The sequence below is a fragment of the Pristis pectinata genome, chromosome 27 (assembly GCF_009764475.1).
Source record: "Pristis pectinata isolate sPriPec2 chromosome 27, sPriPec2.1.pri, whole genome shotgun sequence".
Classification (NCBI taxonomy): Eukaryota; Metazoa; Chordata; class Chondrichthyes; order Rhinopristiformes; family Pristidae; genus Pristis; species Pristis pectinata.
This window is the reverse complement of record NC_067431.1, coordinates 2831971-2904059: the sequence shown is the minus strand read 5'-3', so window position 1 is coordinate 2904059 and position 72089 is coordinate 2831971.

The window sequence follows — 72089 nt, the reverse complement described above, 5'->3', positions numbered from 1 at the left end:
GGCAGGAGTTTTGTTCCCATGTAAAGTACCCCTGCTGGTGACATCAACAGCAGTGCAGCATGTAAAACTAACTGGGTAGAAATGTTAAACCTATCTGAGCAGCCTGGCTTTATAAATTACGTGTCCTTTGAAAGCTTGCTATTTAAAGGACCAACACTCAAACTGCAGTCTCAGCCCTTTGAGATCTCTGACTTTCTGTGACCTCAAATAAAAGCTCACTCATGTGCCAAGACTACGTTGACCATGGGTGTCTGGGAGGTTGGTCTCTCAGCTTCCCGGATTCCGGACTGTTCCAGGTTGCTGTTGCTATTTCTGTTGCATCCCACAGTTCACTGCTCATGACTGCATGAAGGAAGTCTCCCAAACTCCATTCTCAAGGAGGGGAGACTTCATTTTGCCCACAGGATCTGGCAGAATGGGTGTGGGATTGTCTTACATTGCAGGCTCCTTGAAAAGGACAGGGTTTGACAGATGACATATGTCCACACAGATACTTTCCTGGTTACTGCAGGCCAGGACTGCCAGTATGTAACTCAGGTGACTCTCCAGGGCCCTATGATTCACAGAGTCGTACAGCACGGAAACAGGCCCTTTGGCCCACCCTGTCGACGTGAACTTTTTCCATCTCTGTACTAATCCCGTTTGCCCACATCAAGCCTGTATTCTTTGATACCTCGCCTACTTAAATGTCTGTTTGAATGTCTCTTAAATGAAGTGACTGTAAGTGACTCCACTGCTTCCTCTGGCAGTGAATTCCAGATATCAATCATTCTCTGCATAAAAAAACTTTCCCTTCAGATCCTTTTTCAAGCCCCTTCCTTTCATTTTAAACCTATTCCCTTTTGTTTTTGATGCCCACATCATGGGAAAAGGATTCTGTCTACCTACCCTATCAATGTATCTTACAATTTTATATACTTCTGTCGGGTCACCCCTCAGCCTCATTTGCTCCAGAGGAAACAAGCCCAGCCTATCCAATCTCTCCCCATAACTAAAGTCCTCCAGTTCAGGCAACATCCTGGTGGATCTCCTCTGCACTCTCTCCGGTGCAACCACATCCTTCCAGAACTGCACACAATACTCCAAGTGCGATTTAAGCAGTGATTTGTAAAGTTGCGACATAATGTTCCAACTTTCATGTTTAATACCTTATGCCTTGTTCAACAGCCTATCCACCTGTGTTGCCACTTGCAGGGAACCATGAACTTGAACCTCAAGGTTCCTCTGTCCATCAACATTCCCAAGTGCCCTAGCATTTCGTGTATACGTCCTACTCCTACTTGACTTCCCAAAATGCAACACTTCACACTTGTCAGGAGTAAATTCCATCTCTCAACGCTGCGCCCAACTTTCTATCTGATCTATATCCTGCTGTAGCCATAGACAACCTTTGCTATTCACATCACCACCAACTTTTACGTCATCTGCAAACTTACTAATTATTCCTCCTACACTCACATATCATTAACATATATCATAATCAACAAGGGTGCCAGCACCGATCCCTGTGGTACACCACTGGTCACAGATTGCTAACTAGCAAAACGTCCTTTCATCACCACCCTCTGCCTCCTATCACCAAGCCAACTTTGGATTCAATTAGCCAGCTCACCTTGGATCCCATGTGCCTTAATCTTATGGACAAGCCTAGTGTGCGGTACCTTGTCAAATGCCTGGTAAAGTCCATATAGACTGCCTTCATGAACCTTCTTAGGTGCCTTCTCAAAAAAGCTTAATCAAATAAGTGAGGCAGGATTTCCCTCACACAAAGTCATAGTGACTGTGCCTGATCAGCCTCCGCTATTCTAAATGTACATAAATCCTATCCCTCTAAATCTCCTACTCCTTACGTTAAACCTATGCTCTCTGGTTTTATACACCTCAGTTATGAGGCAAGTTACTTACTATCTACTCTATCAATGTCCCTATTCCCAGTCAGCCTCCTCCCCTCCAAGGAAAACAAACCCAACTGACCCAGTTTTTTCCACAGAACTGAAATACACCATCCCGGGGAACATCCTGGTGAATCTCCTCTGTGCCTGCTCTATGCAATTACATCTTGATATTCCAACCACTTATCCAGCTATATTCCCCAAGATTAGGTCCTGTCCTGACACTTTTCTAGTCAGACTATCTCAAGAAGCTCTCCTGGATGCATTCAAAATTTCCACCCCCCCTGAAGCCTCTCACACTAAGGTAATCCCAGTTAGTGCAGGGGAAGCTGAAATCCCTGTTACCATAACTCTATTATTGTCACACCTCTCTATGAAACATATTTCTGGCGTGTGCACGCACACTCAGAAGATTTGGAAGGCCAAGTCTGTCAGTCTGTCAGTCTGTCCAGGCACTGGGCTGGATTCCATGTCGGAACCAGTTGCAGAGCCTAGCCTTGCTGGAATTAGAGGGATTCACCCGCCTGATCCAGCTTCTGTCAGATCTGGCACAGAATCCAAAATTTCTTTCATTTCAATTGGGATTCTCAGCCTGCAGATGAGGAGGAAAGTGGAAGGGAAGTCTTTAGTTATTTTGCTTCGGTTTAATGAACAATTATTTCTAACAACTTTCATATGTTTTCATTAACTTTTTCATATTTTAAATGTTTTAACTATTTTTTTGTTTGAATTACTTACTTCAGTCTTAATGGTTTGTTTAAATAGCTCTGAATGTCAGAGACATATAAAAGTTGTTAAACTGCATGAAGCTTTGACAGAGGGCCAGGTCACCATGGGATCTACAGTGACTTGGTAACTTGGATTCAGAATTGGCTTTCCCAGAGAAGACAGAGGGTAGGGGTGGAAGGGTGTGACCAGTGGTGTACTGCAGGGATCGGCTCTGAGGCCTCTGTTGTTTGTGATATATAACTTATGAGAGGCATAGATAGGGTAGACAGAATCTTTTTCCCAGGGTAGTAATGTCAAATACTAGAGGACATGCTTTTAAGGTGAGAGGGGGAAAGTTGAAAGGAGATTTCAGGGCAAGTTTTTACACAGAAAACAGGGCAAGTTTTTTACACAGAAAGAGGTGGGTGCCTGGAACGGGCTGCCAGGGGTAGTGGTGGAAGCAGATACGATAGAGGCATTTAAGAGGCTGTTAGATAGGCACGTGAATGTGCTGGGTATGGAGGGATATGGGTCATGTGCAGGCAGAAAAAAATTAGTTTAATTTGACATTGTGTTTGGCACAGACATTGTGGGCTGAAGGGCCTGTTCCTGTGCTGTACTGTTCTATGTTCTACATTCTATGTTCCAAGTTTTGTGTGCTGTTTGCCTTCTGTCAGTGTGGGATCTGCACATTATTACACCTAAGGCCTGATTGGCGTACTGACCTCCCCACTTGATCTGAGACTGCGATGGGCCAGTTAGTTCACATATAGACCAGGTATATGTGACCAAAATCCAACTCATTATGGTTCACTTTATCAATACTTGACATTGAATAGATGTATAGCTCTTCAGGTGCCTTCTTCATGTGTGAAAATGTTCACAGTTTGAACCAATTTCTATGTCCAAGTAACCACTATGTATTTTTCTTACCTTCAGTTTAAAGAAAATTCATCTCATGTGTGAATGAATTTATTCATATACAAATCAAAATGACATATAACAAATAAACAAACCCTTCAGTGCCTGGTCTGTACGTTAATGTGGGTGACAACTATTAATGCACATAAATGCAAAGTGTGAACCCTCAAGTGGCAGCATTAATGAAGTGATGACAGTATCAGGAAGTCATCGGTTCAAGTTCGAGTTGATCCCAAAATCTAGACTGAAGGGAGTACTGCACCACTGGAGCTGCCATGTTAGCCCAAGGTCCTGTCTGTCCCATCAGCTGAGTGGGAGGTCCCAAGGCACTATTTAAAGACAAGTTTGGGAGTGCTCCTTGGTAACCTGGCTAATTTTGTCTCAATCAGTCTTGCTAAAGCAGTTCTGGTCATTATCGCATTGCTGCTTGGTGGTCTTTGCTGCCTCTGATTTGACTACTGTGTTTCCTGTATTATAGCAGTGACCACACAACACTTATGTGGTGCTTGTAATGCAGGAAGATGTCACAGTAAAGACTGCACAGAAATCTACCTCCCTCACATTGGTATCTCTCATGCTCATAACACATACCCAACCTCTGACCTTCAGAACACCACAGTGGTGAAACAATGGCAGTCTGTGGGTTGCCTGTGTTTGACCTGAAAGTCCATGGGATCTGGAGTCCATGTTAAAAACTTCCAGGTCTACTCCCCTTCGACTGCAAACAGCTAAATGAAAATAAAACACCCGCCTTTAGAAACCTCAGAGACAGAATGATTCCTGTTAAAGTAGTTTGGTTTAAGGCTTGCTTGTGCCACATTTTACTGGATGATTGATTTCAGAGTACACAATTCTCAAATGGCCAGATCCCATTGGGGAACACAATTGAATGAATATCCTACAGCAGATTGTATTCAATTTGCTTTTAGAACGAAAATAACAAAATATTTTTTTAATTTCACTGAAATGAAACCTCAGGAAAGCAATGTGTGGAGGAGACTAGAATGTCCCTGTGAACAGGCTGCCAGTTATCAGAGGCACAATGAGTTACAATGCTTGTGTGTCTTGCTGGCTTCTGCTGCTGTGGGTTCAGAACTTAGGTGCAGCTGGGCAGATAGTGCGGCTTCAGCTGATTTATGATATGATCATGAAGTGTCCTGACGGGAGTAAGAGCTACTGAGTTGTAAATTACACTGAGTAAACCTGTTTAACCACTGGTGCACAGCAGGGACTGGGCAGGGCTGTGACAACAAGATACAAGAGCCCTGCTGGCAGCTGGTTCCTGCAAAAGAGCAGTCCGAGAAGGCATATTTGTCATTGTGTTTTCTTTAAGTTAACCAGGAACCAGATGTTTTCACACAAGGCCCAACAACCAATTTCCCTGATGGCTTGGAATTTTTTAGGCACATCCTGGTACATTCTTACTACCCCACATCCATTGATGGAAGATGCTGACAATTCCCAATAAACTCAGCCCACATCTAATTTAGAATATAGGACATCTCAATAAACCAGCATCTATTCATCCTTCCAAATACTAAATGCTCTTTCATGTGGTCATCTCCAATGTACTCTATTTACGTCAGTGTAACACTTAACAATACACCCTTCAGTACAGCAGTCTCTGAAGCACCCTATACCTTTCGGTATAACACTCTCTTACCATCCCTATCTCCTTGAGAATGAAACACCCATTTCCTTCAGTGGTACCTCTCTCACATCCCTTTCCTGGCGGTGCTGCCATGCTCTCGGACTCTTAATTCTACCTCTCTTGGTTATTCTGTTATTGTCACGTCAGCATTTTCTTTTTGTACTACTTCAGTTTGCACTGCTGGACTTTGCACCGTTCTGTTGTTTTGTGCCCATCGCTGTATTTATTGCTGCATGTATTATTACCATGTACACTGTTTGCTCTGTGAGCTTCATGCGAGGAAGGAAATTCATTGCACCCTGATGTTTATGACAGTAAACTAATCTGAATCTGAATCAAGATTCAAGATTCAAGATTTACTTTATTGTCATTTCTCTGAGTATTTGCACACACAAAAAAAAACGAAATACTGTTACTCACCAGCTCATATCAGTGCAACAAAAAGAACAGTGATAAATATCTAAAATAGTCTATAAAAACATCTCTAAAACAAAACTAAAAACGTATCAACACCACATATTCATATCTGTTTAAAGTGCGTTTATGTAATTACTAAGTGCTTATTCAGTGTGTGTGTGTGTGCGTGCACTACTGTGTGCTCTCTCTCTGCCAGGCAGCCCCCGAGGGTTAATGATGACTTACTTCCACTCCAGTTCTGTGGAAATTGATGAGGTCACTGTGGAATCCACCCTCTCCAGGCGGGAGAGGAGGCACTTGGCTGGGTGGATGGGAGGGTGTCTCCTGAGGTGGAGCACTCTTTTGCCATTGCAACTGGCTTTCTGTTTGTCCCTGGCACATTGACTCAAGGTCCGCGGTGCCATCCTGGATGTTCCTTCTCCATTTTGAGCAGTCATGGGCTGGGAATTCCCACAACTCAGTGGGAATGTGACTCCTTTTCAAGGAGGTTTTGAGAACTGAAAACGCTTACTTTTTTTCCTCTGCTCATCTGGTAATTTCTTGCAGTGAAGGAACTTGGTCTAGAGTGTCAGTTTTGGGAGTCTGGTGTGGGGCATGTGAACAGTGTAGCTCATTTGTCTTTGTTCCCTCCAACTTACACCTCTCTGATCTCATCACTTACTTTCAGAGCTGCTTCTCCAAATCCATGTCCACTTCAATCCTGAACACGTGGCACTGAGTTTGTGAATCCTGAGTCAAATGGTTAAAAGCAGTGGTGTGTACCAATATTTTAACTGACCGTTTTTGGAGAGATGTGTTGCATACACAGATACACAGTGATCACAGCTATCAGAACTCACACCTCTCAGCACATTACTCCCTCAGTGCTTCACCCTAACAACTACTCATTGTTTCCTGCTTTACAGCCAATTTAGTTATTCTTGGGATTTACGAAGCCTTTGAACATTAATTAATTGCTTTTTGTAGACATTTTATCAAGATGCTTCCCTTTTAAGGATTAGCACAATCCATTTGTGTTGTCAGTTCCATGGTGAAGTTGAAGAGGTTCATCAGACAGCTGTTCATGCTGTTTACGTGATCTCTTTTTATTCTTTCACGGGATGTGAATGCCACTGGGGAGGCTGGCATTTCTTGTCCATCCCCAATTGCCCCCCTTTTATGAAGGTAGTTTAGAATCATACAGGTTGGTGGATCTGGAGGCCAGAGAAGAGGAAAAGGCAACAAATTTCCTTTCCTGAACTAAATGGGGTTTTACACAAAGAAAATAGGAGCAGAAGTAGGTCATTCAACCTTCTAGCCTGTTCCACCATTCCAAGCGGTTATAGTTACAGGCAGTCCCCAAGTTATGACAGGGTTCTGTTCCTGAGAACTGTTCATCACCCAAAATGTTCGTAAGTCAAAAACAATGTGTGGGAGAGGATCACAGAAACAGACCTGATGGGAGAGCGATCATGCCCGGGAAGAGCAGCCGCCAGCTGACCTCACTGACTCAGTGAGCGAGTCTGCTCAGTGCTCCCAGCCCCAGATTGTTGTGGCTTGGCGGGGGCGGGCGGGTAGGGGGAGAGGGCGCGTGGCAGTGCCGCGTTCCCACTGAGCCACAATGCCTGCAGCCCCGCAGCGGCTGGCACATCCATCCCTATCCATCCGGCCTGTCTCCCAAACGCTCCATGGTCGGGCGATTGTAACCTGGGGAAGACCTGTAATTATTCATTGCAGTGTCGTATTCCTGCTCTCTCTCCAAACCCCTGGATGCATTTTGTGTCCAGAAATGTATCTATCTCCTTTTTAAATATATTCAGCAACTTGGTCTCTGTAGCCCCCTGTGGTAAAGAATTCCACAAGCTCACCACTTCTCCTTATCTCAGTCCAAAGTCTCTTGCCCTGTGTAGCCTGAGATTGTGTCTTCTCGTTCTAGTCACTCAAGCCAGAGAAACATCCTTCTCACATCCACCCATTCGAGCATTGTCAAAATTTTGTGACTTTCAATGAGATCTCCTCACATACTTGTAAACTCCAGTGAATACAGGCCTGGTCAACTCAATCCTTCCTCCTACAGCAGTCCCATCTGATAGATTCCATAGAACCATAGAACCATAGAACCATACAGCACAAAACAGGCCCTTCGGCCCACCATGTCGTGCCGTCCATCAGACCACCCTCACACTACCTAACCCCTTCCTCCCGCATATCCCTCTATCTCACGTTCCTCCATATGCCTATCCAACAAGCTCTTGAACCTGTTCAATGTATCTGCCTCCACCACCACCCCAGGCAGTGCATTCCATGCACCAACCACTCTCTGGGTGAAAAACCTCCCTCTGACATCTCCCCTGAACCTCCCACCCATAACCTTAAAGCCATGACCTCTCGTCTTGAGCATTGATGCCCTGGGAAGGAGGCGCTGACTGTCTACTCTATCTATTCCTCTCAATATTTTATATACCTCTATCACCAGTCAGTATTTTATATACCTCACATTACCAGTACCGAGAAGTACAAATTCTTATTTAATTATTTGAGTTTAAATTCTCCAGCTGCTTTGGTTGAATACAACTCACACTTCCAGATTAACTCTGACTTCCGGAGAGTAGTCCAGATATTTAACTATTTTGCAGCTGATATTTGAAGAGGAAGGTTACAATGCTCGACTATTGCCCCTCTCTAGAGTCATAGAATTACGCAGCACGGAAACAGGCCTTTCACCCCAACTCATCCATGCCAACCAAGGTGCCTTCCTGAGACGAGTCCTGTTTGCCTATATTTGGCCCATATCCCTCTAAACTTTTCCCAACCATGTACGTATCAAAATGGCTTTTAAACATTGTCATTGTACTCACTTCTACCACTTCCTCTGCCAGCTCCTTCCACATACCTGCCACCAACCGTGTAAAAAGTTTGCCCTTCATCTTTAAATCTTTCCTCTCTCGCCTTAAACCCTCTAGCTTTAGACTCCCCCTACCCTGGGGTAAAGACTATGAGCATTCATCTTATCTATGCCCCTCATGGTTTTATAAATGTCAATAAGGTCACCCGTCAGCCTCCAGGGACATCAGTCGCAGCCTATCCAGTCTCTCCTGATTACGCAAGTCCTCCAGTCCCGGCAAAATTCTTGTGAATTTTTTCTGCACCCTTTCCAGCTTAATGACATCCTTCCTATAGTATGGACACCAGAATTGCGCACAATACTCCAGGTGCGGTCTCACCAATGTCTTGTACAGTTGTAACATGACATCCCAAATCTTGTACTCAGTGCCCTGCCTGATGAAGGCAAGTGTGCCATACCCTTCTTCACCACCTTGAATACCTGTGTCACCACTTTCATGGAACTAACTACTTGTATGCCTCGGTTCTCTTTACTACAACACTCCCCAGGGTCCTGCCATTCACAGTGTGTGTCCTGCCCTGGTTTAACTTCCCAAAATGCATCACTTCACGCCTGTCTGAGTTAAATTCCATCCGCCGTTCACTGGCCCACTTTCCCAGTTGATCCAGATCCTATTGTAATTGTGGACAACCTTCTCCTCTGGCCACCACACCACCAATTTTGGTGTCATCCCCAACCTTAATAATAACGCCACTTACATTTTCATCCAAATCGCGAAGAAATATGACAAACAACAGGGGACCCAGCACCGATCCCTGCAGCACGCCACTGGTCACAGGCCTCCAATCTGATAAACACCCCTCCACTACCACCCTCTGCCTCCTTCCACCAATCCAGTTTTATACCCAGTTCGGCAACTCATCTTGGATCCCATGTGATCTCATCTTCTGGACCTGCTTACCATGTGGGATCTTGTCAAAAGCCAATGTGGACAACGTCTACTCCTCTGCCCTTCTCGATCCTTTTGGTCACCTCTTTAAAAACCTCAGTCAAGTTTGTGAGACACGATTTCCCACACACAGTTAGCCATCTCTAATCAGTCCTTTCAGGCATTTTGGGTGAAAACCCTGCATCAGGACTGAGTGTGGAGAGGAAAGAGGAGAAGTGTAATGGTGAGACAGGGGCCTGCTGTGGAAGACAGTGATTACTGTTGCCTGGTTGTTCGTGAGTTTTGTGCCTGCTCTGAGGTCTTGACCTTCAAATATTCTTTTCCTCAACTGAGCAGAGGTGTGCTGACACAGTAAAGGTGACGGTGATCACTGTTAGCCTGAGAAGGCTCTGGAGGTATGCAGTGTTTCCTGAAGTCTCATTACAAACTTTATTTTCAGAGTGATCGCCTTCAGCCCACGGATGCATAGAGTCACGAGTTCAGGTCGGATGGCAGCTGTGGGTTAACAAAATCTCCAACCAGAATTAGCTCAACATCCTACAATAAACCACAAGGAGCCAAATCTAATACTGCTTTGGCATATTCCTTACATCTGATGTTGCTGTCTGAGGATTATTTATGTTTCTTAATGACCCACAATCTCCTCAGATGCAGTCGAGCATCCCTAATGGTTTCTGCCTGTCTTCTGTTTTCCACTGTAAGTGTTCCTGTCCAACACCCAGACAACCTCTCATCCTGACTGGCTGCCAAGTGGGAATGTAGCATAAAAATCCAAATATGAACCACCACTGGACCTACCTGGAGTATCTCTGAGCCTCAATGTTTCACAGATCTTCTTCATTAATTGGCCATGGAGTTTGATCTGATTTTTGGGTTTTGTCATTTCCATCAGACCGCTTTGTTGATCGTGGGTAAAAGACGTCTTACCTGGTACTGTGTTCATGTTGGTCAGGCTCAATGGAGCAGGTTGTCTGCCACAGCCTTTTATGTTATAGCTTGGCCCAGTGAAGAGAAACTTGCCTCTGAATGGCTGGTTAGGGGTTCAAGCCTTTATTCAGGAGTTGAGCACAGAATGCAGGTTGGTTCATACTGTGGTACTGAGCACTCTCAGAGCTGAAGTCATTTGACTGAAATGTTAAACTGTTTATAGAAATGTGAAAGATATCATGTGTTACTGGAAGAGGAATAAGAATAAACCTTAATTACGATTTATCAATGAAGTGGTTCCATAAAAAAAGCAAATAGAAATTTGTGGGAATTTCCTGTGTGCATATTGCTTACCTTGTCTGCATAAAGAAATACTCGTTACCCCTCGAATGGATGGCACACAATAGGGCACCCTGTTAATGTAAGGTGTGAAATTGGAATTGGTTTATTATTGTCACTTATACTGAGGTACAGTAAAAAACTTGTCTTGCAAACTGATCATACAGGTCAATTCATTACACAGTGCATTGAGGTAGTACAGGGTAAAACAATACAGAATACAGAGTAAAGTGTAACAGCTAGAGAGGAAGTGCAGTGCAGGTAAACAATGAGGTGCAAGGTCAGATTGTGAGGTCAAGAGTCCATCTTATCGTATTAGGGAACCATTCAATAGTCTTATAACAGTGGGATAGAAGCTATCCTTGAGCCTGGCGGTACATGCTTTCAGGCTTTTGTATCTTTTGCCTCATGGGAGAGGGGAGAAGAGAGAATATCCAGGGTGGGTGGGGTCTTTGATTATGGTGGCTACTTTACCGAGACAGCGAGAAGTATAGACAGAGTCCATGGAGGGGAGGTTGGTTTCCATGATGTGCTGGGCTGTGTCCATAACTCTCTGCAGTTTCTTGCAGTCCTGGGCAGAGCAGTTACCATACCAAGCCGTGATGCATCCAGATAGGATGCTTTCTATGGTGCATCAATAAAAGTTGGTGACTGTCAAAAGGGACATGCAAAATTTCTTTAGCCTCCTGAGGAAGTAGAGGAGCTGGTGAGCATTTTTGGTCATGGCGTCTACATGGTTGGATGAGGACAGGCTATTGGTGATGTTTCACATCCTAGGAACTTGAAGCTCTCAACCCTCTTGACCTCAGCACCATTGATGTAGATAGGTGCACATGCACCGACCCACTTCACGAAGTCAATGACCATCTCTTTTGTTTTGCTGACATTGAAGGAAAGATGGTTGTCATAACACCATGTCATTAAGCTCTCTATCTCCTTCCAGTTCTCTGACTCATCATTATTTGAGATACAGCCCACTATGGTGGTATCTTCTGCAAACTTGTAGATGATGTTTGAGCAGAATCTGGCCATGCAGTCATGAGTGTATAGGGACTAGAGTAGGGGGCTAAGGACACAGCCTTGTGGGGCACCAGTGTTGAGAATAATTGTGCCGGATGTATTGCTGCCTATCCTCACTGATTGCGGTCTGTTGGTCAGGAAACCAAGGATCCAGTTGCAGAAGGAGGTGTTGAGTCCCATGTCTCGGAGTTTGGTGATGAGCTTGCTTGGAATTATAGTATTGAAGGCAGAGCTGTAGTCAATAAACAATAGTCTAACATAGGTGTTTTTACTGTCCAGATGCTCCAGAGGTGAGTGTAGGACCAGGGAGAAGGCGTCTGCTGTAGACCTGTTTCAACGGTAGGCTGTCTGAATGTAAGCTCCTTTCTCTAAAAGCAGTTTTAATCTTTTATTGATTTGTTTTTTTTCTTAAGCAGGTCCTCAGATCAAAGGTTTCTGAGGGGGCTGATCAGGCCAATGTGGGACCTAAACTCTCTTCCACAGGAAAGGCAGGAGGTACCTGGAAAGGTGGGCAGGTAGTTTGTGAGGTGGTGTAGTCCTTCACCACTTACACAGAGCTTCCATGTTCTCCCAATCCATGGACTTGTGGTTCTCAATGCCATCCCAAATGCCTCTTCTTCATTTTGGGTGATCATGGGCCAGAGATTCTCAGGATTCAGTAAGGATGTTGCAGCTTTCAAGAGGTTTTGAGCAGTTCCTTGAATTGTTTCTTTTGTCCACCTGGTAACCTCTTCCTGTGTCAGAGTTTGAAATGGAGTGCCTCTTTCAGAAGTTTGGTATTGATATACAAACAATGTGGTCAATTGAACAGGAGCTGACCGAGTGGCTTAATTCTGGGAATGTTGAGCCGGGAGAACATTGGTCTGGTTATCATGCCAATGGATTTGGAGGATACGAAGAGGCAGCACTGGTGACATCTCTCCTGTGCCTTGAGGTCCCCACAGTTGGTAGTTCAAGTCTCAGAAGCACATATTAGAGGCATTACTAACCTTCTATTGATAACCTGATACTAACAGATCATTACTGAGCTCAATAGGAGTACCATTTCCAGCCACGGACAGTAAACAGCTGATGGGGGCAGAAGGCCCCAAGAATTCCATCCTCATTGATAGCAGGCCTCAGCAAGTGAGTGCCAAAGACAAGGCTAAAACATCTGCAATGACCTTCAGACCAAGGTGCCGAATGGATGATCCTTCCTCATATCCCAATATTGAAAAAAAACGTCTTTACCCCGATTTCATTCACTACGTATATCCTGAAATTGCTGATAGCAGTGGATACAGCAAAGACTTTGGTTCTGGAAAACACTCGGCAGTAATGGTGGGCTCCAGGATCAGCTGTGGTCCAAGACAAAATGCTCCATCTAGTAACAATAATGACATCTACACTGCAATGTGGAAGATTGAGCAATCACGTTGTCCATGCAAAGCAGAAGATCATACCAGTTCACTATCACCAAATCAGACCTCTCAAATATCAGCAAAATGGTGGAAGATGTTTACATCAACGTAATGAAATGGCACTGACACTTCATTAACCTGCTTATCAAAGCCCAGTTTGGGTTCTGCCAGGGCCAGTTAGCTCCAGAACTCATGACAGGCTTGTACTAAATGTGGACCAAAGAGCTGAATTCCAGAAGTGGGGCAGAATAACTTGCCTTGACACCGAGGCAGCAACTGACTGACTACAGACTGAAGGAGCCCTGGTAAAATTGAACTCAATGGGAATCGAGTTGAAATCTCTCTTTCAGCAAATGTTGTAGCTTGCACAAAGGAAGGTGGCTCTGGTAGATGGAGATAAATCATTTCAGTTCCAGAACATCACTGGGGTTGTCCTTAGTCCAACTGTCTTCAGCTGCTTCATCAGTGACCTTCCTTCAATCCTAAGGCAGTAACTGGATGTCTTCTAATCATTGCACAATGTTCGATTCTATTTGTGACTCCTCAGAAAATGAAGCAGTCTATGCCTGCATGCAACGAGACCTGGACAACATTTAGGCATCGGCTGATAAATGGCAGGTAACACTTGTGCCACTCAAGTTCTAGACAAATACCATCTGCAGCTGGAATAAGATTTCTTTATTAGTCACATGTACATTGAAACACAGTGAAATGCATCTTTGCGTAGAGTGTTCTGGGGGCAGCCCGCAAATGTCGCCACATTTCCGGCGCCAACATAGCACGCCCACAACTTCCTAACCCGTGTGTCTTTAGAATGTGGGAGGAAACCGGAGCACCCGGAGGAAACCTACGCAGACACGGGGAGAACGTACAAACTCCTTACAGACAGCGGCCGGAATAAGCCTTAATACCTCCCCTTGATATTATCATCCATCGCCGAGTCCACCACCAGCAACATCCCGGAGGTTATCATTGAGCAGAAATGTAACTGGCCAGTCACATAAATACTGTGGGTGGAAGAATAGGGACTCTGGGTGAGTGACTCACCTTCTGTCACCATCTGCAGGGTACAAGACAGGGGTGGTGAAATATTCTCCACTTGCCTGGGTGAGTGCAGCTTCAACAACCTTTAGGGAACTTGGAACAATGTCATCACGTGATTAGCACCCAGTCCTCTACATGAAACATTCACTCCCTTCACCACCAGATCACTGTGGCTGCAGTCTGTACCATCCACAAAATGCACTGCAGTTATTCACCTACAGCACCTTCTAAACTCATGACTTCTACCAACAAGAAGGTCAAGGGCAGCAGGTAACTGCAGGTTCCTTGCCAAGGCACACACCATCCTGACTAGGAAATATAACACCAGTGCTCGTGGTCGCTGGGCCTAGGTCCTCAGTCTCCTTCCCCACAGCACTGCGGGAGCGCCTTCACCAGAAGGACTGCAGCTGTTCAGGAAGACAGCTCACCACCACCTCCCCAAGAGCATGTGGGAATAGGCAATAACTGCTGGCCTCCATTGATGCCCACATCCTGTGTGAGAATTGTAAGAAATAAGTAAATGCAACATTAAATTGCTGATGTTTATATGATATAATAACCAAAGCGAACAGCTGTGTCAGTCTGAGAGAAAATATAAAGCTGAGTTAAGGAAGAATAACGCAGGATACGCTCAGCTGAGATGTTGTATTGCATATTTATCACAGTCCGGAGGCCTTCACAACTTCTACTGCCCCCACCCCCCATCACCCCCTGCATGATTAGCTGAGCAGCAAGGTGGATCCTCCCCACACCAGACCCAGGCTGACATTATAACTTGGTCTGTTAGCATCAGAATACAGTCTGCAGATTTAAAGAGGGACTCTGCTGGTTCCTGGTGGATGCCTCCAACAGCTGCTGGTACCTGCTGGTTCCTGGTGGTGTCTCCATCAGTTGCTGGTTCCTGGTGGGTGCCTCCATCAGCTGTTGTTTGGCGCTGGGTTCCTCTGTCCACCATTGGTTTTTGGTGAGTGTCTCTGTCAGCTGCTGATTCTCAGTGGGTGCCTCTTTCACCTGCTGCTTTCTGGTGGGCGTCTCCATTTGTTGCTGGTTTCTGGTGGGTCTCTGTCACCTATTTAGAAGTTGGAGATTGAGTAAGCTGTAGTTGGTCCTGTCGCTGATTTAACTGTCAGGGGATGTGCTGGAGAGCGTCACACTGTTTTCCAGGAATTAGTCTAATCGAAAGTGTTTGTATTTGTCCTCTGTGTGACTGCTTATTGCACTTGTTTGTAAAAAAAATATATTTTCAATCCTGTTTGACCATTTCCATTTGGCTATGAGAAATGCAGTTCTAAAGTCCTTTGTACTGATCTATTCTCACTGGACTGTGAAACCATATCCTGTCCCAGTAAGTCAATCGGGATAATGACGGCCGCAGTAAGGGTGGCCCACAAGCTCCCTCACAGTGAGGGGCCATTTAAGAAGTAACTGATTCGCTTTCAAGCTTGAATTTGATGTTCAGGTTCAACAGGCAGAGAGAGAGAGAGAGAGAGAAACAGAGAGAGAGAGGGCAGAAAGAGAGAAAGAGAGAGAGAGAGGCAGGAGAGAGAGACAGAAAGAGAGAGAGAGGGAGAGAGGGGGAGAGAGAGGTGGGGGGGGGAGAGAGAGAGAGAGAGAGAGAGAGAGAGAGAGAGAGAAAGATTTCCATTGCTATTTCTGGGATCTTCAGAAGTTCAGGAAAAGTTGTAAATATTATAAATGAACCATTTGTACAGAGTGTGGGGCTCAAAAGCCTGGGACATGATGGCAAGTCCAAACTATAGTTAATGCTGGGTTTTCGGCACCATCCCCAATGGCCAGAGAAAGTTATGGGTCTAGTCAGATGGCTAAAGTCCTGTACATTTTTAACCATATTCGGTGGTCAAGGAGGTTCTGCTGTTCTGCACAGTATTGTCCCAGTAAACATCACAACACCCTACTCGCATATTTGTTTATTCTTCTCTCCTGCATGTCTTTATACAACTGGAATATAACATGGATATTCACCTCAGTTATTCCATATGTTAGCAAGTTCCAACCACTCTCTGAATAAAGAATTTTCCCTGAATTTGGTTTTGGATTTATTAGTGACTATCTTAGCTTTGGACTCTCCGAGGACTTCACATCTACTCTACTGATGTCCATAATTAAGATTTAAGAAGAGGGATTTCCATCACTTCTGCTCAGATGATGCCACCTTCCAATCTGCTGGTGACCCCCGCGTTACAGAAGGGTTGCGTTCCTAGAAAACTGCACATGACCTGATTTTCTGTAACGCGAACCCCTTCTCCCCATTGAATCCCAAGTTACAAACAGAAATACGTTCCCACAGGATGCTTCTCTTTCATATTCAGCCATTTTATCGATGACAACAAAGTGACCCACCGCCGTTATTTAACAGCTGAGGCCGACGTTAGACTTGAGTGTTGGACAAGCTTTGTGCAAAAGAAACAGGAAATTTCGTCAATTTTTTTATGTAGTCACTCAGCACTGTGGGGCAGTAAGATATGGATATGACATCACCACGCTGATTGGGTGGGCAGTCACAGTTGAGTCCCCCCTTTACCACACCCTGTCCAGTCTGAGGACATGTGAACAGACGTCTCAGCGTGCAGTGCATCATCTGTGAGGCATCTCTCTGACTTGCAAGGCTTGTGGATTGGAAAAGGTTTTGGAAGTGTCAAGGAAAGGGATGGGATTCAAGGATCGGGGTTCATAGTAGAAAGGTAGTGTAGGAAGAGTTCAGGAGGGTAATGGGTTAAAGTGATGGTAACTTAGTTCAAGTGAAGGCCCAGGGATTACTTTAAGGAGCTGGATATGGTTACTGTGGCTTGCCACAATGCAGTGCATCAGAGAAAAGACCTAGTAGATTGAGAGCAGGGCAGAGCTGTGCTCTGAGACATCTGTTCACATGTCCTTGGATTGGATAGGGAGCAGCAAAAAGGGCTTATGGAAGTGATGACCAACCCAATCGCCATGGAATGTATATCCAAATCTCACTGCCCCACAGTATTGAGTGACTCAAAATAAAAAAACTGACAAAATTTGTTGTTCCTTTCACATTTGATTTATTAATTGATTTTCCCCCCACATGAACTCCGTAGGAAGGAATTTTATTATGTACCTCAAAATTTTGGGAGTTATCCATGAATTTCGTTAGGGTGAATTTCTGTAACTTGAACAGTTGGATCGTGTGGATCACCTGTATCCCTCGAGCACACGTTCGCCTTCACCACATGTGACAAAGCCTTGGCTGGTGTCCACTTCCTTTCCCACATTTCTGCTCTTAAACTCTTCCCTTCCAGAACCAGGATGCCATTCCATTGTCCTCACTTTCAAAACAACTAGCCTTCTTATTCAATGGAATTTCCAACTCATTCAAAATTATACTTCTTCCAATCACTATTTTGCTTTTCCCTTTCAAAATTTCCAAAGAATTGCTCTTTCTGGAATCAATTTCTCCATCCTTCCATCTCCCCCAATACAGATTCCCTTCCCACAACAACTGTAGGGGTAGAAACACCTGTTGTTCTAACTCCTCCCTTCCCAAGGATCAGGGACTCAGACATTCTTTCCAAGTGAAGCAGGTAGTTCACTTGAACTTCTTCCAGTGTTAAAAAGAATCTTTGTTGCTGATGAGGTAGTCTCCTTGCCATTGGGGAAACCAAAAATGTATTGTGCTATTGTTTTCAAGGATATCTCCATTCACTTTGTAAGAATGGCCTCAAGCTTCTTACTTTAATCCTTCATCCCTCTTCTTCTCTGACCTGCTTGTCCTCGATCTCTTATACTTTCTCAATGAAGTGCACAGGACAACGCTTCATCTTCTGACTGGTATATCACAGATTTCCAGAATCAACATTGAATTCAACAATTTCTGAACCTGAAGATATCCATATGTTCTTGATTTTATCTCATATTTGCAGGCACCTGCAGTATCTTGCCTTAGTGACTGGGAGGGTGAGGGGATGACTGAAGTCTGGCCTTATGGGATCTTGTTCGACAATGAGACTCAAAATGAAACAGTGGGAGGTAGATTGATCGTTCCATGGAACTAACCTGGCTACGGTTCATTTGCCTTCAAAATGTTCCTTTGCAACTGTTCTCCATGGACTTCTGACCCTTAGCCTTCATGTCTCCTGCCTCATTTTTGAAGGCATTGACTTTCTCAATTACCAGGTACTTTATTAAAATAACATGATATAATTGGTATCATTAGTAGACTATAATTCCCCAAAGAGTCTCAAATTCTAACGATTTTATATATATTTGAAAAGTGCTAACATGTGTTCTTTCAAGCATTTACAAACCAATGTCCACAGTGGAGGAAGCTAATCTACTCTGGTACTGCAGGGTACTTAAAGCCAGGACATTCCTGCTTCTGCCTCCAGTCCTTCATTCATACTTCTACTTAATCTAATTGATAGTTTTCAGCCCTGTTTCCCAAACCACAGGCATTTTTAAATATCCAGATAATTAAGTGAAAGGTCAAAATCTAAAATGCATGAGATGATGTCCTCCCCCTTTAAGTCCCCCGAGAGGTGAATGTTGCAGGTGATGAGTGAGCTGGCAGAGAAGCCAAGCTTGGGTTTGAGATGCCTGCAGACCAGGGGAGAGAGCAAAGTATGATGGAGATCAGAAGTGTTAACAATTCTGGAAATGCTCCCCGGATCCCATTAGCATCTGAATAGAGAAAAGACCAGTGTATTTTTTTTAGTTAGAGAACCTCTGTCAAAACTGTTGTCTTTGGTCAAATCCACACTGTCAAGGTTCACAGTGTTTGCAGGAGGAGAATGGGGAGCACAGATGAGACCCAGGGTGTTGCAGGGTGAGAAACACCGGGGGGTCCAGATATGGCTTTACAGTGTGCACCAGCACCTCTACTTCCTCAGGAGGCTAACGAAATTCGGTTTGTCCCCTTTGACACTCACCAACTTTTATTGATGAACCATAGAAAGCATCCTATCTGGATGCATCACGACTTGGTCTGGCAACTGCTCTGCCCAGAACTGCAAGAAACTGCAGAGAGTTGTGGACACAGCCCAGCGCATCATGGACAACAGCCTCCCTTCCTTGGACTGTCTTGGTGTAGCAGCCAGCATAATCAAAGTCCCCACCCACCCGAGTCATTCTCTCTTCTCTCCTCTTCCATCAGGTAGAAGATACAGGAGCCTGAGGGCACGTACCACCAGGCTCAAGGACAGCTTCTACCCCACTGTGATAAGACTATTGACCTTTATACCATAAGATGGACTATGACCTCACGATCTACCTTGTTGTGGCCTTACACCTTATTGCACTGCACTTTCTCTGCAGCTGTGACACTTTACTCTGTACTGTTATTGTTTTTACCTGTACTACATCAATGCACTCTGTACTGACTCAATGTAACTGCACTGTGTGATGAATTGACCTGTACGATCGGTATGCAAGACAAGCTTTTCACTGTACCTCTGTACAAGTGACAATAATAAACCAACACCAATACCATAAATTCCATCAGAATTAGGGAGAACTGGACCTCACCTGACTGGCAATTCTATGTAAATGATGGGGCAATATTACGATTCCTCTTCTTTTCATTCTTGCCCTAAACAATTCTGTATAAAACGCCTGCCATTGGCAGCCTTCACACTGGGGCAGTTGTGAAACCGTTGCATTATTCTGAAGTTCTCACAGTCACAGCATTAGGGAGCTCTAGGAGCCTTTCAGCCCCATATCTTTGCAAACTGTTTTCAAGAACTATATAATTAGGCCCACTGAACTGCTCTTCGGTAAATCTTTCCTTAACTTTGCATTCCTGGGCAGGAGTGCCGGGGTTCAGAGACAATGCTGCCAGATCAAGATTGAGCACTTGCTGTCTGCAGCTGGGACCATGAACTATTCTCCATTCACCCTTTGATCACAACAGAACGAACCTCTCCAGAACACTGTTAAAAACCTTCAAGGAAACTTCCTTCAAATCAAATACTTCTTTTAGCAAGCTCGGAATTAGAACCTATATTCATCAAAACTTCAAAATCAAAATACTACCATTACTTGTGAATATTTACTTGCTGGCAGACCAGAGAATTATTTCACAGGGGATTCTGAGAGTCTGGTGCCTTATTGTAATATTACTGTGTGTGTTTGTGCGTGACCACTTCATGTTGCTCTACTTAAGGATCAGCTGAAAAGAGCAGGACACCTTGGGTCCCAACCACAATATTCACTCCAGCAAGCATTGACTAGAATGACCAAAATGTGAACCCATTGTGCATGTTACCTACTCAGGGACAAACCCAGTGAGAGTTTCTTCACTGAATTTGGGAAAACCCATTTTATATTGCCCTTCCTTTTGGCACATTGCAGTCTTCCATACTTCTTAGGCCGTCCTCAGATATTGAAGATGGCATCCCAGTGTTGTGAGTTCTGAGGTGGTCAATAGAGCCAATATGGGAACTGCAGACTGTTCTGTGCATGGGGCAGGAGGTGCCCGATGGGATGGGCAGGTGGGTGATTTGTGAGGTGCTGCCTACTTCTGCTGGTTGTGCAGGGTCTCCATGTGCTCCTCGTGTAGCCTCAAGGTTCTCAATCCCATCCTGAATGCATCTTCCCTACTTTGAGTGGTCATGGGCCAGATATTCCCAGTGGTGATGTTGCATGTCATCAAGAACATTCTCGACTATTTTCCACCTGGTAATCTCTTCCCGTAACAGAGTTCAGAATATCATTGGGTATGTGAACCATGTGGCCTGACCAAGACAGCTGATTGAATCTAACAGGACCTCAGTGCTGGGGATGTTGGCTGAAGGGGAGGACATTGACATTGATTCACTTATCCTTCCAGTGAACTTGAAGGACTTTGTGGAGACAGAGATGGTGGTATTGTTCCAGTGCTTAGGGGCAACTGCTGTAGCTAGTCTAGATCTCAGAAGCATTTAGGATGACAGGCTCACTGCTGCCTGGTAGACTGTATGTTTTGTGCCAGGTCTGAGGTCTTGATCTTCAGATACCCTTTACCTTGATCAAAGTAGAGGTAAAGGGTATCTGAATGAATACCTTTCAGATCGAAGGCACATCTAACCTTGTGCCTTTGGTACTTTGAAGGAAGAGGTGAATTTCATCATCAATAGCTCCTGTGCTGAGAGGTGATTCTGGAGACATGGGTTATTTTCCAGGGTCTTGTCATAAAGTCTTTGCTGTCAGAAGGGACTGTGGTGCAGAGGTGGCAGGTTGGTCGAGGACCTTGTCTTACAGGTGCTGAGTATAAGGCCCATCCTTTCATATGTTTCTGCAAATGAGTTGATGATGGCTTGGAGTTCATCTTCTAAGTGAAAATGCAAACATTGTTTACATAGCACAGCTTGACCACTGAGGTTCAGGTGACCTCTGTTCTGGATGCAGTGGCTGTAGAATAAAGTTTTACAAGGTATTCACTCACCCTCAAATTAGAGCTGTAGGTTACTTTATAGCTACTTGATAGAATTAATGGGGCCTCAGTCTAATTTCTCATCCAAATACAGCATCTCTGATAGTGATGCTCTTCTTCAGGACACACTAGAGCATTGGCCTACATTTTTATGAAGTTGACTCTAAGTACCACCTTCTCAAGACAACTAAGGATACCTGAAAGTTGACACTTTGCATAATTACAGAGCATATCTTTCTGGCTGGGTGTGACCCAGTTTAAGGATCCCCACCAACTGGGTCATGTCCTCTTCTCGCTGCTACCATTGGGCAGGAGGTACAGAAGACTGAAGTCCCACACCACCAAGTTCAGGAACAGCTACTTTCCTACAATCATCAGGTTCTTGAACTGACCTGCACAGCCCTAACCCCACCTCAACAACGGAACACTATGGACCACCTCTTGCACTGCCATGGACTTGTCTCTGATTGTGTTTTTTTGCACTAATGTCTTGCTTTGCACACTTTTTTTCACTGTCATCTGTAATTTATGTATAATTTATGTTCTGTATGTTGTCTGAATCTATGTAATTGTGATGCTGCTGCAAGCAAGATTTTTATTCGACAGGTACCTCACTGTACTTGTACATATGACGATAAATTCAACTTGACTTGAGTACATCAGAATGCAGTGCACTCTCAGATGAGATGGAAGGGTCTGTTAGCCCTGGTGGAGTAAGGGATGTAAACAGTGGAGCACTAAATGGCATGTACTTGGGAAGTATCTCAAAACTAGTGAGACTGAGTGAGTGAGAGATGATGCTTAATGATGTGCGTTTTCACTCACAGCATTTGTGAAAAGTTTTGGTGGATTTGTGGAGGTCATCAAGCATTTTATGGACTGTAGTTACACTGAATATTTACTGCTGGTGAATTGGTGCGTGATGTTGAGACTTTGGAAAGAATTCAGAGGAGCACGTTACAATTAATTGCAGTTTAAATCATTTTATTTATCCAGATAGGCTCATTTTCTACATTTATAGTTTTAGTTGTGATTTGATCGGAATAAAGTATTTGTAGAGACAGGTTTACCAATTCAATAGATACTGAGAGCATGATTATATAAATTATATCACATCAGAAATAGATTTGGTGTCAGGAATGAACAATTGGGGACAATCTGTTGCTTTTTGCCTTGTATACTGATTTAATGGACCTGCTTCTCCCTGGGTTTGAAGATCTCCTTGTAAGAATGTTGAATACTGCACTAATCCCCAGACTCATTTGGAAGGGAATTTTCTTGATTTTATTTTCTGAGTTTTTGTCTGACCTTTCACCATTCACTGGGAGTTCATGTTTGAAGTGACGAATCTACACACTGTGAAATATAAGATGTTGCAGTTATGTGGAACTGGCTGGATAGACAAAACTAGTGACCTCAAACTAAGGCCCCAAGTGACTCTTTCTATTGCCTGCTGTCCAAGATGTTCAGTAGAACATATCACACATCACTGTCGAGCTGTAAAGGAAATGAGCCAGAGTGAGGCTCACACCAAAGGGAGTTGGATGGGTTGGTGGGGGTGGGAGGGGTGAGGGGGGGGTGGGGGGAGCTGGGGGAGAGGAAGGTAAAAAAGAATATAATGTGAGGAGGAAATAGGGTGTTGGACAGATGACAGGGTGTGGAGATTGAGCAGATGGTGGGAAGGGTCAGCCGGAGAATGAGGTAGGTCGGGCAGTTGATGGGTGGATTCATGTGTGGAGTTGGTCAAATGATTGAGGGGTTGGATTAAATGATGGGGGAGTGTGCAAGCAGAGACTGGGGGAGGATTTAGCAGATGGTGGGTCAGGGACAACTGATGATTGGGGCAGTTAGATATGGAAACTGGCAGTATAGGACAGCCTGTGAGGGAGATCTACAACAATGGAAAGCTTGCAAAGACATCTGCCTGGAAGGATGTAGGTTCCTCAGATTCTCTGGCAGGATTTTAAGTAGGTAGATCCTCAGCCCTCCATTTAACAGATGCACAGTGTTAATAGCCCAGACTGTTTGTAGCCTTTTTATATATTGTGGAACTTTGCACAGGGTGGAATCAAATAAGAGTATTCCCGTGGATCAGTGCACACACTCACTAACTTCCATGCACAACAATTGCTGCCTGGATCTTCTGTGCCAACCTGAAGCCCAGTAGTTCTGGCTACATGGATTTTCCATGTTCATTTTTGTTTGCCATGTGCCACATTGCCTTTGCCCACAAACCCTGAGCCACCTTACTCAGCGCTCAGTGAACCATCCGGCAGAAAGAGAACATTCCTCCTCCAACACCAATTCAGTGAAATCCTGGAGACACCACAGACTGCAGATGCTGGAATCTGGAGCAACCAACAATCCCTTGGAGGAGCTCAGCTTCTGTAGAGGCAAAGGAATTGTTGACGTTTTAGGTTGAAACCCCAAATCAGTCTTGATGCAGGGTTTCGACCCAAAACATTGACAATTCCCTTGCCCCCACAGATGCTGCTCGACCCGCTGAGTTCCTCCGGTAGGTTGGTCGTTGCTTCAGTCAAATCTTGATTGTTGTTTTAGTGTCTGCTATTTTTCTGTGAACAGGATTTCTTTGACTCATCATCGTGGTTGCAGAGAAACCCAACCATAAAACCCCCCAGAATATTTCCAACAAGGTAAACCATCAAAAAAAAATTCAACAAAGTGTAAAGTTACCGGTAACCTACCTGTGATCTGTTATGACACTTTCATTTTTCCCCACCAAGGACGTCGCTCAGTCAGGGATGTGAGGTTGGACTGCATTCCTTTCTCCTGGAGCTAGGTTTGCAGGTTTATGACATCCTTGCCAATTTTTCACAAGTTTCTTATCAGTTTTGGCTTGGTCTCAACATCTTCTTAGCTTCGAGAGATGTTGTTTATAATTAGTAAAGTCTCTGAATACTACTTTGCAAATTTTGCAAGTCACATTTGGATTTTAATACTTCTTAAGGAAAATTAGTTCACTTGATTCAATCATTATGTTATAATTTGATTTGGACCTTAATTCAATAAAACAAACTTATATTATTCAAATACCACAAGGAGTTTTTCAAATTACAGGCCTGTGGCTGGAAGGAGACCTGGACCTTGATGTGGTTTTCTGACACAATGTACAAAGATGTTCCAATGGGGACAGGACCCAGTGCAAGCAATATTCCTCACTGCCCACACTGTCAACATAGCGCTTGCCTGCAGCTCTGACAACAAACAAATCAAATGCCCTGGATTGCTTGGCATTTGTCGTCAATGTGAGTCCAGACAACAATTATCACCCAATCCTTGATGTAACGCAAAGGTTTTCTGCAATCATTTGTCTCAATGTGGCTGGCCTGGCACTGCAATGGGCAGTAATAATCAAACAGAAAATGCTGGAAACACTCAGCAGATCAGGCAGCCTCTGTGGAGAGAGAATGGTTCAGGTCACAGTCCTGTTGTCACATGACCTGTTGAGTATTCCCAACATTTTCCATTTTTATTTCATACTTCCGGCATCTGCGGTTTTTTATGTTTTTTTTTAATTTGCAATGGGCATTAAGAGCAACTGTTGTGTGAGTCTGAACTGGGCAGATTCTGCATCCTGAAGGACATCAGTGAATTGCTTGCAACCTGCATGGTATCTTATTCTCTGATATCACTTCACAAGGTCGTGTTGGATTTTTGAATTCAGGACTACCAGTCCAGCAGACTGTGGTACTGATGTATGCCTTACTTTATACATATTTTGATTCATATATTATTAGGTTATGGAGTCATTCAGCACAGAAACAGGCCCTTCAGCCCACCATGTCTATGCTGACCACCTTATCCCTCTACACTCATCCCAGACCACCATATAGTCTGTAGCCTTCTTTGCCTTGGCAATTCAAGTGCTCATCCAGGTACTTCTTCAATGTTGTGATATTTTTGGAAATTCCTGTTGGGAGTATGAAGAGTTTGTCACAACACATCTTTATTAAATTTGTGAAAGCAGCTGCTTGAATTTCAATATTACTCAACATGGGTAAAATAGAGGCACTGGAAAAGGTACAGATCAATCATCGGACCAAAATCTTTCTTGAAGACCCTTTAAATGGAAATTGAGAGTTGGGTCTTTTTACTCTATAAATACAAAGAAGGGGAGGTTCAACTGGGAACTTTAAAAGAATGAAGACGTATTTTTAATTCGATCCACATGGTAGGACAGTGAAAATGGCAGCCGGCCCAATCCCAGCAGTGTCTTGGTAGGTGGCCTTGGTTAAGCTTAACTATAAGAGATCAGGCCATGTCCAAGTGAATTGATGATGGAAGTGAACATCAGGCCATTTCAGCAGTTTCACATCCAGGCAGAAAGTTACCAACCTCTCCTACTCCAGTATGTCTTGTTATTGAGTCATGGAGAGATACAGCATGGAAACAGGTTCTAGACCCAACAAATCTGCACTGACCATCAAGAATGCATTTTTACACTAATCCTACCCTAATCCATTTAATTGCTCATATTTCCATCGACTCCCCACAGAGTTTACCACTCACCTACACACGAGGGCCAATTTACAGTGGCCAATTCCCACACATCTTTGGAATGCGGGAAGAAACTGGAGCAGCTGGAGCAGCTGGAGGAAACCCACGAGGTCACAGAGAGAACGTGCAAACTCTACGTGGATAGCACCAGAGTTTAGGACTGAACCTGGATCACTGGAGATGTGAGGCAGCAGCTCTACCAGTTGTGGCACCATGCTTAACACTGGCCATCTGAGGGTTTACCCAAGCCATTGACAGTATCTTGGACCACAGACTCTGGAATGAGATGTTAACTGCTTTATATAACTCTGTTCACCATGCAGTTTTGTCCAGTGTGCTCAGCTTCTACAACTAGCAATAACCACTTCCCTGCTCTGTCCTGGGGCAGGTTCAATGGACCAGAAATTGATTTCACTCTTTTTGATGAACTTATCATACATTGTATTTAGCACTAAAACTTAATCAGACCCCCACAAAAAAATTGTGAAATAGGCCAGAAGTATTTTAGAACCAGTAATATTTTGCACCCAGAACTCAGCAGTGAAACACCTCCCTGTGCTTCCCAACAGGACCTGGCCCAGTTTAAATCAGATGGAAATGCTTTACTGTGCAGCAATCAGTGAAGGATGTCACCTCTTAAAGGCACACTCCCCATAGCAACCAGACAGCAGCAAAACACAGTATGTCTGCCTGTGGGATTGGATAGAACTGGGGCATTATCTCAGAATAAAGTTTGCCCATTTCAGAAGATGAGGAAGAATTCTGCCTCTGAGAGGATTGTAAATATTTGGAATTCTCTAGCTCAGAGAGCTGTGGAGACTGACCTGGGCTTGAGGGTTTGATTGGCCCACTCATGCTTCTTTTTCTTATGTTCTTATACATAATTCTGGACACACTGATAAAATGCATCCTTATTTGAAGGAGATAACATCCTTCATCGTGCACAACTAACTCACACCGATGTGGCAGCTACGGGCATTGGTGCAGACCCTGGTTTTCCTCAGAGGAAAGGTTGGTAATGGATTGTTGCCAGGGGTATTTGACCAGGCTGCATTCAGTTCTGTACCAGCCCGTCAGTTCCTTTGTTGTCATAGAGTTATACAGCACAGAAACATACCCTCTGGCCCAACTTGACCCTGCCAGCTAAGTTGGCTAATCATCCCATTTGCTGGTGCAGGCACACCCAGGGTCGTGAAACCCTTCTACTCTGATGTCCACTGAGATTCACAAACTACAGGCAGGTAGGAAGGGTTGTGTAGTTATGCAATGGACAGGCAAAAGCATGGTTCAAAGATTGGCTCAAGTGTCCATGTAAATGAATACCCACAAATAGATAGACCTCTCCCATACACAGAAACACCTCTAACTTACCATGTACACCTCTCATATACACATGTACATGGTGGGATCTTGTTGCTGCAAGTAAGTTTTTCATTGTACCTGTACATACATGTACTTGGGCACGTGACAATAAACTCGAGTTTGACTTTTGACTCTTACATACACATATACACCTCTCACATCCACATGTACACTCCTAACATACATATAAATACCTCTTACGTATCACATTTACAGCAATCACAAAGCAAAAAACAAACTGCTGGAGGAACTCAGCGGGTCAGGTAGCATATGTAGCGGGAAGAAGAATGAAGAATCCAGATAAAGGGTCTCAACCCCAAACGTCGACTGTTCATTTCCCTCTACAGACGCTGCCTGACCCATTGAGATCCTCCAGCAGTTTGCTTTTTTGCTCCAGATTCCAGCATCTGAAGTCTCTTGTGTCTCCATTTTACTGCATGTCTCACATACACAAATACACCTCTCACGACTGTGTGCACATCACAGAGACAGGCACACTTCTGTAAGCATAAATCACATATTGAATCTCATACCTCAAACACACAAACATACAGACGTGCGCACGTATGTGTACGCGCACACACACACACACACACACACACACATACTTCAGATTCTTCCTATCTAATCCTCTGTTTCTTTAACGGGTCTAAAAATGCCTCTAATTACAGTTTAATTACTCATTGGAGACTAAAATGTGACTGACCCACTGGTGGAGAGGTCGACCAGATGGAAAGAGTAACCTTTACGTCCACCCCTCTCTCATCAAACTACCTAAATCGTTAATCAGCCCTTTGCTCATGCTGACAACCTGCTCATGTATCACTGTCTGCACAGAGCTTGTTGAGAGATTTTAGGAACTCTTTCCTTCTGTCTCTCAAGTTCACTGACTTGTGAGCAACTTACTTCCTTTCTTTGTCTTGCCCAGGTCCTCAATCATTCCTGAACTTACAGGTTGCTTCTCTAGCTTCAGGAAGTTCTACTCAGTGACCAACACGACGGATGTCGCTTCATAATAACCGGAGCCTCACCTGATATCTCATACTACCCTTCCCTGTGGTTTACACCAGCCCACCACTGTTAAACAAGATTAACATTGGTCATTTACTTTGCTGGTGTTGGTTGGATCTTGCTGTGTCCAATCAGCATTTGTACATTCCATGTTACAGCAATGACTATCTTTCACAAATCATAAAAATATGAGGCTTTCTTTAAAGAATGACATTTTGATCTTTGAAGTATTTTAATGTAACTAACGTCAGGCATTACAGATATTCTTAATTCTGATGGAGGGTCTTTAGCCTGAAACCCTAACTTTCTTTCTCCGCAGATGCTGTTTGACCTGCTGAGCGTTTCCATCATTTTATTTTAAATTTTTATTTTAGTTATGTGACGAAAACCAGATGTGTTATATTGAAGGGAAATGCACTGTGGACGTAAAAACAGAAAATGCTGGAGATACTCAGCAGATCTGATGAAAGCCACAAAACATTACCACTGTTACTCTCTCTGTAGAAGCTGCCTGACCTGCTGAGTTTATCCAGCATTTTCTGTTTTTATGCAGATTTCCAGCATCGGCAGTTTATTTTATTCCAGTAGGAATGTGTTAACGGGGTTTCATTGATGATGTTTGCCACCCAGTTTTCATTTAGTTCAAAATACAGGAAGTCAGGACTGGAGAAGCCTGTCATGGGATCATCTAGAGGCAAGGTTGCTGCTGCACTTGTGGTAGACACAGTCATGGAACATGAGTATCTGTGAGGAATTTCCTGTCTGTATATCAGATATTCTGATGATCAAATTGATTGGTGATTGTCTTTGGTCCTCTCCCTCCCTAAGCTAAGGAAATTTGTGTCTCATTTAAAATATCAGCATTTAAGGGGATAGGGTTTGGATGTTAAAGGAGGGAGCCCTGTATAGTATAGAGGAAGGCTCTGCCTACTTGAAGGGGCAGGTTTCCAAATTAGCAAGAACTCAGGCATGGGACAGCCTGTTTCAAAAATATCACTGAACAGCCATACTGGATTCTCCAATGAATTATCTGCAGGAGGATTATAGATGAGGAACATCACTGGTTTTGTCTTAATTCTTCCACCCAAAGATCCCAGCGTTCCTTCATTCATAGAACATAGAACATTGCAGCACAGTACAGGCCCTTCAACATTTTATCCTGCTCTAACCCTTCCCTCCCACATAGCCGTCCATTTTTCTATCATTCATGGGGCTATCTAAGAGTCTCTAAAATGTCCCTGATGTATCTGCCTCCACCACTTCTGCCGGCAGTGCGTTTCACGCACCCACCACTCTCTGTGTAAAGAACTTACCTCTGACATCCCCTTTATACCTTCCTCCGATCATAAAATTATGTCCCCTCATGTTAGCCATTTTTGCCCTGGGAAAAAGTCTCTGACTGTCCACTCGATCTATGCCTCATCATCTTGTACACCTCTATCGTCACCTCTCATCCTCCTTCTCTCCAAACAGAAAAGCCCCAGCTCACTCAACCTATCCTCATAAGACATGCTCTCCAATCCAGGCAGCATCCTGGTAAATCTCCTCTGCACCCTCTCTAAAGCATCCACATCCTTCCTATGAACACATTTACTTTTGGGCTGCATGAACTACCCATTTCTAGTTTCCCAGAAATTATTGATAAACTTCCTTGAGCTTCCTCAGTTCTTGTACTGAGGGCTGGAGGATTCTGACACAGGAATGTTGAAGGGACCATTACACATGTTCATCTCAGGATGAGTGCGTGAGTTGGAGAGAGTTTGGAGAGAACAATGATCCATAACAGTGCAACTACTGTCCTTACTGGTGGCAGACATTACAGGGGAGCAGGGTTGTACGATGTAACCTTGAGTTGATCCAGCTGTTCCATCTTGGCTTTACCAAACATCCACTCCTCCCTCACCCCAGCTTTACACACTGCAAATGGAGCAGGCTTATATCTCCAACTTCCCTTCCCTGCCCCCATCACGTCCTACTCTTGCATCTTTCTCCACAGCCAAGACATCAAACCTGGCCAGTTGGTGACCGGAGAGCAGGAGGGGAAGGATGACTGCACACGACTGCTCATTCTGGGAGGTGGGGGGGGGGGGGTGGGGGTCACTTGCAGCCACTGGCTCAGACGCTGGTGTGTTGTGGAGGGCAGCTTAGAGTTTGGATCAATCACGTGTGAACCGTCAGTGTGATTGACCAGCAGCCAGGGAAAGGGCAGAGGGTGAGTCAGGTACCAGCGTCCTGGACACTGAGGTCACACATGAACGTTGGCCCATGGGACTCAGTCTGCACCTTACCTGATAGAAACCTTCGAACCCCTCTCAATGTCTGTTGTGGTGGTTAGTCATAATGCCAAAAATAAAAACAGTTGTAGTTGAGGCTGGAAAGTCCCTGCTACAGATAGAGAACAAGCTGAAATATAGTGTTGAGAATGTAGGGGAGAGAAAGCAGTCTGGTGTTAATGAAACTAATTCAGCCATGCATGGCATGAGTGGTTGTAATGGACACATAGGATGTGAGGAAGCAGATAACTAAAATATTCCTCCTGTACCTGGTTCATTGGTCATTCAATTCAAGCACAAGGAGCCTGAGTAGTTCTGGCAGGTACCCGAGTGTGTAAATTTTTATATCAGTTCTGACTTGATAAGGTCTGATGCATATCTATTGCAATCAAGGTGCATGTGGGTGAATGCTATAAGTGGAAATCTAGTGCAATTAGAGTGTGAATATCAAGTGTTGCAATCAGGTAGAACCAAATAAGGCAGCTATCATTCAGCCTGCTGATAGAATCATTTTGTGCATCATTCATCATCAAACTGTGATGCTAAGTACAGCAGGCATGGAGTGCAGCTTGCAGGATCTCTCAAGGTTCTGCAAAGAGTGTTGAGATTACAGCGAGGAAGCCCACTATGTTTGTACCAGTTATTGTCCCATAGAGTCACCCTACTTGCTGTACCTGTTCTGTGGTGTTCTATGTACTTCCCGGTTCCACATGCATACACGTAATTTTTTTTTAAGTTATTATGTTCTTCTAATTCTTTGTCACCCAGAGGAGTGTAGGAGATGGTCTTTGGTAAAGTGCAGAGATATCCTTATCAGTCAGAGTGTTAAAGGTCACAGTAATTTCCAGAGATCAATTGGATCATCTTTGCTAATGAAGAGAAGTGAATTTGCTTCCTTTGATGACTTTCCCTTTGGATGGATTAACGGCCGCTGCCAGCAACATATTTAGGGTAGAGCATCAATGTAAATGAAGGGATGACCTGAATATGTCTGTTCCGTGACTACACGAGGGGGCAGTGCTGAGTCCCCAACTTTTGTGCATGAATCATTGATTAGAATTTATAGATTGGAAATGGGCCGTTGGACCTAACTGGATTTTAACTGAGTTTTATGCTCCACACAAGCTTCCTCCCACCCTACATTATCTTAGTTCCTGAACATATCTCTATTCCATCTTCCACTCATGAACTCAATTAGACCTCCCCTTTAAAGGCTGTTCACCACAATTACCCCTCATGGTAAAACGATCTACATTGAAATCACTCTGAGTGAGCAAGTTTCTCCTGAAACATTCATTGCATTCATTTGTGACTGCTTCAGTAGTACAATCCTGGTGTTACCCTCACACACAAGTGGAAATATCTCTGTAGATCCTCTCACAATTTTCCATTCCTCATGCATCCTTCTCATTTTGACAGAAAAGTTGCCATGCTGCTTTGTCTCCCTGATGGACAGAACTTCTCTGATCTCATACCATTTTTGTGAACGTTTTGCCCTTCCTCCACTGCCCATATTCTTCTTGGGAAGATGACTGTGTGCAGTCTTCTAAGGCCTCAAGGTTTGACCATGTTGTGCCTGTTGTTTGGATGGTATGGGTGCTGATTTGCTCCCTATTTGGTATTTGGTGCCTTATGTGCACATTGTTATTATGAGTCACACAAGCGGTCATTTTGGGAAGGACACTATGGTTTGCAATAATTTTAAAGTAAGCTGAGAAGCCAGATTCTGATATCAGTCACTATGCAATGTTGCTTTGGCACCAGTGCAGTCAAACTGAGCCTCAAAGCTGTGACCAACACTGTGTACTAAGCCTGCATGAAGGATCTCTTGATTGGAAGCAAGAAGGACCGCCCCCTCTGTGCTCTTTAAAGGGATTACTTGGAAGTTAGTGGTTGATGAGACTGGCATGTTGCTTAGAGTAAACCAGATCTGGTTGTAGCTTCAGCTGCAGTGAGTAACACAGCAGACGCATGGCTTCGGCACACCCCAGTTCCTCCTAGACATGGTTGCTTCGGTTACCATTCCCTGAGGAGTGCAACAATATCCAAACAAGAAGAGGGCAGGAGCAGCAAGAGGACCCGATAGAACAGGCAGAGAAAGGAGGAGGGTGGGGCCTTGCAGATGGCCCGAGCTGGTCAAGGTGTCCAGGGAACATTTCCCCAAAATGCAGTCCAGGAAGGCACAATGCACAAGGACGCCATTGCAATAAGGAGGCCTCACTGAGAAATGCCACATACGGTGACCCCTACACTACTGCAGGACAGGGCAGATCACTGCTCCACGGGCTCTGAAGGGCACAGTGACCAGCAATATTTCTGCTTCTGCTCCCTCACCTTGCAGGGCACAGTATGTGATCACTGCAGTTGTGGACTGCACCAATGTTCGCAGAGATCTCCAGAACCTCCTGCTTGGAGTGCTGGCTGTGACCCTGAGGGTCTCTGGGGACCCTGTGAACATAGAACATTCCTCCCTCCGGGTGATGTGATCCAACAGCCCCTCGATATCCCTGTCAATAAACCTCAGCACGCGTGATCTCATCAGTGTGATCTCCTGTGGCTAGAAGAGTGCAGTGGGGGGTGTGTGTCGGTGCCTTTAAGGGCAGCTGATGAGATCTGTGTCAAAATGCTGGCAGCTGGGGGAAATTCAACCTTTGCAGTAACTGCTGCATTTTCTGCGCAGACACCAGGGAGCCAGACAATACTCAATGAGTCATGGAATCATAGTTATACAACATAGAAACAGGCCCTTTGGCCCGACTCATCCATTCTGATCAAGTTACTTACCCGAGTTAGTCCCATTCGCCTGTGTTTGGCCCATATCCCTTTCCTATCCATGTCCCTGTCCAAATGTCTTTTAACTGTTGTAACTGTACCCGCCTCTACCACTTCCTCTGGCAGCTCGCTCCACATACTCACCACCTCCTGTGTGAAAAACTTGCCCTTCAGATCCCCTTTAAATCATTCCCCTCACACCTTGAACCTATGTCCTCCTGTTTTAGAGTCCCCATCTCTGGGAAAAAGACTTGGTCATTCACCTTATCTAAGCCCTTCATGAGATTAGATACCTCTGTAAGGTCATCCCTCAACCTCCTGTTCTCCAGGGAAAAAAAAAATCCCAGCCTATCCAGCCTCTCCTTAGATCCAAGGCCTCCAGTCTGAGTAACATTGTCATGAATCCTTTCTGTGCTCTTTCTAACTCAATAACATCCTTCTTTTAATACTCTTCTTTTGAACGGCATTGTCGAGCTTCACAGCCTTTTTAAGTGCTTTTAATAACAGTGTTAAGGAGACCGGGATTGGCTCTTTTATGGTAGAAAAATATCAGTGATGAATTTCTCGGCACATGTTCTTTATGACGTGTCATTACTTTTCCTCATAACTTTCCCTAGAGTGCTTAGTCCTGGTGTCAGACCTTCCAAAAATGCTTGGTCTTAGAATCACACCATGGAATACTTGTTTCTCGCATCACATGTTGCAAACTCTGTTCCTCATATGACACCTGAAAGCATATAAGATTCTTAGGGAGCTAGACAGAGTGAGAGGATGCGTCTTCTCAAGGGAGAGTCCAGGACCGGAGAGCACGGTCTGAGGACAAGGTGGCACCCATTAAGATAGAGCTGATGGGCAGGCACGGTAGTGTAGTGGTTAGCGTAACACTTTACAGCGCCAGTGACCCGGGTTCAGTTCTGGCCACTGTCTGTAAGGAGTTTGTACGTTCTCCCCGTGTCTGTGTGGGTTTCCTCCGGGTGCTCCAGTTTCTTCCCACATTCCAAAAAAGATGTACAGGTTAGGAAGTGGTGGGCGTGCTATGTTGGCGCCGGAAGCGTGGCGACACTTGCAGGCTGCCCCCAGAACACTCTATGCAAAAGATACATTTCACTGTGTGTTTCGATGTACATGTGACTAATAAAAATATCTTATCTTATCTAAGAAAGAATTCCTTCTCTCAGAGTGTTGTGAGTCTGGAGCTCCTTGCCCAGAGACCTGTGGGGCAGAGTCCTGGGTATATTTGAGGCTGAGGGAGATAGATCAGTAAGGAATCAAGGATTAATGAGAAAGTGCAGGAAAGTGGACTTGAGGAATGCTGGATTAGCCACGATCCAATTGAATGACCGAACAGGCTTGAGGGCTGAATGGCCTCCTCCTGCTCCATCTCTTATGGTCTCATGGTTTTATAAAATGCCTCTTCCCTTAACTGAGAATTCCTGCTTCCATAATAGGACAATAGCATGTGTCACATCACAGCTACTTAGAAGTGCCACACCGTACTATGTCTGTTCATTGTGCAGTGTTAGACAGCAGTTATCTGACCAGAGTGTAATACCAGAGAATGCATGATTCTAGCATAATGGCATTGAATACTTGCTCTTAGCCTTACACCTTTCTTTGTCTGCTCTTGCAGAAACAGCACAGAATGTATCGTCACCTCAGAGTATGCCTTGGTGTGATGCTATAGATTCCATCTTCCTGTTGGAAGACATCAATACATCACTTTTTAAATTCATTTTTGTGGTCTATTGACTTTCCCTAATTGCTCTTGAGATGGTTGTGGTGACCGACCTTCTTGAACTGCTTCTGTTGAAGGTACTTCTACAGTGCTGCTGGGAATGGAGTTTGGGGATTGAGACCAAGTGGGAATAAAGCATTGGTGATATATTCCCAAGTCACATTGTGTGCAACTTGAAGGGAACTTGCAAGTGATGGTGTTCCCAAGCATTTGCTGCCTTTATCTTTTATAGTGATAGAGGTCAGGAGTTTGTAGATGGTGCACACTGCCTCCATTACGAGCTGGTGGTGCAGAAAGTGAAAGGTTAGAGTGATTGACGGGTGTCAAACAAGGGAGCGTCTTTGTCCTGGATGATGTTCTGTATCACGTTCCATGTGCATATTGTAGATGGTGGAAAGGTCTTTGGGTCTCAGGAAGAAGGTCACACACTGCAAGGTACCAGCCTCTGACCTGCATTTATAGTCACAGTATCACTTCACAGCGCCAGCAACCTGGGTTCAAATCTGGCCGCTATCTGTAAGGAGTTTGTATGTTCTCCATGTGTCTGCATGGGTTTCCTCTGGGTGCTCCGGTTTCCTCCCACATTCCAAAGATGTACGGGTTCGGAAGTTGTGGGCATGCTATGTTGGCACCGGAAGCATGGCGACACTTGTGGGCTGCCCCCAGAACACTACGCAAAAAGATGTACTGTGAGTTTCGATGTACATGTGACTAATAAAGATATCTTATCTTATGAGGTTGGTCTATGGAGCTTCTGGTCAATTGTAACCCCAAGGATATTAATGATGAGGGACTTGGTGATGGTAAAGCTGTTGAATGTCAAGGATAGATAGTTAGACAAGACATTGTTGGAGATGGTCATCGCCTGGCACTCATCTAGTCCAGATGTTATTTTCCATTTATCAGCCCATGCATGGATGTTGTCTCGGTCCTGCTGCAAGAGCTGCTCCACTTACTGAGGAGCTGCAAGTTGAATTGAACATTGTGTGATCATCAGCAAACTCCCCCACTGCTGTCCTTTGGAAGGAAGGTTATTGATTGGGCCCAGGACGTTGCCCTGGAAACTCCTGCGGTGATGTTCTGGGCGGGGGTGATGGGCTTCCAATGACCACAACTATGTTCCTGTGGGACAGCTGTGACTCCAGTTACCAGTGTGTTTTCCCCTTGATGCCCATTAACATCAATATTACCAGGGCCACTTGTTGCTGCACTCGTTCAAATGTTGCCTTGATGTCATGGGCAGTCACTCTCACCTCATTTCTGGAATTCACATCAAGATGCCCCGAGGTCTGGGTAAAACCCTGGTAAAACCCAAACTGGGCATTGATGAACAAGTCATTGATGGCACCGTTGATGCCACTTTCCATCAACTTGCTGATTACTGAAGGTAAACTGATTGGGCGATAATCGTCTAGATTGGATGTTCCTGCCTCTTGTGAACAGGATGGACCTGTGCAATTTTCCATCTTGTCAGTTACCCAACAGTGCTTTAACTGTACAGGACCAGCTTGGCTGGAGGCTCCAGAAGTTGTGGTTGCAGGTCTTCAGGGATGTTTTCTGGCCCCAGATCATTTACTGTATCCACTGCTCTCAGATGTTTCTTGATATCACATGGAGTGAACTGAATTTACTGAAGACTGGCCTCTGTGACGGTGGGGAACTGAGAAAAATATTGTCATGAGTCATCGATTTGGCATTTCTGATTGAATATGTGAATGCTTCAAACTTGTTTTTAATAATCATATGAAACAGAGTTAAAGTTTCAGGTCAATGACACTGTACGATCGGTTTGTAAGACAAGCTTTTCACTGTACCTCGGTACAAGTGACAATAATAAACCAATACCAATACCAATACCGATACCAGAACTATCTATTGCATTCTGTTCTTGCTGTTTAGCACTCATGTAGGCCTGTGTCACAGCTTCACTAGTCTGGTACATCCTTCTACACTCTGCCTGGAACCAGGGTGTTCCCTGAGTTGTTACTGAGGGGAGGGTGAGGGAGATACCAGGCCATGAGGTCACAGTGGTGATGAACATTACTCCTGCTGCTGATGGACCACAACATGTCACCCCTGTGAACACATGAGTTTTCCTCCGGGTGCTCTGGTTTCCTCCCACATCCCAAACATCCACCGATTGGTGGGCCCACTGGCCTTTGTAAATTATTTTCGGTGCAGGTAGGAGGCAGAAGGCTCAGGAGAAGTTAATGGGCAGGTGAGGAAGAATGGGTTACAGGGAAATAGTCAAGGAATGCGATGGTTGTGATGGCTTTGAGACCCAGCACAGATGGGCCAAATGGACTTCTTTCTATGTCGCAAGAAAATATGAGAAATAAAATATGAAAATATAGACGGTGACTGAGCCTCCACAGTACTCTTGATTAAAGAAACCCAAAGATTCTCTATCCTGTGGGTGAGTCTATTGCTGGCCACCTTGGTCTGGAATAGCTGACCTATTTGAAGATTGTGACCCCTGATTCTAGACACCAAGCAAGGGGAAACATCATCCAGGTGCCTTCCCTGTCAAGCCGCATGTTGGATCTCCTAGCTCCCTCCTGGCATCTTTCTCATTGACCAGGACCTCCATGTCCCTTTGAGTGAATCATGGGACTTTCCCCCCAACTCCTTACAGTCTCACTATATTCCATGGCAGCCAATGCCTGCACTGCCGCTGTGTGGCTGCCATGGGGAGTGTGCCTTTAAGGGCTATTGCCCTCCTCATATTACTTACTGTGCAGCAAGGTCTCAGCAGCTGCTTCAATTGAGCCAGGTCCTGTCAGGAAGTTTGTGGGTCCCAGTTTAGTGTGTCATTCTGGTTATAGATCACCATTCCAGACTTCATTTCAGCCAAGTACAGTTTTTGCTGGGGACCTGAATTGGCATCAGCGCGAAGGCAATGACACTTCAGCATGCCAAAGAAGGGTCCAATCCAGTCTCTGCGTACACAGGTTGAGTGAGCAGATATTGAGATTGAAGACAAAAAATCTTCCAAGAATGTCTGTTCATCATTTTTGGTCTTGCAATTAACAGAGCTCTGGCTGTGTCAATGTCTATTGCTTTAAGTCAAGTGCCACCATTAGAACAGGAAAAAAAGACAAATGTAAATCCAAACTGGAGAGCGGTTCATTCTGCTGAGCAGGTCATTCATGGTGAATAGTGTCCTGAATACCACATGCAAAACACTGGTTTACAATACCTCCCTACATCTGTAAAGTAACTGATTACAAATGTGTTATTTTAGAACTTGAGTCTCCCAGGGATGCACATCATTCAAAGGTTCACATCATTCATGTTTAAAAATAGCCTTACACCTGTTTCTGATGTCAGGCAAAAGCACAAGAAATACCATTTTAGTTCTTTATTGTGGAGAATGACCCAAATCCTCAGGGGGAGCTATTATGAAAGGAGTTTTTAGTAAAAGAATGCAGGCCCAAATGGACTTAATTATAAAACCATACTTTAACTCCTAACTTGCTAAGTAAACAGATACTGCATAACCATTACCCTGAGTGGAGTAAAACTCTGAACAGACTGAATAACCTCATCCCCCCCCCGAATCGGCAGCAATTTCATAAATAGTGATTAACCCCTACCATGACTGGATAGTAACGATGTAGTTTGAAAAAAATCATGAATGTGGATTGAAGGTCAAGGGAAAAAATAAATGATGAAGGATGTCCATTGGGCTTTCTCACATGTTGCCTACATAAAATGACTTTGGCAAAAAATCGAGAGAAATTGATGTGTTTTTCCAACTTTCTGATGACTGGGTTTTCTGCCAATGAGAAAGGAAACCACAAATGAATATAAGAGGCAGGAGAAAGAAAGGACTGCAGATGCTGGAATCTGGATAAAAAACCAACAAGATGCTGGAGGAACTCAGCAAGCCAGGCAGCATCCGTGGAGAAAAGCAAGCGGTCAACGTTTCAGGTCAGGACCCTTCTTCAGCACCGAAGATAGGAAAAGGGGAAGCCCAATATATAGGGCGGATAAACAGAGCAGTGATAGGTGGACAAAAGAGGGGAGGCAGGATGGGCACAGCATGGTGATAGGTAGATGCAGGTAAGAGGTAGTGATAGGCCGATGTGGGGGAGGAGGGGAGAGCAGATCCACCAGGGAATGGGGCAAAGGTAAGGAGGCAGGTGCCCCACGGGGAGAGGGGAGGAGAGGAAAAGGAGAGAGGAAAAATAACGAGGAGAAAAAAGAAAGACAGGCTAGGAGAGGAGAAAATCCTCTCCATTTATATAAAAAAAATTCCTCTCTCCTTTTCCACTCTTCCCCTCCCCCCATGGGGCACCTGCCCCCACACCTTTGACTCACCCCCCGGTGGATCTGCTCTCCCCTCCTCCCCCGCACCTGCCCATCACTATCTCTTACCTGCATCTACCTATCGCCACCCTGTGCCCACCCCACCCCCCCTCTTTTGTCCACCTATCACTGCTCTGTTTTTTCCTCTTATATATTGGGCTTCCCCTTTTCCCATCTTCAGTCCTGAAGGAGGGTCCTGACCCGAAACGTTGACTGCCTGCTTTTCTCCGTGGATGCTGCTGCCTGGCCTGCTGAGTTCCTCCAGCATCTTGTTGCTTTTTGATAAACACAAGAGGCACATTTCTCAGCGGACACCTGATCTGATGCATGTCCCACAGTTTATCCCAAACTTGAGAGTGGGCTGAGCTTCAGAAGAACCGAAGTTTATTTTAATTTCTTTTGTAAATCATGAATTAGTCCTTGATCAGAAACTTGTGAGGAAGTTCTGTGAATTGGGGTAGTCACAAGATCACAAGACAAAGGAGCAGAAGTAGGCCATTCAGCCCATCGAGTCTGCTCCGTGAGCTAAACTAAACTATTCCTATCTAGCCCCAATTTCCAGCCTTTTCCCCATATCCTTGACTAATTAGGTACCTTGATTAATTAGGTACCTATCAATCTCCTCCTTAAACACCTCCAATGATCGGGCCTCCACAGCTGTATGTGGCAAAGAATTCCATAAATCCACGACCCTCTGGCTAAAGAAATTTCTCCTCATTTCTGTTCTAAATGGGTACCCTCTAATTCTAAGACTGTGCCCTCTAGTCCTGGACTCACCCACCAAGGGAAACAGCTTAGCCACATCTACTCTGTCCAGTCCTTTCAACATTCGAAATGTTTCTCTGAGTCAAACCTTGATCAGCGCCGATTATAAGGGAATTCCCACAGTATCCCATTGCGATCTACCTTGTTGTGACCTTGCACCTTATTGCACTGCACTTTCTCTGTAGCTGTGACACTTTACTCTGTAGTATTACTGTTTTTACCTGTACTACATCAATGCACTTTGTACTAATTCAATGTAACTGCACTGTGTAATGAATTGACCTGTACGATAGGTTTGTAAGACAAGCTTTTCACTGTACCTCAGTACAAGTGACAATAATAAAACAATACCAATACCAATACCGTTACTAGAAAATCTGCAAAACTTTGGTTAAGTGGTGTCAACAAAATTTAAGCCATTTCTTTTGGGTATCTGTGAATCTTTCTCCCAGGTTACAATGAATGGTTTGGAGAATGCCCTTGGAAATTCAACCCTAAATCCTAATTGCTGATGAGCAAATATTTCAGAGAGCTTTGTAGATCTGTATCCAGGATCACTTAAAATATCACTTGGAACAATCATGAGATCGGATTCTTTTGTCTTTCTTTGTGCACCAGTGACAATAATATACAGACAGAGATTAAACCCAGAATATTCTTGACATTCCCCAGTGATATTTCAGTGGAGGATCCAAGAGAGACGGCATAAGCTATTCAAGGCTTTGACTTACAGTCCTGGTGTGAGACTTGGGATCAACCTATGATGTACACATTCAAGTACAAATTGGAAGTGTTGTGTGGGGATGGCACAGGGATAACCCCTTAACTGTTCCTGTCTGGGGGGGAAAGGTTTGGAGGGGAGGGAATGAGCCTTACATCAGCTCCTCTGAAACTGAAACTGAGTATAGTGATTAAGTTGCTGAGCTGCTGGGTCATTGACCAAGCAACATGAGCTCAAACTCCACCATAGTAGATGGGGAATTTACATTCAAGTAATTAAATAAATCCGGAATTGCATTTAAAATAAAAGCTGGCCTCAGTAACTGCAAGTATGAATTTGCCAAATTGTTGTAAAACCCATCAGAGAAGAAAATCTGCCATCCTTACCCAGTCCGGCCTATATCTGACTCTAGACCCACCAGTGCGATTGACTTTTATCTGCCTTCCCAGTTCAGAGACAATTAGGGATGGACAATGTCTACTGGCAATGTTACTGGTATTCATACCCTGTAAACAACAGAAGTTACCTGGATGTTAGGAAAAGAGAGTGCATGCTTTTGATATGAGTGGTGGATATGATATGAAGCTCAGCCCTTCCAACTGACCATGATGTGTTCTTGTTATGCTTAGAAAAATGATTGCAGTCCACTTGCACATTTAGTGGGAAGTTGGGCCACTTGTAAATACTCAAATGTGCATCTAATTAGGACAGAACTGTACTTGTCAGTGTCCAATGACCAGGTAATGATCCACCATGAGAAGCGAGAAAGGCTGAGACTGAGCCAACTCAACCCCTGATGAAAAAAAGGTGAACCTCAGTCTGAGGCAGATTGATAACTTAAGGTTCAGGCAGTCACACAGTGGTCCAGGGTACTTATGAGAAGAGAAGCCACAAATATACACGAGGTCCATGCCTTTCCTGACAAAAGATGATAAGAACTAGGAAGAAGAGAAGCCCGATGGCCTTTTGGTTTCTTTCTGTTCATTAAACTTGATTCCATGAGATCAAAGATCAGGCTCAGTCTTGAGATTTTGGGAGATTTGCAAATATTCCAAAGGTTCTGAGTGAAGACATTTTTCTCACCTCAGTACAAACCCTTTAAATTCTTACCCTAAGCCACAAACCCCAAGTTGTGAACTCTCAGGCGGAAGGAAACAGCCCCTCAGAATCTAAAACAGAAACAGAAAATGTGGAAAATACTCAGCAGGACAGGCAGCATCTATAGAAAGAAGAACAACACTTACATTTCAGGTTAATGAACTTCAACATTTCCAGGAGTTTTTCACTGGCTTTTCTGTGAACACAGGCACAAAATATTTGTTTAATTTCTCCTCTATTTCCTTATTCCATAATCTGTGAGGGACTCACATTAATTTGAGCTCATCCCATCCTTTTCATATAGCTCAGAAGCTCTTACTTTCTGTTTTTATGTTTCACACGAGTGCATTCTCATATTCTACTTTTCATTCCCTGATCAATGCCTTCATCCTCCATTGTTAAGTTGTGAAATGTCCCCATCCTTAGCATCCGGAGGTCGGAATTAGAACGAATTAGTTATTGGTTTGCCTGTCAATCAATATGCCAAAGGAGAAAGTTCTTCCTGGTTAAGCTAGTAGCAAGAAGCTAATACTTATTCTTGCTGATAGGCTGTGCTGATTTCTCTGGCAAGATCTAACAGTACTCTTCCATTCACTGGGATGTCCCATGTCTTACATGTTCCATCTCTGGCTAAGCTTTCTGGACTTGAGCACGTGTATGTTTATCTTCGGTGAGAAACCACTCTTTACATCGGGTAAGTTGTTGATTTTTCAGTGACTTGGTTTCAAGCATTTAGTTGAGGTTCAATTCATGTCAGATACAAGCCAGCCACAATAAACAGTACGGAAAGCTGTGTGATAAAAGGTCAGCAAGAACTGATCAACGTGACTCACCAAGAAAGGGTTGAAAAGAACCATTCGGGAACAGAAAACTGACTAATGCCTCACAGACCATAAGTGTTGTGGATCCTATTTGCCTCTGTGTCAGGTGTTTCCCTGTGACTGATCCGAGATTTCTCACTCCTGTTGCAGCAGCAATGTTGTGAAGCCTCTTGCCAGTGCGATCTAGATTCATTAAAACAAAAGTTTTCTTCTTGCAAATTTAATTGGGTCTCCGATCCATTGATTGTGGTTAGGGTTGGTTGGAATGGTAATGATAGGCTCATTGCTAGACTTGTCTCTCTGAACCAAAAGAAAGGGCTGGGGACCTAAGTGGTTTCGAAGAAGTTTATTTTAACTGTTTTCACTCAAATATTATCAACAGTCTCAAGAGAAATAAAGAATTTCATAACTTAGGGTAAATCAAATGAGATACACATCTCCTTTAAACTGTGTCAAAATTATTTAAAGTCACTTTTAAAGGGATTTGTCAATGCGATTCTGGGAGATACAATCCAGAGCATCCCAGTACAGTTCCAGGACCTTGCTGGCTTTGTATGGGTGCTCTGGAGAGCTGCACTTGTTCCCAAAGCCCTTGGCAAGGAGGAAAAGGAACAAAGATCCCTGCTCTTGGTTGCTATCCAGTGGTTCCTGAAGGGAAATGCAGGCATGTGGATGTGGTTTGGGTGATAGCTTTAGGCTGGGCTGTGATACTGCCTCTGATAAAACTGCTTGTCAACACTTATTGACCAGATTTGTTTGTGAAGGACGGTGGCTTGGCAAAGCCCCAAGGATTCCACCAGTGTCAGTGGAACTTCATTCCAGAAAGTGAAGGAAATCAGGGGAACAAAATGTAAAGGTTGACTTAAGGCTTCAATTTAAATAGAATTAGCAACAGCTAAAAATATGTGCGCTCGGTAAAGGCTGTCAACTTTCAGAGGGAAGTATCATTGTTCACAATGTGTGGGATTCCTGGGGCATTTGTTAAAATAGAAAAATCATGGGCTCAGTGTCAGCACTATAACCCTTCCAAACAGACCCAGAGTGACATGAATAGAGCCAAGCCCATTTCATAATAATCAGTAAAAGATCCAGGTCAGCTCCTCTCACTTTCTCCAAAACCTCTCTTGGACTTTGCTTCATGCCCAACTTTCCCAACCACTTCTTTGGGAAGAGCCATAATTCCACCATCCTAGAGCCAAGGCCCTTGGAATCACTGCAACAGGAAACATAAAAGGCCATAAAAATAGTCGAAATTATCACTTTAACAGTAAATAAAATCAAAAATAAACTACAGATGCTGCAAATCTGAAACTAAAACAGAAAATGCTGGAAGCACTCAGCATTTTAGGAAAGATCTTCGATCTGAGACATTAACTCTTTTTCTCTTTCACAGATGCTGCCTGACCTGAGTGCTTCTGCTTTGATCTCTCTCTAACTTGTGGGAGCGGTCCCACAAGCTACTCAGAACCATCTTGCCACCACTCAGACCGCCAGCCCACCCGCCCCACCATTGCCAGTCATCCTGCCAGGGTATGTGGAGTCACTGGGAGGGTCATCTTATTTCTTTCAGGCAGGGGGCACGTAACCAGGGTGTCCACATAACCAACAGCCTTAATGCTTGAGCTGTAGAACTGGCTTCTTAAAATCCCCAATCCTCCCTGAGACTCTCAGAGCTCCTGCAGACAAGGCAGGTCAGGGGATTGTTGTTGGACTGCTCCACAGGTTCTAAATCTGTGGTGCCGAATTTTGAAAATAAGAAGATCATTCTAGTTTATCCAGGACAGGATATGATGTTTGCTCAATGTTGTGTTATGAATAGAAGTCTTATTGTGAGATTATTTCTAAAAATGGTATCTTTCTACCTCGCAGTATTGGGGGACATGTCACAGGATGAATTTTATTGTGCAGTCAATGTTATCTGTTTCCTAAAACATTACACCATTGTTTCAAATTGGAATATTTGGCAACTCGACAGCTAATGAGCTTCAACCTAATCCGTTCATTGTGAATGACATTCAGATATCCTGTGATAAGACTCCGCTTCATTGCAGGCTCCTTTTTTGTACGAAAGGGTTAAACACTGATCACTATTTTTCAGCGTTATCTGATAACCGCCGAGGACAATGGAGACACAAGAGACTGCAGACATGGGAATCTGGAGCAAAAAAATAGAACTGCTGGAGGAACTCAGCGGTCCAAGCAGCTGTGAGGAGAAAGGAACTGTTGATGTGTGGGGTCCGGACTCTGCATCAGGACTGAGGATGGTGGGGGAAGATAGCCAGTATAAAGAGGAAAGGGGGAGAGGTGAGACAGGGCCAGTAGGTGATAGGTAGACCATGGAGGTGTGAACAACTGTGGGCAGAAGGACCCAGGTGGAGAAAGAGGTGGGGTGGAGTTGGGAGACAGAGGTAGGTGGGTGTTAAGTGGAAGCAGGCAAGGAAAAAATGTCTCGGATAATCCTGATCCACATCAAACACACTGAGGGTGGAGACAGAATCACATTCAGTTTGCATCACAAGATATTCAATCAATTCCTCCACCAAAACTGGACAGAATTAAAAACATTACAGACAATAGTCCATTAAACAACTCATTGCACTATTTGCGATTTTAATCTGGATCATCGACTGACTGTCACTACATTCTCCTTTCACTCTGGACAGAGACACCACTGCTTCCAATTACACATCAGCAATATACAGAAAGGAGGACTTGTATTTCTACTATGAGGACACTAGAGACTGCAGATGCTGGAATCTGGAGCAACAAACAATCAGCAGAAGGAACTCAGTGAGTCGAGCAGTGTCTGTGGGGAGGAAGGTATTGTTGACGATTTGAGTCAAAACCCTGCATCAGGACATCCCCCCCAAAGAAGCTGCTTGACTCGCTGAGTTCCCCCAGCAGATTGCTTGTAGTATTTCTACCTACGTGCAAGGAAAGGTGTTTTGCAGTGCCATTGAAGTGCTCCTTGAAATGAAATCACCTAAAATATCATTAACATGGCAGACAATTTTCATACAAGTCAACTAAAACAATGGGAATAATTCCAGACTACCTCTAAACACTCGGTAAAAAATATTGGTCAAATAGCTTCTTTATAATATTGTCATGGAATCTTTTAGCTCCACCTGAGAGAGCAGATGGAGACTCAGTTTATTATATTCCCAACATCTTGCTTCTCTCCCCAAACTCCACTGAAGCATCAATCTGGGATTCATTTTCAACCATATGTGAATTGAATGCACAGCCTTCCAACTGAGGAGATTCCTATCATGGCTGACTGTAGGGGAAGGTCTACTTGCCTCAATCTATGTCCAGGTTTTGTATTTATAGAGCATAGAACATAGAACACTACAGGACAGTACAGGCCCTTCGGCCCACAATGTTGTGCTGACATTTTATCCTGCTCTAAGATCTATCTAACCCTTCCCTCCCACATAGCCCCCTATTTTTCTATCATTCATATGCCTAAGAATATTCCTAACGTATCTGCCCCCACAACCTCTGCCGGCAGTACGTTCCACGTACCCACCACTCTCTGTGTAGAAAACTTACCCCTGCCAACCCCCTTATACTTTCCTCCAATCACCTTAAAATTATGTCCCCTTGTGTTAGCCATTGTCGCCCTGGGAAAAAGTCTCTGACTGTCCTCTCGATCTATGCCTCTTATCATCTTGTACACCTCTATCAAGTGACCTCTCATCCTCCTTCTCTCTAAAGAGAAAAGCCCTAGTTCACTCAACCTATCCTCATGCTCTCCATGACATGCTCTCCAATCCAAGTAACATCCTGGTAAATCTCCTCTGCACCCTCTCTAAAGCTCCCACATCCTTCCTATAATGAGGCGACCAGAACTGGACACAATACTCCAAGTGTGGTCTAACCAGAGCTGCCACATCACCTCACAGCACTTGAACTCAATACCCCGACTAATGAAGGCCAACACTCCATAGGCCTTCTTAACAACCCTATCGACCTGTGTGGCAACCTTGAGGGATCTATGGACGTGGATCTGTGGATCTGTGCAGAATGCCTGAGATTTCTTCACACAGGTCTCCAACGGTACCACACTGGGAATGAAGAAAGTGGAGAATGCCTGTGAGTCATGGATTACACTTCCCAGCCAGTGCATCATTACCAGGCACCCTCGTCTCACTCTCCCATTCATCACAGCGGCTGCACTATCACTGCTGCGGGTTGGCAGCTGTGAGTCTCGGGGAGAGATCGTTGCCCAGATCTGTCAGAGAAGGTGGAGGCCAAAACCAAAATAAAAAGGTTTCCAGGTTTTAACTTACATGTAAGAGATGTCTTAAGGAGAAAGTTTCTTTCTCCCATCTGTAAAATACATTAATCAGATGTGTCTCGGCTGGGTCCATTTCCAGCAACTCAGTGCCAACTTTTAGCTAACTCAAAGGAAACAGATTTCCACACCACAGTTAGACCCTAATTCTATCAATAAATGTATGAGCACATCACTGCAGTTCAAAGAGAGTGTGATATAAATACGAACACTGCAACATGGAAGCATTTAAGACAAGGCCTGCTTCTGTGCCGATGCCCCACGTAACCTCTTTAATCTGGACCAGTATTTTTTATGCGTTGTCTGTCAAAACGTGGGAAGGTCTATTTTTATCTCAGATTTTCCACGCAGGTAGGATCCAAACCAGATGGGGCTGGAGTTGTATCCAGAGGAAGTCTGTGTGGGAGCTTGTCTTTCAATGTGGTTGATGGAGGATGCACCTTATTAGAAGCTGCTTCCTCTTATCTTTGAAGCAGCACCAACATTTGAATAGTGATCTAATGCGGTTTGATAAACTTCATGCTCTGCATATTCCCATTCAGAGAGATGGAAGCAATCAGACAAGACACAAGGTTCTGCCAAAAATCTGCTGCATCACACACCTTGAAAGTTACAAGTACGTCAGACTGGGTCTCTTCTTCATCTTTTACAACAGAGTGTACACAGAAATAGTAAGAAAAATATTAAGGAAAGTAAACTTCTAACCTAAAATAGCATAAAAGCAAAAAATGCTGGAAATACTTTGCAGGTTAGGCCACATCTGTGGGAAGAGAAGCAGAGCTAATGCTTCGGTCAAAGACGTTTTGTCAGAGAAATTTCTAAGGTCAAAGCCGAGTTTATTGTCATATGCATCAGTACATGTGTGCACAGGTGCAATGGAAAACTTACTTGCAGCAGCATCACAGGTACATAGCATTAGAGACACAACATTCACAAGAAAAACATAAATTAAACATAAATTAGACAAAATTATACAAGAAAGAACACAAATAGAACAAAAAATGTCCATTGTAGTACAAAGTGGTCATAGTGTTGCTATGTTGAGGTAGTGATTAGGGTTGTGCCGGTTGGTTCAAGAACCGAATGGTTGAAGGGAAGTAGCTGTTCCTGAACCTGGTGGTGTGGGACTTCAGGCTTCTGTACGTCCTGCCCGATGGTAGCTGTGAGAAGATGGCATGGCCCAGATGGTGGGGATCTTTGATGATGGATGTTGCCTTCTCGAGGCAGCACCTCCTGTAGATACTACCGATGGTGGGGAGGGATGTGCCCGTGATGTATTGGGCAGAGTCCACTACTCTCTGCAGCTTCTTACATTCTTGCGTATTCAGATTGATGTACCAGACCAGGATGCAACCAATCAGGATACGTTCAACAGTACATCTGTGGTTAGAGTGTTTGATGTCATGCCAAATCTCCTTAACCTTCCAAGAAAGTGAAAACACTGGCTTGCCTTCCTTGTGATTGCATCCTGTGTTGGGCCCTTGATGCACATGTATATTACTAAAGCCAGAGTACACATGGACACACAATATACAGAGATTAGCCAATTAAATATTTTATAATGGTGAGCATTGTCAAATAGCAGTTGTCAACATACCCTGCTGTATGCCTAAGCTGTGCTTCAGGTGCCCTGTGTTTGGATTGTATCTACATTGCCCCATGCTCTCTGATGCATCTGCATAGCCCTGTACAGTATGCACACAGCTCTAAGGCTGTGCTGTTTGTATAGCCTCCAACTATGCTATGTCTGCAGCCTTCTGTCTGTGCTGCGTTTACACTGCCCTGTGCTGTATCTACAATGTCCTATGTTTTGCTGCCTTCACACTCCCCTATTCCTGTATTGCACCTTCAGCCCTGTGTTTGTGCTTTATCTACACAATCTTGCTTGTATCTGCACTGTCAGAGCCTGTGCTGTATTGACAGTTCTGTGTTTGTAATGTGTGCAGACCACCCTATACCTGTTCTATATCTACACCTTGTGTCCATGCTGGATTTACACTGGTTAATGCCTGTGCAGTACTGACTCACCTTACACCTGTTCTATGGTGTCTTTTGTCTGTGTGGTATCTGCACTGTCAATGGTGGATAAGAACTGACCTGTGCCTCAGTCTCACATACAGTATAGACCTGCGGCAGTGCAGATACAGGACTGGTGTGGAGAAGTGTGGATAACTTGACTATGTAGATATGGCACAGATATCGTAAAGAGGGACAGGAATGGTAACTTAGTGGATAGAGCACTATTATTGCAAAATGTTTAACCAGCATAGATTCAGGAGGCTGGTGATAGAGAATAGTGTACAGTAGATACCAGCAGCACAATGGAGCAGCAGGTACTTCTGCTGCCTCGCAGTTCCAACGACCCAGGTTCAGTCCTAACCTCTAGTGCTGTCTGTGTGGAGTTTCCACATTCTCCCTGTGGCTACATGGATTTCCCCCGTGTGCTCGTTTCCTCCCACATCCAAAAGACTGTGGTTTGATGGGTTAATTGGCCACTGTGAGTTGCCCCTGGTGTGTAAGTGAGTGGTAGAATGTGGGGGAAGGTGATGAGAACAAAAAATGGATTGATTGAAACTGGGAGTTTTGTGGTCAACACAGACTGGTGGGTGGTAGGGCCTGTTTCTGTGCTGTATGACTGACATTCTGTGACTCTTTTCTCCATTTTTTACAATTGGAACACAGAGAACATCATATCTGCTAATGAACTGGAGATGGACTGGGGTATATGACACACAGCAAATAGTTGATTACACAGCAAGCAAAACCAATCGACGCAGAAACAACTTGAAGAGCAGAGGAAGAAGAAACTACAGCAACTTCTTCATGTCAAAATGGGATAAAGAGGGTCACGGCATTTACGTCCTCAATACGGATCACTACAGATGATCTAAGTGGAGACCAGACACTGTGGATAATGCATGGATTCTGGGCAGTGTAAATGCAACATAGAGAAACAACAGGGCATATATGCTATAGATGGAGGAAATGTGCATACAGAGCTTTGTAGATTGAGCTCAGATAGTGTAGATTCATCCCAGATAAACTATTGTGCAGAGAGAGAATAGATATCAGCAGGTATAAATATAACACCGATATCAGAGTTAGAACTGCGTTGTGTGTGCATGTTCTTAGACTTATGGCCACTTCTTTGCTCATACCTATGTAAACTCCTCTCTGAGTCTGGAGCTCTTGCAAGTCCATGCTCACCCACCTGCATTAGGGAGCCAATCTCATTGGTCTTCCCTACCTATCAGTTGGGCAGCAAGGTCTGGATAAGGATTGGGGGTTGGACAGCAAGATCAAGGCTCCATCCCCAGAATGCTCATGACAGCCTATGGCGGGGGAGCTTTGTCTTCTATCAAAGCAGTCATAGGACCGTCCGTGGAGTCCAGTGGCCGAGTTTAGAGAAGGCTCTTCCTCCTCAATCTGTCTAAAGGCCCTGCCAGCCAGAGTAAACAGGAGTCGGCATGTTTAATTTAGAGACTTCCTCAGCTTTCCCTTTTCACCAGAAGAGAGACCCTAGAACAAAAGTAAGACAAGGAGAAAGGAGCAGGAGTAGGACACAGCTCCTCAAGCTTCCCTGCCATTCAATATGATCATGGCTGATCTATGCTAGCTTTAACTCCTCTTCAGTGCAAGCTCCCCATAGCCTCAATTCCCCAAATTTATCTACTTCCACTTTAAATACTTCTAATGATCTAGCCTCCACAATCCTCTAGGATGGAGAGTTCTACACATCTCCATTTTAAGTGATTTAGCCCAGCTTGTTCATCCCTTCCCATGGTGACCAGACCTGTGCACAGTTCTCCATTCCGTCCTGTGATCCCTCCAGAACCAAAGCTTGGTTTGCTTCATTGTACCATTGTGACTTTTCTTGCTTTGTGTATTGTTCCACATGATGAGAGCAGAAGCAGCAAAAGTATATGCTGAATGTCCGTCAAGGTTTGATGGTCAGATGGTGACCTCCTAGCTGGCTCAGAGGTGAGTTTCAGACCTTCCGCATTCTGCAAGTGTAGGGCAGGTGTTTGCAACCAAGCTCACTTATAACACCTCACCAAGTGCAGTTTGGGGAGTCCTTACAAACTGTTTTTTCAATAAATCACCATATATCATACAGAAAGGGTTCAACATGACCTAATGTTTGTATTGCAGATGGAAACCCAGAAGCTCAGTTGTTGACCCTGCAGCTCAGTTTTTGTCAGGGGACTCGTGCTGAAGACCAGACTTTGTTCCACTGGTTCTCAGCATCCTGACAGCTTGACAACGGCTGGAGCCTGTATCTCCAGATTTCAGTTTATTCTTTGGAGTGGGGACATAAACTTTGCCAAATATACAGAAGGCATTGTGGATGTAGCTGTGCTTGGAGTGCCTGTTCCCTGTCCAGCCAAGCTCCAACATGTTATTGGAGGATGGAGAGACAGCCAGCACAGCTGTAGTAATACCTGCAGAAAGAGCGGCGGCTGACTCTACTTGCATTAACGGGGTCAGGAAGCTGTGCAGGGGGAGACAGTTCCTGCTCCACAATTCCAAAAATTGACCCAACGTGAAGCATCCCAGTGTGCTTCGAGAAAACAAAGGCGCTGAGAAGGTGCAAGCTGTGAGAACGGTGTTATGTTTTAGAGAGCAAAAGAGAGAGAGGGAAAAGAGAGAGAAAGAGCATGAGAGAGAGAGGGAAAGAAAGAAGGAGAGAGAAAGAGCTATTGTTTTATATTTTGGGGCCTGTAATGTGAAGGGAGCTGACATTACAGAGAATGTATTGTGCATAACTGTATCAAGCAAGGGGATGAGCTCATCACTGTGACTTCAAGGGCATTAGAATTGTGGTGAGCAAATAGTCTGTTAGATTCCTCCTTCAAAGTGAGCAGGCAGGTGTGGCAGAAGCTCACAAGGACGTGCACCCTGCATAAATCCCTTTTAATCTCTATACTGGCCTGGTGCAACATCGTCTGCCACAGTTCTAAAGGCCATATTAGGTGATTGGTGGTTTTACCCCTTCATGTGTGAATCACAGGCATTTGTCAGTAGATTATGGGCAGTGAGAAGCGGATTTGCTGATCCTAAAATTTACACTGATGGTTGATGAGGGTGCACTCACTCTCCACTTGCCCTGAAGAACCAGGCTAGAGATTACATCATTCAGGTGGCAAAATGTACAGATTAACCAGGTCTTGCTTCAATCTCTTGAGGATATCAGAAAGGAATTTTCCAGGGTATTTTTTTTTCATTTATTATTCTCTGATTTTTCTAACCTCTCAAGAGATTGCACAGGTGTAGGGAGAGGGGAAGCAGCTGGTTACAATACTCCATCCATCACGAAGTGTGCCAAAGGTTTACCAGACCAGCTGGACTGTTCCTGCCCTTCAACTTGATATATTCACAATTACATTTTCTGAGAGAGAATGGAGAAGAAGTAGAAACGTGCTTTTGTTTTCCAAATAAAGGAAGTGAACGAGAAGGAATTTATTTCACTGGTTTCATCGGATTTAGCTGTGCATAGTTTAGTGGAATTCTGGACATTTGAATGAATTGGCAGGAGTTGGGAACCACTGGAATCTTGTAGAATCTGGGTGATGTGGAAATCAGTTCTGGTGAAAGATCGCAAACTGAAACATTACACATAAAATGCTGGAGGAACTCAGCAGGTCAGGCAGCATCTACGGAGGGAATAAACAGTCGGCGTTTTGGGTCGAGACTGAAACAATAACTATTTCTCTCTCCACAGATGCTACCTGACCTGTGAGTGTTGCCAGCATTTTCCGTTTTTATTATAGGTGATTGTGGATCTTTGCTCATGTCCTGCAGAGTGAGTCACAGAGACGGTGATTGTGAGTGGAAGGCCAGACTATGGCCGCCAGTGAAGTGGACATGGTCTAATGCTGGCCGATCCTTCACTAGTGCAGTAGTCTTATTTTAACATATCCTGCAGTAAACACTCTTTGAAATTCTAGTCAGCATGTATCATTCTTTCAAACTGAATCTGTGTTTATAAGGTTTCATACATAAAAAGTACTAACCTTTTTCAAACCAACCAAGGGTTAATAGATTAAAGTAATTAATAAAATCGGCCTATGTGTACAGATGGGAAGCATCTAGGTTCAACAATGTCCTGCCACCTGTACCTCAGATGCAGGAATCTCATGTGGGGTTTTGGCATGAACCATAGTCGTCTGAGGTGCAGGGGAAACTGGATGAGATTACGCAGCATTCCAGTCTGCACGACATGTGCATAACATCATCATCCATTCAGCTGGGCCACGGATGAAAAACTTTCCAGTTCAATGTCAATGCTGTTTGAGCTGGAGCACCAGTTACTGAAACAGCTGGAATGAACAGTTGGGGGAAGCAAGGAGGTGAGCAAAAAGAACTAAATTTTAGAAACAGATGAACATCTGAAACTGGAGAGAATCTGGCATGGTGGGCAAACAAAACCTGGGATCATTTAGTTCGGAACAGGCAGATGGACAACAGAGGTAACATCAAAACAGCTTCAGCCTGTCTGAAACCCAGAGAAATATCCATCTATAAATAGTCTTCACTTGGAATTTGCACCTTATGGGTAGCCACTGTTAAACTCACCCTGACAACCGAGTGACAATAATCAAACCAGGTCTGAGAAGGAAAATCAAAGCAGAAGAAGCAGAAGAAATAGCAGGCAGTCATTGAAAATAAGAGCTGAGTCTGGTGGAAATGAGGAGCCTTAACATTTAGATTGGTGCAGGCACAGAATGCATCATTGTTGGCTTGAATCCGTGCGAAAGGCAAACACTAAACCACACAGAAACAGACCAAAGATCACTGACCAATGCTGCTGAGCGTTACCAGCATTTTCTGATTTTATCACACAGAAACTGAAAATGAGCACTGGGCTGGGTGGTGCCAGCATGCTTAAAGTGCTGAAGGTGTCAAGGATAGATTGTGAGGAGTTGTCGGTGATAAGGGTGTGTAAACCAAAGCAGCAGACAATGGCAATTAGCAATAAGCAAGTTAAGAAGCTCAGAATGCAGTAAATAACTCTCAGGCAGATGATCATGATGCGAGAATGGGGAAGCAGAGGAGAGTTAACCAAGGACAGGGCTCGAACATGGAGTGAGTGAAGGGGTTTGCCAGTGGGAGAGGAGGAAGGCCCTGAGGAAGTCAAACTGAGAAACATAGCTCAAGGTTCCTTGGATTCAAGACCGATGTTACAAGGACTCTGAGTTGCCAGACTTGGCTTAGTGGAGCAATCTCACCTCTGAGGGAAGAGGTAGTGAGTTCAAGCTCCCCACTGTAGGGACTTCAAGGTGATGAAGCAGGGAATGTTTGCACTATTTTTAAGATGAGACTTTTAATCAAGTCTTCACCTTCTAATTCAGTTGGAAATAAAAGTTTACAAGACATTCTGCAAAGGGAGAAGAGTTTTATTCCAGGTGTCCTGGCCAATGCTAATCTGTTGTCCAACAAATTATCTGCCCATTTGATCCTTGCTATTTGTGGAATGTTGCTGTGTACAAGATAAGATAAGATAAGATATCTTAATTAGTCACATGTACATTGAAACACACAGTGAAATGCATCATTTGCGAGGAATGTGCTGGGGGCAGCCCGCAAGTGTCACCACGCTTCCGGCACCAACATAGCATGCCCACAACTTCATAACCTGTATGTCTTTGGAATGTGGGAGGAAACCGGAGCACCCGGAGGAAACTCATGCAGTCATGGAGAGAACGTACAAACTCCTTACAGACAGCAGCCAGAATTGAACCCGGGTCGCTGGCGCTGTAAAGCATTACGCTAATGCCTCCCAAGTTCATTGCTGTGCTTCCCCAACAGTGATGACATTACACGTATAACACGACAATGTAATGGAGATTATTCCACTCAATACCTCATTGGTTATGAAACACTTTAGGATTTCCTGGGATTGTGGGAGCTGCTGTGTAGATGCAAATTCTTTCTGTGAGGTGGGCTTGATGTCTGCTTGAGGCATGCCCTTGCAAGTTGGAGCACATAATATGAGCTGCACCAGGTCACGTGGCCACAAGTTATGCACTTTGGCATGAGGAGGAGGTACTTAATGGAGTAAGTGGGCAGGTAATTTGGGAAGTGATGTGCTCCTTTAACATTTACCCTTGGCTTTCTGGGGTTCTCAGTGCCACCCTGAATGCTTCTTCAAGGGTCAGAGATTCCCAATAACCACTTGGGATGTTACACATCTCTAGGAAGCTTTGAGAAGGTCCATGAATTGCTTCTCTTGCCCATTTGATTAATTCTTGCGATGAGGCATTCCACTCTGTGAAGATGGCTCCTTTTCGGGTTTGTCCTTCCAGAAGAAAGTGTTCTACAACCTTGTTCTTTACGCTGGCCATCTCCTGCCTGTTTTGGGTCACTGAGAGCAGTGTTGTGAACATCAGAGTGTCTGAGTTACTGACCTATGATAGTGATGTTCGGATCTAACACTGATGGGGGTTGTTCATGAGGATTCTGATGTTAATACAATTCTAGAGACACAAGAGACTGCAGATGCTGGAATCTGGAGCAACACATGATATCTTGGAGGAACTCCAGTCCAGAAGACGGGTCTTGACCCAAAATGTTGACTGTCCATTTCCCTCCATAGATGCTGCCTGACCTGCTGAGTTCCTCCACCATTTTGAGTGTTAATACAATTCTACAGGGCTTCGGTGAAACTAAGCCTGGAGAACAGTGTACAGTTTTGGCCTCATCAACTAAAAAAGGATATACTTGCTATGAAGAAAGTGCAGCAAAGATTCACTGGATTGATGCAGAGTGGCAGTGATTAGCAGAAGCAATAACATTGACTGCTGGAAATTCTCAGCCGGTCAGGCAGCTTCTGTGGGAAGAGAAACAGAGCTAATATTTCAGGTGGAAGACTCTTATTCAGCTGATTCTCATCCTGGGATGGCAGGTCTGTCGTGAGAGGATGGATTGAGAAGGCTAGGCCTCCTGTTTTCTGGAGTTTGGAGGAAAGGAAGGTGAGCGCTATATGAGAGGGCAAATACCAGAGGACATAGCTTTAAGGTGAGTGGGGGAAAGTTTAAAGGAGATTTACGAGGCGAGCTTTTACACAGAGAGTGGTGGGTGCCTGGAACGTGCTGCCAGGGAAGTGGTGGAGGCAGATATAAAGCAACGTTTCAGAAGGGGTTAGTCAAGCACATGAACAGGCAGGGTATGGAGGTATGTGGACTATGTGCGGGCAGATAGGATTGGCTTAGGCTGGCAGAATGGTTAGCACAGTCATTGTGGGATGAAGAGTTTGTTCCTGCGCTATGCTGTTCTATGTTCTGTTCAAGATTCTTAGTGGACTCAACTTAGAGGCTGTGGAGTGAACAGGGTGGATGCAGAGAGGCCGAGGAGTCTAGAACTAGATGATTAAAATCCCAAAATATGTGGTATTTTGGTATTGGTTTATTATTGTCACTTGTACCGAGGTACAGTGAAAAATTTGTCTTGCATACCATTCATACAGATCAATTCATTACACAGTGCAGTTACATTGCGTTAGTACAGAGTGCATTGAGGTAGTACAGGTAAAAGCAATAACAGAGTACACAATAAAGTGTCACAGCTACAGGGAAGTGCATTGCAGGTAGACAATAAGGTGCAAGGTCATAACAAGGTAGATTGTGAGGTCAAGAGTCCATCTCATTGTATAAGGGAACCGTTCAATAGTCTTACTACAGTGGGATAGAAGCTGTCCTTGAGCCTGGTGGTACGTGCCCTCAGGCTTCTGTATCTTCTGCCCAATGGGAGAGGAGAGAAGAGAGAATGACCTGGGTGGGTGGGGTCTTTGATTATGTTGGCTGCTTCACGATGGCAGCAAGATGTAGTAAATGCAGGCTTGCTCTTAACTTTTAAGAGTAAATTGGATAGATACATGGACGAGAGAGGTCTGGAGGGGAATGGGCTGGGGGCAGGTAAATGGGACTAGCAGAATAATGTCTTGGCACAGACTAGAAGGGCCGAATGGCCTGTTTTCTGTGCTGTAGTTTTCTATGGTTCTATGGTTCTAAGAAGTATAAACAGAGTCCATGGAGGGGAGGCTGGTTTCCATGATGCGCTGGGCTATGTCCACAACTCTCTGCAGTTTCTTGCTGTCCTGGGCAGAGCAGTTGTGATGCAGAGAGGATGCTTTCTATGGTGCATCGATAAAAGTTGGTGCCATTTAGAACTGAAATGTTAAAAAATGTCTTCGCTCAGAAGTTGTGAGTCTTTTGAATTCATGGTGGGTTGTAGAGGCTCTGTCATTGATTGCATTCAAAACAGAGGTCAATAGATTCCCAACAATTAACTGAATTGAGGGAATGAGGGATAGGGCAGGAAATATGTGTTGAGGTAGGAGATCAGCCATGACCTTGATGAACAACAAAGTTGGCACAAGGAACACGCTCACTGCTGCTCCTGTTCCTTATATCCCAACCTTCACGTTGTGGAGTGGAAAATGCCTGCGTTGCGTGTGGGTGTTTACCTCACCCGCTGCCCTGGCTTGACAGAGCGAGGTCTTGGTCCAGGGGCAAGAAAGGACAAGGTGACTGGAGACCAGGCTCTGCTACATGGCCATTAACACACAGACATAGGTGGGCACATGCATCGGCACCTGTCAGCATGCACACATGAGCACACACACACACACACACACACACACACACACACACACACACACACACACACACACACAGGGGCAGGCTTGGGCACGGATGCACAGTCTCCTCTGTCCCCTCTGTTCTCTCACAATTCCCTTGATTCCTCTTCTCCAATTATCTCCCCTCCCCCCTGCCTAATCCTCCCTTTCTCCCTTGGTCCCCCTCTCCCTCCCTCCACCCCCCACTCCACCCGTTCCCTCACTCCCTCAACACTAGGCGCTACCTACTACCAAGCTTATAATAGAAGCAGCAATCACTTAGAAACAATATCAGGCTTTGTATATCTGTTTGTAGTTGAAACCACATTCAGACGCTGCAAGCTTCAGATGTTGAATCTGTCCCAGATGCAAGTGCTAAAAGTTCAGGTTGGTTGTGTGCCAGAGGATGTTTTGCAATACCAGATTGTCAAGGGCAGAAAATAGAGCAATTTGTTTTTCGAGTGGATGCGCATACAAATTTAGCCTAGGCTGCCTACACCCTACATTCCATTCAAACTGCGTTCCATCACAGAACCGGGAGACTTCCTTCCTCCATCCTTATCTCACTGACCATGCAGTGGCAGGGAGTTGACTGATCTTGGCGCTCCAATGCCATTCCCATTGTCTTCAGCCTTTTGAAATGTTAATGCATATGCTGCCCTTTGATATCTCTCTGTCCACTCCTCTTACCTTTTGTGGTGTAACTGGACAATGAACATTAACACGTCTGCTTTATTTATTCGTAATCAGAGAGTAAATGCCAAAATTATCCACAGTTCAAACCCACACGTTGACCTGCCAGAAGCTCTCCTACCTTGATTCTGTGAAGGTCAGACAATTTTACACAAACCTGTAAACAAACACAGGCCTCTTAAAATAGTTACATGAAGGATCTATTTTTTCTGGTTTTGTCTCTCTGTGCTGGGCTGTGGTTGTTTTGGTACTGGCAGCTTGTGGGTACTTGTGCAAGTCATTATGCTTGATGCGCTCTGCAACCTGTTTCCTCTCCGTACACTGGCCACCAGCGGAGGTCACCCATTAATGATCAGCGCAGGACACTGAGGCAAACACAGCACTCCAATTCAACATTGGCATCCAATCACCCTCATACACAGTAGGAATCTTTGCTCATCGGTATGGTGTTATTACCACAGCAGACAAGCTGGTTTAGGGTGTGGGGCAAAGTGACACTAACTTTGGAAATCTCTCCATTCCAAAATCAGATGCCTCTATTTTCTGTTCCAAATAACCTACTATTGCAAAGCAGCCTCTGGTTTTTAATAGTGACCTTGGGAAAAGGGATAGGCAGGTAAATCTTTCACCACTCTTCTCCTTTGCTCACCGGTTAATACCTATCACAGGGTGGTCACATTTTCAAATTAATATTTTCAAGTGCCATATCTTCTAATGATTCGGTCTCCCTTATCCACTTACTGCCTCTCACCTGCCATCACATTATCTTGCAACAGAGATAAAAATAAATGTTTTCCTGAGGGCTACCGAGGGCTAGTTGTAGCTTAACCTTGATAAGTTAGGACTGACCATCCAGGGACTCGAGTTCAAATCCCAGCACACCAGAAGTCTTGCTTAAATTCAGATAGTAATCATGAATTTGACACAACAGCCACTAGTCTCAATAACTTTGACCACAAAAAAACTACTGAGTTGTTGAAAACATCCATCTGGTTCACTTATGCTCTTCAAGAAAGGGAATCTGCCATCCTTCCCAAGCTTGGCCTACATTTGACTCACCTCATGTGGTTAACTCGTTATATGCCCTCTGAAGTGGTCTATCAAACCACATAGTTTGTCACCACCTTCTAACGGGCAATTAAGGAGAATGCTATGTTTTTCAGAGACGCCAAATGCCCTGCCACACACCCACCCCCCACAAAAAATAAACACATGGGTAAAAAGGAAAGAGCCTTCTGGGCTCAAAATTGAATTCTAGAACTTCAGGCAACACGATTTCTCTGTCTGTATCAGTCGTTTGTCTGTGATATTGGCTCAACCATTTCCATTTTACTTTTCCTTTTTTTCCTCTGGCTGTGAAGGACATGCTCGATCTGACCTGCCAGACATCTCTTCCTGCTCTGTGTTTCACAACTCCTACATTCTTTTGTCTATGTTCTCGCTCTCTAACCGCTCCCATTCACTCACTGACAGATAACTTTGTTACAGCTTATCCCCATGGTCACCCCAATTCTACCCCATCAGACGCACCCCCTCCCCCACCATCCCTGCAGCTTCTTTTATCTCCTTCCCACTTCTGATGAAGGGACTTCAAGTGGAAATATTAACCCTGTTTCTCTTCCCACAGATGCAGCCTGACTTGCTGAGTATTTCCAGCATTTTCTGTTTTTATTTTAGATTTCCGGTATCGGCAGATTTTTTGATTTTCAAAACGAAAACACAGACATCTCGTTCCTCTTCACCAGAATCTTTTGAGAGAATAATTTTCTCTGTAGCGGTTAACGTAACGCTATTACAGCGCCAGCGATCTGGGTTCAATTCCCGCCACTGTCTGCAAGGAGTTTGTACATTCTCCCAATGTCTGCGTGGGTTTCCTCCGGGTGCTCTAGTTTCCTCCCACATTCCAAAGACGTATGGGTTAGGAAGTTGTGGGCATGCTACGTTGGCGCTGGGAGCGTCGCGACACTTGTGGGCTGCCCCCAGAGCACTCTACACAAAAGGTGCATTTCACTGTGTGTTTTGATGTACATGTGACTAATAAAGAAATCTTATCTTATCTTCCCTTATCTTTACATACTGCCCAGAAATCTCTGGCATGTTCAATCCATTGTCACACCAGGATTGTCAGCCCAAGGCAAATAATGTACACCAGGGTCCTTGGATCTTTACAAGTTTCCATCGAAGTCCTCGGGCCCTTCCAGAGAAACAAAGGACTGCAGATGCTGGAACCTAGATGAAAAAAAAGCAAGATGTTGGAGGAACTCAGCAAGCCAGGCAGCATCTGTGGAGAGAAACAGTTAATGTTTCGGGTCAGAACCCTTCTTCAGGACTGAAATTAGGAAAAGGGGAAGCCCGATATATAGGGTGGGAAAACAGAGCAGTGAGAGGTGGACAAAAGAGTCCTTCTATCGTCAGTGATTGTCTATCACTGATATGACAGTCCCAGGGCTCCTCCACTGGAGGTTCCGACTTGGAACCTTGCAGCCTAACGGCACGAACATTGAATTCTCCCACTTTGGGTAATCCCCGCATCCACCACGCTTCTTCTCTTCACCCCTTTCGTAGCCTTTTTTTTCTACCTTTTTTCCCATCTCTCCTTACCTTTGCCCCATCCCCCGGTGGATCTGCTCTTCCCTCCTCCCCCACACCTGCCTATCACTATCTCTTACCTGCATCTACCTATCACCTCCCTGTGTCCACCCCGTCTCCCCTCTTCTGTCCACCTATCACTGCTCTGCTTTTCCCTCCTATATATTGGGCTTCCCCTTTTCCTATATTCAGTCCTGAAGAAGGGTCCCAAAACCCGAAACATTTTCTCCGCGGATGCTGCCCGGCCTGCTGAGTTCCTCCAGCATCATCGTGTTTTTCTTCCTGTAGTGAAGGAAGCCCACCATCCTTGGCCAGTTCTCCCTGATTTATTACTCTGCTCCCAGGGCAGTTGTTCAGCTGTTTCAAATCGTTATCAGGCATTCAGAAGAAGGCTCCATTACTACTTTCTCCTCCTACGAGTTGTCTACAAAGCTGTGAACAACCTGTATGGTGCTGAGGGATGTAGTGTACATCCACATGCCACACTGCCTCAGAACTTGGAACATGACTACAAGGGCCAGGTATACAGGTCCCCTTGTAGAAACAGCAGGATGTTCTCCACTGCTTCATGGGGGAAAACTGTTTGGTTTCAGTGACCAAATCTGGACATATTCGTGGGCTCTAACACTTCTGACAACTTGGTGGACTAAGTACAGACCTTACCTGGAAGTTGCCAGGACCACGGTGTGTGAGAAGATTACGTGAAGAACGTATCAGGTACACTGAAAGTCTGCAAGCTGGGATTTATTTCAGGGGCTTGAACTGGAAATTCCTGCAGTCAGTGGTGTGTACTTGTGATCGGAGAGCAAGTTGCTGAAACAAACCTAAACTGATCAACGTTTGAACACTGAGGTGGGGGGGGGGGGGGGGGGGGGGAAGTTTCTCAATCTGATAGCACTTACCTTCAGAGACTTTATGAACACTCACCCTCAGGAAACCATCACAGGATCTGAAACTTCATTCACATTAACCGATGTGCAAACTTTCACTTCACCTGATGAAGCCTTTAAATTTAACTCGGGCAAGTGCACAGTGATGCATTGTGGGAAGTTAAACCAGACCGGGTCATACACCGTGAATGGCAGTGAACAGCGATTCCTTGGGGTACAAGTACATAGTTTCCTTAAAGCGGCGACACAAGTAGACAGAGCGGTGAAGAAGGCATACGGTATGCTTGTTTTCATCAGCCAAGGCAGTGAGCATAGGAGTTGGGACATCATGCTACAATTGTACAATTCATTGGCTAGGCCGCATTCGGAGTATTGTTTGCTGTTCTGGTCACCACACTGTAGGAAGAATGTGATTACACAAGTGAGGGTGCAGAAAAGGTTTGCAGATATGTTGCCAAGGCTGTAGGGGTTGAGTTATAAGAAGAGACTTGATAGGGGGACTGTTTTCCCTGGAGTGAAGGAAGCTGAGGGGAGACCTTATAGAGGTATACAAAATTACAAGGGGCATAGATAGGGTGGATACAGTTTTTTCCCAGGGTAGGGGAGTCTAAAACTAGAGGGCACAGGTTTAAGGTGAGAGGGGAAAAACTTAATGGGGACCTGAGGGGCAAGTTTTTCGCACTAAAGGTTGTGAGTATATGGGATGCCAGAGGAGTGGTAGAGGTGGGTACAATTGTAATGTTTAAAAGACTTAGGGGCAGATACATGGATAAGAAAGGTTTACAGGGATACTGGCCAAATGCAGGCAAGCGGGATTAGCATGGATTGACATCTTGGTCAGCATGGATGAGTTGGGCTGAAGGGCCTGCTTCCATGCTGTATAACTCTATGAATTTAAACATCAGGCATTGCACTTCCATTTCTGTAAACACATTCCACTACTTACAACTTTTATGCAGATTCTGATGTGAGAAGAAAAAGGGAGAAGTAATTTTTTCATTGGCCATGTTCAGGTTCCAGAGGCATTAAAGTAAATCAGAATATTCTGCCAATTCATAATTCCAGAAAGGAAGTTAATTCAATCTCTGGTGAGGAGCCAGATAATTATTTACTCATGAGTAACAGTGGGATGGACCTTCTGAAGTCTGATCTCAGTCACTTCCATAACTGTCAGCCCAAGTGCTTTACTTATCAGAAGACAGACAAACAGTTGGAGCCAGATGAAAAACACGACGATGTTGGAGGAACTCAGCAGGCCAGGCAGCATCCGTGGAGAAAAGCAGGTAGTCAACATTTCAGGTCAGGGCCCTTCTTCGGGACCCACTTGGAGCCATCTGTTTCCCTGTCTTTGGATTGTCCTCACTTCAATCTGGTGGGGGCCTGTACTGTGACACTGAGTCAGCACACTGGATTATGGGATTGGCAAAAGCCACATCTGTGCATTTTGAGTAAAGGCAGGTGCCGAGAATGAGTGATTATTGATTGAATTATGTGCACTTGTCTTACGGTTTGGGCTGTCGATGAACTTTTCCATGAGGCATTGAATGTTATCTCAATAATGACCTTAACTCCGGATCACCAAGATGCCTCTCATCTCACCAGTCCAGCTCACAGTGCTGTCAGTAAAGTGTTGCATCTCAAGAATGAGAGCACCTTAGAAACAGTTTTACTGGGTGAGAAACTCATTCACATTTATCACGTCAATTTTTTTTCAAAGTACGTGCAAAGATTTCCTCGTAATCATCACTTACCTCAGGCTGCAGGAAGTAAACGATTGGTTACAGCACAGATGCAAACCCTCTGCCCATCGTCTCTTTGCAAATATTTCCTCACTACGTATTTATCCAATTCTCTCTTCAAGGCCACAGTGGAACCTGCCTCCATTACTTCTCCAGACAGAACGTTCCAGATTCCAGAGACACACTGCATAAAAAAGGTTTTCCTCATGTCACAATTAGTTCATTTCCTCCAGTCCTGACCTCTGAACCAATGGGAAAACCCTCCCATTATCTACTGTGCCCAGAACCCTCATTATTTTATATACTTCCATCAAACCTCCCCTTCCCCTCCTCTATAGACAGCAGCCCCAGCTCCTCCAAACTATCCTTATAACCGCAGTCCCTCATCCCAAGAATCATTCTTGTAATTTTATTTTCTGGGTCCTCTCTAATGCCTTCACATCCTTCCTACAATGTAACACCAGAGGTGAACACAGTACTCCAGTTCAGGTCTGATTAGTGCTTTATCAGGGTTCAGCATGACTTCCCTGCTTTTATATTTTATGCCTCTATTGATAAAGCCCTGAATTATGTGCCCTGTTAGCCTCTTCCTCAACCTGCCCTGTCACTTTCATAATTTGTGCATGTATATCCCCAGATCCCTTTGCTCCTACACCCCTTCTGGAACAGTATCCTTGATTCTGCATGGTCTCACATTCCCCCTCATTACGTCTGCTACACCTCAGCCGACTCCACCCAGCTTGCTTACACACTGCTGTAATTTACCACGATTGTGTTCACAGTTCATAATACTGTCAATTCTGCATCTTTCATAAATTTCCAAATGTGCACCCCCAGTCTTGGTATGTCATATGGATAAAAAGAGAGCTGAAAGACGTGTTTCAGAGCTGTCTGACTCTCTGAGTCTGTGACTAACACCGGGGAACCTCACTTCAGTCTGAAGAGCAACCATTCAACACGATTCGCTATTGTCTGGTACTGAGCCATCTTTGTATCCATGCTTTCAGTGTCCCTTTTATGCCATGTGCTTCAAATTTGCTGATAAGCCCATTACGCAATTCATTATCGAAGGCCTTTGGAAGTCCACAAAGACCACATCAACTGCAACATAGCTGTCTCTGTTACCTTAACAAAAAAAATCTGTCAAATAGCTTGTTAATTTAAACTTAACAAATCCATTCTCCTCCAGGTGACCATTAATCCTGTTCTGGATCAATGTTTCTAAAAACCTTCCCTCCACTGAGATTAAACTCACTCCCTTTTTGGAACAAGGAAGTATCATTCACCACGTTCTAGTTCCCTAGTCCCAGCGGTGTTCAAAAAGCGTTGAAAGATTATGGTCAGTGCTTCTGCAATTTTCTTCCATACTTCTCGCAGAATCCTAGGATGCATCCTATCTCATCCAACCTACTCTAAGTTCCAACTAGTCAAGTCGAGTTTATTGTCATGTGCACAAGTACGGTGAGGTACAGGTGCAATGTAAAACTTGCTTGCAGCAGCATCACAGGCACATAGGTACAGACAGCATGCAACCTCAAGAAGGCAACATCCCTAACCATCTGGGACATGCCCTCTTCATGTACTTACCATTGGAGAGGAGGTGCAGGAGCCTGAAGACCCACACTCAACATTTCAGGAACAGCTTCTTCCCCTCCGCCATCAGATTTCTGGACGGTTCATGAACCCATGAACACCACCTCGTTATTCCTCTTCTGCACTTTTTATTTATTTTTGTAACTTATAGTAATTTTTATGTCTTTATGTCTTGCACTGTACTGCTGACACAAAACAACAAATTTCACGACATATGTCAGTGATAATAAACCTGATTCTGATTCTGAATATAAATGATACATATATTACACATACATTTTACAGGACAATGAAGAGAAGGAAAAAAAAGACTGCAAAAGCAAGACCTTAGTCCAAAAAGAAGACACAATCGGAGACAAGTCCATGGCAGTGCAAGAGGTGGTCTGTAGTGTTCCACTGCTGAGGTAGGGTTAGGGTTGTGCAGGTCAGTTCAAGAATCTGATGGTTCAAGTTTAAGTTTATTGTCATGGGCATCCATACCCAGGGTATAAATGCCATGAAAATTAGCTTCTTTGCAGCAGTAGCACAGTACATTACAAACATGACATGCATAAGTTTACATGAACTTAAATTGTAGGAAAGTAGTTGTTCCTAAACTTGGTGGTGTGGGACTTCAGGCTTCTGTACCTCCTGTCTGATGGTAGCAGTGAGAAGGGGGCATGGCCCACCTTGAACTATTTCAGTACCTCCATACTATCAGTGCCTGGCTATCTTCCTCTTCACTAGTCCCCTCTTTCCAGGTGAAGACATGACAATACTCATGTAGTACCTTGACACTGCCCTCAGCATCCAAACGCAAGTTCCCATTTTTGTCCTTAATTGACCCCACTCCACTACACGTTCCTCTTTCACTATTTATATGCCTATAGAACACTTTTGATTCCTATTTTGTTGGTAGCTAATCATTCCTCATGACTCCCAGTTAATGTGGCTTGCCAGCATACAATCTTGAGTCCTAATCAAGTTTCAGATTGATGACCTTCAATAAGAGCTTCTGAAGCTATCAGCTATTCATTTCTTCACAGCTGCTGCTTGACCTGCTGAGCATTACAGCAGCTTCTGTTTTTTTTTATTTCCATGGTTATGCTGGGCAAGTGTCTCACTTGGTTCACAGTCCGGTGAGAATGTGACAATCAATATAATTAAAGTACCACAGATGTTTTCACAAGTGGTATCTGACCTGAAACGTTAACACTGTTTCTCTTTCTACTGATGTGGCCTGATCTATCAAGTATTTCCAGCGTTTTGGTTTTTATTACATTTCCAGCATGTTGGATTTTCAACAATGTTTGCAAGGTTTACCAACTTGTCTTTTCTCTGTGTTGTTATTATAAAGATACTTAAAATCTGAGAAAGAGAAAAAAGCATGTGTATTTACTGCATAAAGCACCTTTCATAAAGGCAGTACTTTCAACAATACTCATAGGCAATGAAAACTTTCTGAAGTGTAGTCACTGTTGCAATGTATGAATTGCAGCAAGCATTTTGCACACGTTGTCCCACAAACAGCAGTGTGATGCAGATTAGATCAGGCAGCATCTGTGGAGAGAGAAAGAGAGTCAAGGTTTCAGGTCAGTGACCTTTTGTTAGAAAGGTTCCAGTGAAAGGTGAGCATTTTCATCTGCTGAGGATTTGCAACTTCTTTTTCATTTCTGACTTCCAGCATCTGCGTTATTTTGTTGGTGAATGATCAGATCATCTGTTTCCGTGCTGTTTGTTAAGATGGTAGGGATAAACCTTTTCTCATTCTCCTAAGCAGTGCTGTGCGATCTTTTTCGATCATCTGAAAAGGCAGATGAGGCCCCAAGTTAATGTCTCATCCAGTGACATCACACCCATCAATGCAGCACTCCCTCAGTGCCACATGGGAGTGTCAGCTTGACTTGTGTACTAAGTCTCCGCAGTGAGGCTTGAACCCATAACTTTCTGACACAGGATGAGGATTGCTATTCACTGCATCACAACTGACATTTGGCTTGAAGTTGATCTTAGGCAGCAGTCAATTGGTTAGCCCATCACACACATTTTTTCAATTTGATTTTTTAAACATACTGGTTATAAATGATAATGCTGAACTAAATTTATATGTAGCTCAAAGAATTTTTAACATCAATTGGCTCGGTACACTGCAGTATTCACTGTTTTCATTTTGTTTAATGTCATGATTGACTCAGCAGTCAATTTCTACGAACTGTCTTCATTAATTCGAGGTAGCACACGGAGACTGTTCTTGCTGACAATTCAACTCCAAGTTACCAGTGTGGCCTCCCACCACTCACAGCCAACCAATGAACAGACTGCCCTCTAGATGATACTGGGGTTAGTTCCAAAGCAACATTAGCTTACAGTGTACAGCAGCTTTAAAAGGTAAAATTTGGTGCTGAGCCACATCAGATGACATATATTTTAAGTCAAACAGTAAAGAAGGGGAAATAAAAAAAAGATGCTGGAAACACTCGGCAGGTCAGGGATCATCTGTGAAAAGAAATAAAGTTATCATTTCTGGTCAAAGGCCCTTTGGCAGAAATGTTAACTCTGTTTCTCTTTGCACAGAAGCTGTCTGACCTGCTGAGTGTTTCCAGCAACTTCTGTTTTTATTTTAAATTTCCAGCTTTTGCAATCATTTTTCATTTTCGTTTAAAGAATAGGAGATAAGCACAAAGGCAGAGAGGCTTGGGAAAACATTTTCTAACATATATATAAAATGAAATCTTTATATACCTCGAGAATATTACAGTTGGTTTGTCAAACTGAGGAACAAGGTTTAAATTTAAAGCCAACTAAAATCTTGGTACAACTTAATTTGTTAAAAGGCGCCAATTTCAGGTGGTACTCATGGACTAAAGGGCACCTTTGAAGTTTTAGGTTTGAATTCAAATATTCTGAGTTGTGAGCTGCTTGTAATTCACAATTATAAACAACCTATAAGCTGAGAACTCTGAATATGAACCCTCGAAGAAAGCTTTTTGTTGATGACATTGCAGCTTTGGAACTAGGACAAGATCTTTGTAAATTTAATCAGAAAATCAACAACACATTGACAAACCACCACAGCTCAAGTTCAAAATCAACAAATTTACCTTTAAAAAGCACCCTTCTGCTGAGAAGCCTGTTTGAGATTCTGCCACATAGTTATCTTCCAACAAATCCCTTTACACAAAGGGTATTATACACTCTTCAATGACAGCTTTAACAAATCCTGCTTCAAATCCTTAAACTTGTGTCCACAGGAGGTGAACAGTTGAAATCCTGAAGAGGTGTTTTGAGGCAGGTAAGGACAGTGCAAATGGCTGCCATTTCTTTCTGGACCCCATTGACTAGAAATTGTTCTGGATTCATTTAGCTCAATGCTCTACAAGTTGGCTTAACCCAGAATAAAGGTGCCACAAGTTCACTGATGTTTTTCAGGGGATGAAATCTGGGGTCCTTAACCTGGTGTTGCTTAAATTCTACCTCACAGCTCCAGTGACCCGGGTTCAATCCTGACCTCGGGTGCTGCCTGGGTGGAGTTGCACGTTCTCCCTGTGACTGCACTTTGGGTGCTCCGGTTTCCTCCCACATCCCAAGGACATTGGTTGGTAAGTTAATTGGCTAGTGTAAATTGCCCCTGGTGTAGGTGGGTGCTAGAATCTGGAGGGAGCTGATGGGTTTGTGGGGAGAATAGGTCACCGGGAAAATTAGTGGGAATGAGATTGTTCTGTGAGCCAGCATAGGTTTGATGGGCCAAATGACCTCCTTCTTTATCGTAAGGAAGTATGGAAGTGTGGTATGAAACTGATGAAACTGAAGTCAATGGGTATCTGGGGGAAAACACTCCAATGGGTGGAATCATACCTTGCACAAAGAAAGATGGTTGTGGATATTGGAGGTCAATCATCCTAGCCCCAGGACAAACTGCAGGAGCTCCTCAGGGCCATCACTTAGGTCCAACTGTCTTCATTTACTTTAACAATGACCTTCCTATCATCATGAGGTCAGAAGTGGGGAAGCTCACTGATGTTTGCACAGTTCAATTCCATTCACAACTCTTCAGCAATAAAGCAGCCCATGCGGGAATGCAACAAGATCTGGACAACACTCGAGTATGGGTGAGTGGACGGCCACATTTGTGCCACAGTAGTACAATCGAAGACCATATCAAACAAGGGAATATCTGACAGCCTACATTTGACATTCAGTGGCATTACTGTTGTCAGATTTCCCACAATCAACATCCTGGGGGTTGTCAGTGGACCTCAGTCACAGAGCTACCGTGCCTGCTGTAGAAGCTCAGAGGTTACTATCCTCTTCATCTCTTATCGTCCCAAAGTCTCTTTATCATCCACAAAGCACAAGTCAGGAGTGTGGCAAAATAATCTCCACTTGTCCGAATGAGTGTCATTTCACCACTTCTCAAGAAGTTCAACACCATCCAGGGTCACTTAATTGGCAGCCCTCCAACACACTGAGTCTGCAGTGTGTACAAAGTGCAATGCAGTTCCTTGCCCAGGCTACTCCAACACACCTCCCAAACACTCACCTATAACCTGCCTTACTGAACAGGACAAAGAAACTCTAAGCAGACAGGAACACCACTACTGCAGGTTCCCTCTGCACCATACACCACCCTGACTTTGTTTCATTATTGTCACTGGGTCCAAATCTTGGAACTCACTCTCCAACTTCAGGTCTAAAGCACGTCCAGCAGCAGCAAACCACTGTCGCCCTGTCCTTTAAGCACCTTCTGACTCACACCATCACATTCCCTTTCATGTGTTCCATATCACTTTTTTGTTTAATCAGGAAGTTTCCAACACAGATCCTGCTCACATGTTTATTGATAATTCAGATAGATTGGTCACTATGGTTGTCAAACACTTTACACTCTCAATGCTGTATTAAATTTGTCAGATCCAACTTGCTATTCCTCATTGGTATTGGTATTGGTTTATTATTGTCACTTGTACTGAAGTACAGTGAAAAGCTTGTCTTACAAACCGATCGTACAGATCAATTCATTACACAGTGCAGTTATGTCTTTAATTCTTCAGTCATAGTTTCAAAGTAATCCTTGATTTAATCCTCTATCACAATTGCTAAAAGTTGGATTATTGTGCAATTGCTCAGTTTAAACCATTCTCCATTTTAATAGAAGCTTGACTTTAGCTTTGGCCTAATTCTTATGTGTAATGATGTGGAATGATTAGATCTATACCCCAGCTATTCCAGAGTGCATAATGCTGAATTTGAGGCCTTTAAATCTATCAAGAGTATCTGTTCTGGATATTTCCCATTCTGTGGCGCTTGTCTTCCTCATTGCTGATACACTTTGGAATTACATATCTGAACTCCCAGATCCCTTTGTTCCTCCGCACTCCTCAGTGCCCTACCATTTACTGTGTATGTCTGACCTTGATTTGTCCTTCTAAAATGCAACACCTCACACTTTTCTACATTAAATTCCATCTGCCATTTTCTGGCCCATTCTTCCAGTTGGTTCAGATCCCTCTGCAAGCTTTGAAAGCCTTCCTCGCTGTTCACTACGCTTCCAATCTTAGTATCATCAGCAAACTTGCTGATCCAATTTACCACAATATCATCTAGATCATTGATATAGATAACAAACAACAATGGACCCAGCACAGATCCCTGAGGCACACCACTAGTCACAGGCATCCAGTGTGAGAAACAATCATCCACTACCACTCTCTGTCTTCTCCCACACAGCCAATTTCAAATCCAGTTTACAACCTTTCCATGGATACCTAGTGAACTAACCTCCCATGTGGGACCTTGTCAAAGGCCTTACTAAAGTCCATGTAGACAACATCCACAGCCTTTCCTTCATCTACTTTCTTGGTAACCTCCTCGAAAAACTCTACAAGATTCGTTAAACACGATCTACTACGCACAAAGCCATGCTGACTGTCCTTAATCAGCCCTTGGCTGTCCAGATACTTGTATATCCAATCTCTCAGAACACCTTCCAATAATTTACCCACTACTGATGTCAGGCTCACTGGCCTGTAATTACCTGGTTTACTTTTAGATCCTTTCTTAAACAATGGAACAACATGAGCTACCCTCCAGTCCTCCAGCACCGCACCCATGGCTAAGGACATTTTAAATATATCTGCCAGGGCCCCTGCAATTTCTACACTAGTCTTTCTCAATGTCCGAGGAAATATCTTAACAGGCCCAGGGGATTTATCTACCTTTATTCACTGTAAAGCAGCAAGCACCTCCTCCTCTTTAATCTCTATATGTTCCATGACACTAGTGCTTGTTTCCCTTCCTTCCATATCCACTATGCCAGTTTCCTGAGTAAATACTGATGCAAAAAAACTGTTTAAGATTTCCCCCATCTCCTGAGGCTCCACACATAGATGGCCACTCTGATCTTCTAGGGGACCAATTTTGTCCCTTACTATCCTTTTACTCTTAATATACTTGTAGAAACCCTTCGGGTTAACCTTCACGTCATCTGCCAAAGCAACCTCATGCCTTCTTTTTGCCTTCCCGATTTCCTTTTTTAGTATTTTCTTACTTCTTCTATATTCTTCAAGTACCTCATTTGTTCCTAGTTGTCTATACCTGCTATGTACCTCTGTCTTTTTCTTAACCAGATCACCAATATCCCTTGAAAACCACGGTTCCCTATGCTTGTTAACTTTGCCTTTAATCCTGGCAGGAACATGCAAACTCTGCACTCTCAAAATTTCACCTTTGAAGGCCTTCCATTTACTGAACACATCCTTGCCAGAAAACAACTTATCCCAATCCACTCTTCCTCGACCCTTTCTCATTTCCACAAAATTGGCC